General features: G+C 47.9%; 1 protein-coding gene and 1 long non-coding RNA gene across 2 annotated transcripts; one reads left to right on the plus strand and one right to left on the minus strand.

Annotated features, from left to right (window-relative positions):
• Window positions 1-2,367: 2,367 nt before the first annotated feature.
• RHBG (Rh family B glycoprotein) lies at window positions 2,368-20,247 on the plus strand. The gene is made up of 10 exons (XM_067569595.1): window positions 2,368-2,602; window positions 9,487-9,673; window positions 10,776-10,926; window positions 11,481-11,628; window positions 13,110-13,276; window positions 14,098-14,235; window positions 14,741-14,874; window positions 16,726-16,847; window positions 18,248-18,321; window positions 19,147-20,247. Exons 1-10 carry the CDS (start codon window positions 2,413-2,415, stop codon window positions 19,225-19,227), a joined length of 1,392 nt encoding a protein of 463 aa, XP_067425696.1. The 5' UTR covers window positions 2,368-2,412; the 3' UTR covers window positions 19,228-20,247.
• LOC137167438 (uncharacterized) lies at window positions 18,045-19,141 on the minus strand. The gene is made up of 2 exons (XR_010924112.1): window positions 19,003-19,141; window positions 18,045-18,175 (listed from the first exon to the last, which is right to left on the minus strand). It is a non-coding gene; the product is annotated as an uncharacterized lncRNA (long non-coding RNA).
• Window positions 20,248-71,402: the final 51,155 nt, after the last annotated feature.

Genomic DNA, 71,402 nt, shown 5'->3' on the forward strand with positions numbered 1-71,402 from the left:
TTTTTTGTTTTGAAATCACTTTTTGTTAAAAAATTTCCTTGAAATTCGCCACTCAAAAGCAAACTTTAAAAAAAAACAAAAACTGAAACCTTTTATTAAAAAAAAAAAAAAAAAAAAGTTTTAATTCTCGGAAAATTTTCAAAAAATTTGTTTTCAGTTTAATCCAAAACATTTTGGGGAAGATTTTTCAGAATTGCCAGCAAATCAAAACATCCATTTTTCTTCCAGTGCTGTTCTATAGTCCAATCCATCTGATCTCATATCTACCCAAATCCACTGACTCTAAACAAAAAATACTTGAACATTGAGTTAAGGTTGAGAGTATGTGTCAGTAATTTAAAGCTAAAAAGCATTTCAGACAGGTTATAAAGTATCCCAAAACCATACACTATAAATCCAGGAAATTCAGAGTTAAAGACACATTTAAAAGAAATGCAAAGATTTCATAGTAAGAAATGTACAATTCAGGTACCCAAACAACCTTAACTCTGCCCTGCAGTGACATCATGCACTAAACATGATTACAATTAAGACTTTTAAATAATTTTGGTCCCAGATTAGATACAACTAATTTTTAAAGACACATTTACTTTTTCCTATATTTTGTTCCCCTCGTAGCATCATTATGGACCACTGTTAAAGCTGCTTGAGTGCCTTCGCTGTGCATGTCAAGTAACCTACCAATGAGAACTCTTGACAACTGCCCTGTTCCATACCACTTAGTCATTACAACCAATAGAATTGTTGCATGCAAATTTGTTTTTGAGGAAAGGTGGTGATTGGTTGAATTCCCTCATGTCACAATGGCCCTACTTAAGAGTATAAAAAGAGAATAAAAATTAGATACAACAATTCAGATAAATTGCAAGCTAATTTCTCCAATTCACCCAGTTTGTTTACTCAAGTGCCTGTGTTAGTCTGTTAACAATATTTGGGACAAAGAAAAGACTGACACGGATACTAAATTTTTTCAAGGATCCAGATTTGGGTTACTCTAGGCTAATCAACTAACAAATAGATTTATTCATAAATTCTCAGAAAATTCATGCTGTGCTGAAAGAGGAAGCACTGTGAATTTGGGGAGGAGATTCTGTCTTTTTCACACAAAATAAAGAGGTTGACAATCTGCTTTAATGGCAATACAGAACTCAACTTTGATTTGAAGTCATGACCAACACTTCCATAGTAATCTAAACCAATTTATCGCCTGAGTCTAACCTAATCCATCTAACCTATAATTTAATCCATCTAATCCATAATGTTGTCCATCTAATCTCTTCAATCTTGAATCTGTAGAAAATAGCACACTATGGACACTAACACAAACAAATAAATACATCCAATATCAAATGTAACCAATCTAATCCATAATCTAAAACAATCCATCCATTATAGAACCAAATCCAATCTAATCCATCTGCTTTCTAATATAATTCAATTAATCTACTCTCTAATTTAGTGGCTAGTGCAAAGCAGCCCAATTTGGGAGACCTAGAGTCTAGTCTTGGGTCTGCCATGGCCTGCTGAGTAACCTTGGGCAAGTCACTTCAACTTTCGGTGCCTCAGTTTCCCCATCTATAAAATGGTGATAATGAAACAGATCCCCTTTGTAAAGTGCTTCGAGATCTACTGATGAAAATGTGAGATGATAACAACAAACAACAACAACACCCGTTTCTTGTATAACGCTTTTCATCAGCAGATCTCAAGTTGCTTCACAATCTTGAATGTATTTATCGTCACAACACTCCTGTGAGGTAGGGAAACAAGAGGTCGGTATTATTATCCATCTAATCCAATCCATCTGTTCTATGACCTAATCCATCCAGTCTAATCTATAATCTACAATCTAACGGAATCCAGTTCCCTCAAGCCCCATTCCAGTGCTAGGACTTGCATTTAAATTGTCATCGGCATGCAACAGTTGTGCTGAACTCATTTGATTTGTCTCTGAATCATAAAAGGTTGACTCAGCTGCTGTCAAGATGTGATGCAATGGGCCAGATCCTCAGCTGGTGTAACGTGTCAGCTCCATTGACTGCAGTGGCGTTACAACTGATTTACATCAACCAGGGATTTGGTCCCATGAATCCATACCTGGTGCTTCTGTCAGTGAGCCATTGTCATCTGTCCTAGCAGGCTCTCCACATTCCTCTGCTCCTGCCTAAACAGACAGCCCGCTTGCAAGCACGCAGCAATTGAGACATGAGCAAATATTTTCTCATCCTCTGGAGTTGTGCTGTGGTTCAGTGGGAGGGACCCAGCTGGCAACTCATTGACTTGCGGGCGGGGCTTTCCACAAGTCATTAACAAAAGCCTTGGCATAAGTGCAGAAGCTTGTTCACTTTTCCACCTGCCGCTGGTTGGAAGATCAGTTTCATTTTCATCTCGCCCCTGCTTTCTCCTTTCAGCATGTCTGGCCATGCAACCAACCTCAGGCTCAAGCTCCCGGCAATCTGCTTCCTCCTCCAGCTTCTCACCATCATCCTTTTTGCTGTTTTCGTCCGTTACGATCAAGAGACCAGCGCCCGGCTCTGGCACGAGGAGCGGCGGGATCACAACAAGAGCAACCGGGACAACGACTTTTACTTTCGCTACCCAAGTGAGTACAGCCCTCCCAACTCGTCTCAGTTTTCAGTGGCCTGTGTCCTACCCATCGCCAAGGCCAGATGCCATCCATGGGAGGGAAACCCAAGTGCTTACATGTTCCACGGCCCCTCTCTGTGATGGAGGGCGCTCATGTCAAGGGCATGATGCCCACAGTCACTTAAACTCCAGATAAGCCCCGGTTTATATGACAGCCAGCTTCTTGGCTGATCTCTGGGATTGAACCAGAGACTTCCAGAGCCTAAAACACAAATCTCTACAGCCGGGGGCTGTATCAGACTCACAGCCTATCTATCTTAGGGCTTGTATGCTGCTGCCCATCCCCGTAGCATCTGAGCACTTTCCATGTAATATCAACAGCAGTAGCAGAGTCCATTGTGACTCAAGCACGGAGGGAGACATATGCAGTACAGGGCCAGCTTCTCAAAGGCATTGAGGTGCCTAACTCCTGTTGAAGATCTGGATTACGCTGACCAACGGCTGATACTTCCAGGGGGAATTTAAGAACTTAGAAGTGCCCCCAAACAGGTGTCTGCTGTTGGTACCATCTTGGTTTTTCTCCTCGGTGCAGAAAGATCGCGCAGCGCATGGGAGATGCAGGCGAGGCAGGTGCCGGCTGTGTGGGGATTGAAACAGGCTCATGTTGAGTTTGAAACTCACAGGAGTCAGTGGGCAGCGCAACTGTACGGCGAAAGCTGACCCTTTCCTGGGGTCTTAGAGTTCAAAGCTGGCCTCCAGAAAGGGAGCATCCATGTGACAGGGCAGGCCTTGCAGAGCAGAGGAGTTGGGGGGCTCGTTTGGAAACTAAAGCTTGAAAGATGCTAGTGATTTCAGGGGGAACAGAGGGCGCTCAGCGCCCTGCACCAGGCATGCAACAACACCGGGTTGGAATTCCCAAGGAGCTGCTCTGGTGGGGAGCATCTTCTGAGTCAGGCAGGCGCCTGGATCTCGAGAGAACAGGGTTGGAATCCCTGCTCTGCCACGACATCCGTTGGACAAATCACTTCGGTGATTCTGCAGTTGCGGGGTGACGGCATACCCCAGCCAGCTCGGGCACCAACAGCAGTGAGCCGTGGCAGCGTGGGCTAGCCACCAGAGGAAGCTTCTGGGGACTGCTGCATGCTGCTGCAGCTTCACGGCTCTTGGTACCCCTGCTAGGTCGATCGACGCTCGCTTAAGCGCGTCCACATGTGCTGCAATCTCACCTTCGCCTGCAGTGTAGACACACCCCGCAGCACAGAGAGACTGAGGGTGCATCTACACTGCCATCAAAGACCCCTGGTGCTGCTGGCCTGGATCAGCTGAGTTGGGCTGGGGGAGCTATAAAATTGCAGTGCAGGTGTTCGGGCTCAGAAACCCCGCGCGGGGAGTTGGTCTCAGAGCCAGGGCCCCAGTCCAAACACCTCCACTGCACGTCTGAGCCCCACAGCCTGAGCCAGTTGACGTGGGTTCTCAGATTGGGTGCCCTGGGTTTTTTTTTAAATCACAGCGTAGACAAAGCCCGGGTGTCCCATCTTACGATGGAGATCATCTGCCTTTGTCTATTTCGAGAGAATTGGGCTTTGCACCTCCAAAACCATGTTAGAATATTCTAGAGCAACTGTTCAGACCCCCGTAGGATTACTGGCTGATTACCACTGACCATGCTGTAGAAAACCCAGCCTAGAAATGTTAGCCAGTAAGCCCCAGAAACACTGGACCACAACTAGAAATAGCGAAAACCATATTGCACTTTGGAACCCCGCAAGCTGACGGCAGGAAGCCTGGCCCATTACTTTAGAAGCCTTCAGGAGGGTTGTTAATATATGGGAGGACAATATATTGCTAGCCTGTTGTCTGACGGGATCTCTCTTTTTTATTGTAATAATCTCACACTGTGCACGCTGCTCCTTGATCAATATAACTAATGCCTAAGCCAAAAGGGAGATCGTTGCACTGAGCTATGCATGCACTGAATGCAGCATGACAGTAGATGGTACACTTTCCCAGCCCTGGCTCATCTCCTGACCTGCTATTTGATCTTGGATAAGTCGTGTGCCTCTCTGTTCCCATTCCTCGCGCCTGTCTATTTGAAATATGGGGCATTGCCAAAAAAAAAAAGGTTCTTAAGCAGCTAAGACTATAGGGGAGCCTGCAGTTTATTTTACCAGCAAATCTGTGTTAAAACTACAACTGACTTGTCTTCTCTAGCGTCTACTGCTGTTTGCAGTAGTGTTGTTGTTGCTGTGTCGGTCCCAGGATATTAGAGAGAAGATGCCTGAAGAAGAACTCTGTGTCACTTGAAAGCTTGTTTCTTTCACCAACGGAAGCTGGCCCAGTAAAAAAATATCACCTTACCCACCTTATCTTCAGCAGGATTTTAACGCTTGCCAAGAACACACTTCTCAAATGACATGCTCATAAGGAAATGTCTCTTGCTATCTGTGCATATAGGCAGTAGCACAGCTGGCCTCTGATTTCGGTTGGTGGTTCTAGCTGGTGATAACCGCTGCTTGGCAAAGCTATTCAAACAACTTTGCCACTCATAAATCAATCCCTCCTGTCCCCTAACCATTTTTATTGCTCTCTGCAGAACTTTGTTTCGTGTTCCCACATGCCGGCTGTCATCATGGGCCACTGTGGGATATTGATACTGGGGGAAAGTTCTTCCATTTCATGTCCACGGAGACTTTCAACTTCACCCAGTTGGAAATTCTGATGAAACATTGGTTGGAATTTTTCCAATCTGCTCTGATTTATGCCCAGTGTGGCTTGGTTATAAGCTAAACTAGATACACACCACTGCAGAATGGCTTTAGGGCTTGGCCCACCAAAGTCAAAGAGAGAGAGCTCTGTTAAATTCAGTAGGCTTAGATCAGGTTGCGGTTGAATAAGTCACATGTTTTTAAAATCTCCATTGTGCTTTACTAATTATAACTGCTATTTAGTGCTGTCCTACTATTATTACTGTTTCTTAGCTGTATTACAGCCCCACTCATGGATCAGGACCCCATGGGGGTGCCAGAAAATAGTGCTTCTAATCTGAGTACCAGCTAATCATTCGAATGCCTCATTTTGCACTGCTGATGCTTCCCTGCTCCAGTACGGAGAGCCCAGCACAAGCAGAGAGGTCACTGCACGGCTGGAGGCGCGCTCTTTGGAATGAGTGCTATTGCGAAACACAGGCGCTGACCACTCATGGGGATGGAAAGTCCCGTGACTGCTGTCACGAGTCAGGGTCATTAATCCTGATATCCTGGTCAAATGGCTCAGGGCAGCCAGCGAAACTGCAAGGCAACAGGTTTGAAATGGATACGGATCAGACGCTGATAGGAATAAATGAAAGCAGCCCCCGGTTGCTCTAGCTAGGGGGACAGAATGAAATAAACTGAAACTAAATGCTCACACTGCAAAAGCTAGCGACAGAGAAATTAGGTTTGTAGTGTTGTAGCCGTGTTGGTCCCAGGATATGAGAGAGACAAGGTGGGTGAGGTCACATCTTTTCTTGGATCAACGTCTATTGGGGAGAGAGACAAGCTTTCGAGCTACAGAGAGCTCTGCTTCCGGGCTGGGAAAGGTCCTCAGAGCCCGTCTACACTTAAAGCACTACAGTGGCATGGCTGTAAACAGTACCTTTGCTGTAGACGGTACCAATGTCGAAAGGAGGGGTTCTCCCCTCGGCATAGGTAATCCCTTGAGCTAGGTCGCCAGAAGAAGTCACACATAATTTATGCATATTTTAGTGTAGACCAGGCCACTGTCTTTATTAAGGCCTGGTTGATGCTTGAAAATTAGGTCAGCATAACTACGCTGCTCAGCGAGAAAAAATCCACTCTGCTGACTGGTGTAGTTAAGATGCCCTGACCCCCAGTGTAGATGGTGCTAGGTGGATGGAAGAATTCTTCCATCCACCTAGCTGTCACCTCTTGGGGAGGTAGATTATCTACGCCGATGGGAGAAGTCCTCCTATCCAGGTAGGTGGTATCTACACTGAAACGTGACAGCAGTGCAGCTGTGCTACGGTAGCATTTTACATGTAGACAAGCCATAAGTCTCTTATTTTTAGAGAAATGAGGGGCAGTTTTCTGTAGCTAGTGTAAATAGCTACATTGACTTCAACAGAGATTTGAGAATCAGTCGTTACTTTGGAAAATGTTGGCCTTATTATTCTGCAATACCGCCGAGGGAAGGAACGTTACCTAGCGTACAGATCATTGGCCTGGGACTCAGGATTCATGGGCTCCACCCTTACCTCTGCCACTGCTAGCCCTGAACTGCTCCCCTAGAGCCACTCCGGACTTTCCTTCCCAGTCTGAACTTGCCTTTTCCTGTTCAGCTGGATAAAGATTCCTGCGGTCAGATCGGTCATTTTTTTTGTGTGTGTGTGTGTCTCCCCGCCCCGCCCCCGGTCATGGGGAAATGGAACGGGAGCTGAAACCGCCAGTGTTCCTGGTACAAAACGAAAAGCTCCCAGCGAACCCTGCGTCTTACAAATCTTAGCAACTTCTTGGCTTTCCACGACTCGCCTGCGATCCAGGCCATTTTCCGCTTGCATGGAAGCCCTTTACAAGCGGAGGGGTGGGTGGGTGAAAGCCGAGAAGGCAGGGCAATCCCACGCCTAGAGTGACTCAGCCAAGCAGATGCTCTACAGGTTCTCGCAGTTCCCTCTGCCAACTTTAACGCCACCCAGGCCTGACAGAGATTCACTCATCCCCCCCTTCAACACAAAGAGACGTCTACGTCCTGGCAGGAAAGAACATGGCCTGAAGCTGAAGCCACTGTAGTGTAGATGCTTCCTGTATCCAGGGATGGGGCTTTTCCACCAATGTAAATCATCCACCTCTCTGAGAGGCCGTAGCTCAGGGGTCTACAACCTTTGGGAAGGGGAGGCCCAAGCCTTCCCCCGCCCCTCTCCCATGGGCCCAGTGCCCTGGCCAGTAGCTTATGGGGTGCCCGGTGCCCAGGGGCAACTATTTGTATTTGTGTCACTACCCCCCCCCATTCAGCAGTGGGGGGGTTCTGCGGGCCCATTTCCTGCTCTCCCTCCGCTGCGGGGGTGGTGGGTGTAGCGGGGGTGGCGTACTGAGGGGGGCCATGTCCCCGGGCACTGGCCTGGTGGGGCACCGGCCTGGGGGAGCACCGGCCGGGCCCTCCTCTGAGGAGCTGCACCCCGCTGACATCTTCGGCGGCCCTCCGATGGGGAACGGGAGTGAGAGGGGCAGATGGCCCCGGGCTGCCCAGTGGCGGGGGAAGGCTGCCCAGCCCCTGCGCACCCGGGGTCGCCGCAGCTCCTTAGATGCGCCCAGCGCTGGGGCAGAGCAGGGGCTGGGTTGGCGCACAACGGGCCCTGGCCAGGAGCCTCTCCCAGCCCCAAGCAGTGCCACGCGGTGGCCGTTCCCCCCCCCCGCCTGCTTTGTGCTGGGAGCGGCGCGGCTCCGGGCAGGGCACTGCTGGGCCCAGGTGCGAGGGGAGCAGGGCCGGAAGCAGGAGCGGCCACCGCACGGCGCTGCTCGGGGCCTGGAGATGCTGCTACGCTGCCAGATCAGTGCAAAGGGACCTTAATCGTGGAACTGAGAATCTGGCCCACAGTGCGTTGCACAGGCTTTGCATTGGTGTACACGGAGGCAGAGGGTGCCGGACAAGGGAGAATACGACCTTCCTACTCCGAGCTGCGTTTGGATCGCGGGTTTCAGAGTGACTCCACAGGAGGCATGGCACGTGGCAGGCCACATTTCTGCGCTCGTTTACACTGGTCTAAAATCCACTGACCGGTTTTGAATTATTCTCTCACCACCACTTGACTCCCGGAGCCAGGGCTTTATCACGGACAGCAAATATCAAGAGACTTGTGATAAAATTGTGAGAACTAGCAGTGATCTGTAACAACTCCCCACTTTTGTAACGGGAGGTCTATGCATGAAAGGTGCTGTGTAATGGTTAAGAATGATTGTCCATGTTCCCATAGGAACACAGCGTAAGGTTCTGGGTGGAAATGTAACTCCTACAAGTGCTAAGCTGTTCGTTAGGCTTCTAAACCAGGACTTCGGCATACGTAGCCCTGATCAGCCTGAAGAATTTCAAAGTGCTTTACAGAACAGGGATCACCTGTTGTCCCCCACCGAAATGCAGCCACCTCTGGGGTGGAGCACTGCACTTCTGATTCTTCACGTCTGCAGAGGAATCATTTCTTCTTTGGTAGGGAAAGCGGCGGGGGGAGTTGCTCCAGTTGGAAGTTGTCCAGAGCTCTTGCGAAAAGGGTCATGGGTTCTTTCCAGTCAGGACCTTGCTCTTTACATCTCGCTCGAACGACGGTAGAACAAAGTGGTGAAGCACACTGCACCAGTGGTTGTGCAGCAGCCACTCAGTGAGGTCATCATTCCCTGGGCCAGACCCAGAGAAAGGGTCCACATGGCATCTCTCAGTGCTCAGGGCATTCTCAAGGTCGCTTGGTTGCTGTCATGCTCCGGGTGCTGGCTTCCCATAGCCAGACAGGGGTTGCTCTGTGTCCTGATGAAAACAGAGGGGAAAGAAACGGTCGTGGGAAACTCTCAGTACATTTGTGCTGCGATGATCCTAGCACTGTAGCGTATGTATCCTCTGGATCTTATTCCTGACAGTGAGTTCAAAACCATTTTGAAGTTCAGAAGCAGTTTCAAATTCAGATTTTTATTTTTTAAAAAGGAAACACAATATCAACATTTTTGTGGATTTTCCCCATCCTGGGTTTTTTTGGACCAATCATAGAGCATGTCAAAATCTGTCAACTTTAGAGGTTTTATTTTTTGGTGGGGCGGGGGAAGAGGGAAATAAACATTTCTGAAAAAAATTTGTTCACAAATTATTTTCCCCACTCCTCCCAAATCAAATCCACTTGTGACACTTTCCCCTTCCTTCCCCCAGGTTTCCAGGATGTCCACACCATGATCTTCATTGGCTTCGGTTTCTTGATGACCTTCCTGAAACGTTATGGGTTTGGCAGCGTGGCCTTCAACTTCCTGACGGCGGCGTTCGCCATCCAGTGGTCTACGCTGATCCAAGGGTTTTTCCACTCCTTCCACAATGGCAAGATCCACATCGGAATAGAGAGGTGAGTGTGCAGAGGCCTAGGTGTCCAAGCGGGTAGAGGAAAAGCCTAAATCTTGCGACACATGAGGTCATTCCCAGCTCTGCCACAGAGGGGCAGGTCTCTGTGTTTCAGCTCCCCATTGGTAGACCTGGAATGACAGCCCTGCCCTGCCTCACAGGGGTTGTAGGAGAAAGGTTCGGAGGCGCTTGGATATATGCATCGTGCCACATGCAGTCCCACATACAGCTTTCCTTTCTGTTCCAGCTCTAACCCAGGTCACCACGCCGAGGAGCGCTTCAGAAATGCCTGTAATAAGAATGCCACCTCTGTTGCCTCAGCCTGGTTGCCTCATTTATTCCACAGTTAAAAGAGGAGTTTGCAGTAGGCACCGGAGGGGGATTCTGGAGACCTAGGCTGAAATCCCACCTCCCTGTGTGACCTTGCACACTGTGTCTGTCTGGGTCTCAGCTCCCCAACTGTAATGCAGGGACAAGAGCTCATTTCTCTCGTCTATGTAGGCTGTGAGTTCTTCGGGGCAGAGAGCGTCTTTCGCTGTGTGCGTGAACAGCACCTAGCGTGATGGCTCTCTGATCTCAGTTGAGGCTACTATAATACAAGTAATAACGGAAGGGCTTTTTTCACCCATTAGATTAAGGCTAGACGAGCCCATTAGATCATCCGGCCTCCTGCGAAGCACAACGCAGGCCAGAGAATTTCATAGACGTGAAATCCTCAAGCTAATTTCTTTACCCTTCCATCTGCTCATCAGCGGAGCCTAGCATTCATAGAAGATTAGGGTTGGAAGGGACCTCAGGAGGTCACCTAGTCCAACCCAAGCCTCTATGGATGGAGATTTCATCACTATTCCACCAATAGCATTTCTAGTCCGATGTCTCCAATCACACTCCCTTAACCGCCTCTTCCTTTCCTTCTCGGGAAGACCTTTCACCTGGACACCCTTGTGAATTTCGCAGCCAGCGCCGTCTCCTCTGTGCCCATTAAACTGCCTGCCGGCTGAAATTCACTCAGGTGCAGGGGTCCTTGCATTATTTAAATCTAGAGGCAGCGCCCAGAGGTAACCTTCTCTCACAATCTGTTCTGCTTTCTTCACTATTCCTGCTAGCATGATCAACGCGGATTTCTGTTCTGGAGCTGTCCTGATCTCCTTCGGAGCAGTTCTGGGCAAGACAAGCCCCGTCCAGCTGCTAATCATGGCCTTATTCGAAGTCACGCTCTTTGGTATTAATGAATACATCCTGCTCAGCGTCATTGGGGTAAGTCACCCTTTTCATGGCTCTTCCGGTCCCCAGAGGAGAGGACGGTCTAAGCTGGGTGACAGCATGGCCAGTGGGTCCAGTAGAGCCGAGCAAATACATGACTTGCTCGTTCAAAGGCTAAATACATTTTTAAAAAATTGTTTTGGGTCAAACTAAATGTTCAGTTTGTTCCGAAATGTAATTATTTTCATTCAGGTTTTGTGATTTTTACCCTCCACTATTTACTTTTTTTAAAAAAAATCCAGTTATGTTTGGTTTGGGTCCTTTTAAAATGTGTTTAATTAAATTAAATTAAAGGAAGCTTCCAAAAGAAAAATAGTTTTCCAATCAAATGTTTAGATTTTAAAATAATTTTTAGGGTTCCCCTCCTCCGCCCCCCGATACACGCGGCGAAACTGATGTGAATTCGCAACACATTTCAGGACTCTCGAATCTGCATTTTTCTTTTTGCCGAGAGCGTTTTGGCTGAAAACCCGTTGCCCAGTGAAATCCAGTCTGTGTGTCCTCCTGCCCCCCTTTCAGCAGCGTGCTTTCCTTCCTCTACCATCCAGGCAAAGGATGCTGGGGGCTCCATGACCATCCACACCTTTGGGGCTTATTTCGGATTGATGGTTTCGCGTGTCTTGTACCGGCCCCAGCTGGACAAGAGCAGACAGAAGGAAGGCTCCGTGTACCATTCAGATCTCTTTGCTATGATCGGTAAGGACTGAGCACACATAACTCAAGCCCAGAAGTGGGCAAAATCACGTCAGAAGAATCAGAAAGTCACGTCTGAGATGTTTTTAGGGGGTTTGATCTCGAGACCCCCCCCTTACTCAAACGACCCCAGATTTGGACCGTTAACCTTGTCCCTGACGTTTCAAAACAATCCAAGCAAGCGTGTGTATATTAGGGCACTTAGAAAAGCCCTCTGTTAAACAGCAAACAACACAACTACAGATGGGCAAATCGCTGATTTGTATGCTCAACGGTAGTTAGGTGGGGGGAGGAGGAAGGAGTTTGCGTCAAACAAAACCTAAAAATTCAGTGAACCAAAAAAGTCCATTTTGCGTCTATTCTAGAGTGAGGATTTGAACCCAGATTTCCCAGCTCCCAAATAAGTGCCCTAAAGATCAAAGGTATCGGGGCAGCAGCAGCGCCAGCTCCTCATCTTTTGCCGTGAATTGACACAAATCGTTTCGGCCGATTCACGAATAGTTTTGGGTCGACCGAAACGGAATTTTTCATTGACTAAAGTATTCATCGGGAAAATTTCGCCCAGCTCTGCTCTCAACCTTTGCGATAGCAGAGCTGCTGCTCTGCTATAATATAGCAGGGAGGTCCCAGGCCCACCCAATGAGTGTTCGAAGGCCTCAATGCTTAGCTTGAAGGTTCATTTGCGTTTAGACCCTGATCCCGTGAGCACTTACCCATGTGCTTACCTTTACACACATGGAGCTTAGCAGGACTGCTCTCATAGGTGTGAAGTGAAGTACGTGTGTAAGGGCTTGTGGACATGATGTGAATGGGAATCAGAATCACTAGCGCCCCTTTACACCGCTTTGGCAGTTTAAAGGGTCCTTAGAGGAAATAAGACTCAGGCCCAAGTGTATTTTATTTGTCTAAAAACCTCTTCCTCCTTCTAATTAAATTGCATCAGAGAGTCATAAGTGGCATGAGTTTTAGCCAGACTCAGCCTTGTATTTTAGTAGAGAAGGTGCAGAATGAACAGAGAGATAACTTCCAGAGCAGGACTGAGATGCACCAAAGGGTGTGCTATAAATGGGCACAGGCATAGATAGAAGAGGTAAGAAAAATGGAATTTTCATGGAAAATTACATTTTCCCCTGAGAATTTTCCATTAATTTTTTGGGGGCTTTTTGGTGAAAAATCAGAAACTGAAAATTTTTGGTCAAAGTGTTTCGTGTTTTGATTTAAATGAAATCCAACAACTTCGCCTTTCATCGCTTTCTGGTTTTTCCAGTGGAAAACAGGAAAATATCAACCAAGAAGAAAAATGCCTGTGACCATTTTCATTTTGGTCAAAGACCCATTTTTTTAATCGAAAAAGAAAAAAATTGTTTTGACGAGAAGCGGCTTTGGACCAAAACGAAAAACCTTCACAGAAAGTTTTCCACCAGCTCTGGGGGAAATGCCCTACATTCACAATCTGCTTTCAACTTCGCTTCCTTCCCACGCAGGAACAATTTATCTGTGGCTCTTCTGGCCTAGCTTCAACTCGGCCATCACAGCTCATGGCGACGACCAGCAGCGGACAGTCATGAACACCTACTTCTCTCTGGCAGCTAGCACACTGGCCACCTTCGCCATGTCAGCCCTCGTCAACGGGGGAGGCAAACTGGACATGGTGAGTCAATTTGATGGTGGGTAGGTCTTCTTGCTCCTGCCGGTCATATTTCTCCCTTTCAACGAAATCCTCGGCGTTTTGGCCGTAAGGACTCTGCTACGCACCGCAGGAGAGCAGCCCTGATCCTGGCAACTTTGCGGAGATGCACAAGGGTGGGGTTCCCTTTGTGTAGGCCTGTCTTGCCAGATCACCCTTCCCATGATGGTGGATGGGAACTGTGGTGAGCTCCCACTCGAGACTCTCAGCTGCCCCGCCCTCACACCACTTAGCGGGAGACCCCCGTCTCTCTCCCTCCTGCCCGAGATTTTTCCAAGCTGCACTGTGATATTCCCAGCAAGCCAGTCTGCCTAAACAGGCCAGCGTCTGCACTGAGTCTCTGGAGAGAAAGCAACGACCGGCGTACTTGCTCACCGTTGTAAGTTACCACCCAGCCCTTTTTAAGCAAGCCCAGTTATTCTCAAGGTAGCAGCATTACAAGGAAAAGGTATTAAAAAAACAATGCAAGAACCTACCCCCGTGCTAAAAGGCTGACCGGAGGCCACCCCAACTCCAGTCTCGGGCTCCAGCAGGTGGCAGGTGTAAATGCCATCAATAGATAATATGGTCACAATTCTCACCTCCTGGGCCTTCTAAGGTCTGTTTGGACAGGCTTCCCCTCTCGGGGGGCTGCCGTTTTGAACCGTGCAATCCTAACACAACTTTGAAATTCTTTCCAACTTGGCTTTCCCACCCGCTCTTCCTCCCGCCTTCACTTCACCTTACCAGCATCGGGCGTGGGAATCTCTGCTGAGCCCTGCCCCCCCTGTGCTCTCCCCCTCCAGGTCCATATTCAGAACGCGGCCTTAGCCGGCGGAGTGGTGGTTGGGACGTCGGGCGAGATGATGCTGACGCCCTTCGGTGCCATGATCGCTGGGTTTCTCGCTGGGTTCATTGCCACCTTGGGCTTTAAATTCCTCACCGTAAGTCCCGCCGGCTGCCTTGTGCGCCACAGCCCTCTCGTGGCAGGCACACGCCGCGCCCCAGAGAGAAGCAGGCTGTGTCCACGCTGCGGCGGGTCGCTCCGCATGCCAGCGAGAGGACGTGGCGGGAGGAGGCGGTGGGACATCACGCTGCTAAAAACAGCCGGGAAGATAGGGAAGGCCCTGGTCTTTACGCTCCTTTCCTGAGCCCTACCTTACCATCCACGCTGCTCTTTGTACCCGTGGGGGGGCGGAAGCCATGTACGTACTCTGCACACTGCTGTAAGAAGCGTGCCATGTAGACGTGCCTTCAGACAGGCCCCCAGGGATGTCTACATTACACCAATGGGTTTACCAGCCCCGGGCGCAGTCCAGGAAGGTGGCGTAAAGTCACCGTAGCCCTCCCGCCCCTTGGACTGCGCCTCTTAGACACTCACCCCAGAATCTCGCTCTGAACGTGCCGCTAGTTCTTTGCGTCCTCACAACCCCTCTGTCCTCTCTCCAGCCCATCCTGGATTCTAGATTAAAGATACAGGACACCTGTGGGGTCCACAACCTCCACGGGATGCCGGGCATCCTGGGTGCTCTGCTGGGAGCCCTGGTGGCAGCTCTGGCAACGCAAGATGTCTACGGCGACGGGTGAGAACCGCTCAGTATGCCAGTCTCGCTCACGTGTGTGTGTGGTGGGGGGGGGGGGGGGCAAATCCTTCCTTCCAACACTCCCCCTAATGGATTCCTTGCGGTCTATCGTAAATTGCACCCCTCCCCCTGCCGGTGATGGAGTGGGTGGGATGTGAAACGTAGGCAGCTCCATGCAAGCCAGGCATTGCTTGCGCACGGCTTCGCAGAAGGTTAATTAACACCCCACCTCGTCCTCTGCTCGCTAACTCTGTACGGCTCCCGAGAGGCAGAGAACCACTGCACTGCTCTTCCCTAGGAGACCGTATTTCTAGAGCAGCGGTTCTCCATTTTTTTCAGTACCAGGCCCTCTTCCTGAGTACCAGCATCAGATCAGGGGTGCCTTATGGAAAAGGCAGGACAGCTACAATATCCCCTTCCCCCCAGACACCTGTTTGCAACCTAGCTGGTAGGGCAAAGCCTACACATCCAGGACCCGTGCTTTACAGCTAGGCTTGTCAGCATTCGGCTTTTCTGTAATATTTTCAATGGATAACATAGATGTTTACTTTTAACACCCCCCCCCCCCCGGTTTTTATCTATTTAAATGGTTGGGGGAAATTATGGCGGGTGGTCAGACAATGGAGGCCGTCCGACAGGATTTGGTTAATGACAGTAGAGGCTGAGATCCATAGAGTTAAAGAGTCCACGTCACAAGGCGATATCCTTAAATCAAACTGTAGTAAGTTCTCAAGGGGCTTTGTTCTTACTTTGCCTGACTGTACATTTCAATGAGCATCGATGGAAATATTTTCCGGGGGGGGGGGGGGGTGGTGTGTGTGTGTGTGTGTGTGTGTGTGTGTGTGTGTGTGTGTGTGTGTGTGTGTGTGTGTGATCGACGTTTGCCAACTGTGATAGGCTTGGTAGGATTTGATTTTTATCTGTCTATAGCACCTTCCAGCCCCTGGTGCTTTACTTTACTAGCTAGCTAAGCCTCATAACGCACCGCCCTGCGAGAGAGGGTGTTATTATTGCATTCATAATGATGGGGAATCCGGAACATGGAGAGGTGAAGAGAATTGCTCAGGGGCAGGACTAGGTCTCACAGTCTCTAGAGATGAGTGATCTGCTTCGGGGTTGAACCTCTGTGCTGAGACTTGCTGAGACACGAACACACAAATTTGTTGGGAGGTTAGTTTTAAGAAAAGGCCTGGTTACCATCCCCTTCCCTGGGAGAATTGCCAGCATGCTCCTGCAGATCTAATGGTTGCAAAGATGAAGTCATCGGAACCTCTGCACCTTTTGATCTGTAACTATTTAAGAGCCGCAGGGGCCACTGCTGTGGTGCCCAAATGCTTTCCCTGCTCCAGTCTGAGGCTGTGGAGTTGCTTCTGCGCTTGCACCCCACTGCAGTGGACAAGAAAATACCCCTCCAGCAACAGATGCATCTGATCCAGCCCCAAAGAGCCCCTGCAGGGGGACAAGGAGAAGTCCCAGCAGAGGTGGGCTGCAGAAGTTGAGGACTGTCCCTCAGCTCCCCAAATCCTCCCCATCCTAGCACCGCATCCTTCCTGCTGCATCTAGACAATCCATCAGTCCTTAGAGCCCTCCTGGGCCGCCACAACTTGGCTTTGATGCTGGTGCAACAAACCATTTGCCGGGCCCATCCGCAGAGTTTGAACAGGTGACCTTCAGCTCGATGAGCAGAGGTGCTACGGCTCAAGCTAATGGAGTAGCTTCCTTGGCTGCCAGCGGTAGTAGAGTCTTATCCTCTTAAATGGATCAGGCGAGCGATGGAGGACAAAGACCTACCTCGGGCAGCAGGAGTTACAGGCACTTCCAACACATACTTGGCTCTTGCCTGTCTTGCAGGATGGCTGATGTGTTCCCTTTAATTGCTGATGGGAGCCGGACAGCAACGTACCAGGGAGTCTGCCAGTTATTTGCATTACTCATCACGCTGGTGCTGGCTGTGGTCGGAGGAAGCCTCGTGGGTGAGTTTTGTCCATCAACGGAGCATGATTTCACTGTGGTCAAAGTACTCCAGGAACATCACGCGGTCACATTACTGCAGCATTTCGGGGGCGGTTTCAATAGCAGTTACTGCTGTTGCGGTAGCACAGGTCTCAGCAGAGATCAGGGCCCACTGTGCGAGGCACTCCACAGGTGTAACAACAGAGGGTCTTTGCCCTGAAGACTTGACAGTCTAAATCAGCGGTTCCCAGCCTTTTTGGCTCGAGGGCCACAGATACCATTTTTACAATCCCCAAGGGCCGCCCGCCTAGCACCTCACAAAACGCGGCTTGACGGATACGCCATTAAGGGCTACAGATCACTGCAGAGTTACCGGAATGTTTTGATGCCACTGGGCTCAGTTTTACATTCACGATTTTACACCGACAATTGACTCGCAGCCCGTCACACGCTCACAGACAAAGCACCCGTGTAGACGAGGGACGGTCACTCCACACCGAAGCGCGTGGCCTGGCAGCTAGGTCACGGCGGGTGGCCTGCAAAGTGCGGGCCAAACTGGAAGGCACTGGTTTTAGAGTCCTGCCTCTCTCCGCAAGCATGGTGGGTCCTGGCTGCTCCGAACCCCACCCACCCCACTGCAGCCAGACGGAAGGAGTTCAGCGGGGAGGTTGCCTCCCTCCTCTCTGATCTCCCGTCCCCCTGGCTGCTGCAGGGAAATCGCACCCGTTCGGTACCCCCATGCGCTCCACCCGGGTCCTTAGGCAGCAGCTCCCTTCTGCAGCCAGCGGGAGGGGAGCGGTGGGCCACTTTGAAAGACCCTGCAGGCCACTTTTGGCCCCTGGGACACAGGTTGGGAACCAAAATAGGCAATACAGAATCGTTATCCACCCTAAAATGACTTGACTGAGGTCACACAGGGAGTCTGTGGCAGAGCCAAGAATTGAACCCAGGACTTCCACGTCTCAGTCCAGCGCTTTACTATTATTGTTGGTGTTGTGGTCATGCTTCAGCACTCCAGTCAGGGAAAGCGCCCCCTCCCCCCGGTGCTAGGTGCTGTACAGACACAGAACAAAAAGAACCTTGCAGTCCACATAACCCAGAGCCCACCTTTCTTTAGTTAGAAGACTCTCTGAAATACTATAATCACCGAGTGCCACTAGAGGTCAGCGTAAGCCAAGGCATCGGGAAATCAGCGTCTGTTCCAGCTCTTAGCATAGCCAGCAACTGGGACGCGTTTTTCCAGCTTGGGTGGCTGAAGTTAGACATCCAAAATGCAAGCTGCAAAATCAGTCAGCCTGGTTCTTAAAGGTGCTAGGCCCTCGCCGCTCTCACTAGACTAGAAGAGGAGCTGCGGGTGATCAGAAAAGAAAAGGTAGAACAGGTCAAACTTTTCCACCCACCCCTCCTTTGATGTTCCCAGGAGCTGTCTTGAAAATCCGCATGCTGGGGTCCCCTCCAGACACACAGTGTTTCGAAGACGAGATCTACTGGGAGGTGAGCCCTTGCTTGTGTTTTCTTTTGGTACAATAAAAAATGATTAGGGTCCCCCAGGCAGCAGATGCTGTTGGAGAGAACTAGCAGACGGGGCACCACATATTATTATGTATTTCGCTGTAGCACTTAGCAGCTTCTACAAGGATTGGAGCCCCATGACACCGTGTGCTGCCCGTACACACAGTGAGACACAAAGTTATCGTCCCCATTTCACAGATGTGGGCCAAGACTCAGAAAGGAAAAGGCCTGATATTTCCAAAGCGCCCAGCAGCTGGCACCACTTTGCGAAGTGGTCAACGGGAGCGCTTGAAAATGGAGCCCCCGTGTGATTTCCCCAAAGTCACCTGGCAAATCTGGCTCAGCACTGGGAACTGAACCCTGGCCTTCTGATGATTTAGTTGGGTTGGCTCTGCTTTGAGCGGGGGGGTGGATTAGATACCTCCCGAGGTCCCTTCCAACTCTAATCTTCCATGACTTTATGAGTCCAGGCCAATGACTTAACCAAAAGGTTAACTGTGACAGCAGTGATGGCTGGGAGCCGGGAGCCATGAAGTGAGTACGCTCAGGGGCTCATGGAGGGAATAGGTGCGTTTGCCCCGAAACTGTCACCAGCATCCTGGGGGTCGCTCGCCTTCAACAGAATAGGAAGAGAGTTTCCCAGTCACTGTGTTTAACACTCACAAATGCTCCTGGCAGGTGCAAGCTGGTCACCCTCCAGGCCTGGACTCGCCGCCAGCGTCCCTTCCATGCAAGGTTTCTGATTCTCCCAAATTGATCCGAGCAGGGAAATACCCAGTGTCTCACTGCCTCTCTGGTTTCGTCCAGGTCCCTGTGGATCATCCTGATGGATATGGACACATGACGGACGTGAATTCCGAGGACCCGGAAAGGAGCGCAAGCGTCTAGTGAGATTTCCCTCTTTGGCGAGGCTCTGCATCGGCAATCTTCAGCCTGCTCACCATGGGGGCCAACCTGATTCAAGCTATCCAGCATAGGGGGAGATCTTCCAAGCGTTTGCAGGCCGGAAGGGGCCTTGGTGTGGACTTAGTCTGAAAGAGCCTCATTTAGCCTGAGTGTTGGACAGAGATGTCGCTTGTGATGGGATGAGAGAAGCCAGGGCCATGTTCTCTACCTCATCTTACAAGGATCTACTCAGTGCATTACAAATATGTCCCCATTTGTGCCTGTTCTCGCCGTGACATCCACCCTCTGCCTGGAACATGAAGAGACTGGAAGCCAGGATCAAAGTTCTCATGGGGCTACTGCCCTGTCCACCCCAATTCTAGCGCGATCGCTGTCCGGGTTCCTTTAGAGATGAAAGGCAGGTGATGCAGATAGGAGGCTAGACTGAGAGAGCTGGGTTCACACCAGCCTAACTGGACTAATGCAAAACTGAAATAAGAGAATCCACCCCGTTAACAGTGGCTTATCTTCAACCCCTTCCTAACTGACTTAAGTTAAACCAAAATAAAGCACGCCGACTGAAATGATCACGTCCACGCTGCCTTTGGCACTGGTATAAAAACCACACCTTTAGTTTAACCAGCCCAGCTCTGCATGTAGACAAGCTCTTACTCTCTCTGGGCCTCAGTTTCCCCTCTCTGTATTAAAAAGCTAATCCTTCTCGAGCCCTTTAGATCTTTGGGCAGGGACTCGTCAGACTGGCTTGAAGTCATCATCGCAACCTGGCTTCTATGCAGTTATAGCAGTACGAAGGTGCCTCATACCTGCACAGTTTATATTCCCCTTCCCATACAGGAATAACTATTCCAGTATAAAGCACCTTCAGACTGGTTTAACTGCAGCCACACTAGGGCGATTGCACCGGTGTAACTATATCAGTCCTGCAGGCTTTTGGGCTCAAGGAATGTGTTGTAACCATGTATGATGTGGTTTGATTAATAAATTGTTTTATTTTTAAATCAACGGAAGGGACTGAGATATACTAAACCACAAGGAAACGTGTTAGTTATTTATCACAAATGATTCCATTCTTTGTTCAGGGTGAAACACAGCCCAGTGGAAGGGGCCTGGGAGTGGCCGGGAGGAGAACTTTCTTCTGTTCCTTGGCTGACCTTGGGCAAGTCACTTCCCTGCCCCGTGCCTCAGTTTCCCTATAGGTACTATGGGGACTATGATCCCGGGCCACCTTTACAAAGTGCTTGGAGATCAATGTATGAAAAGAGCTCAGCGTGATTGCAAAGCGTACTCGGGGCACCACGGGTGGTCACAAACCGTAAAATCACCTGCGCAAAAGTTTTTGAACGAAGCCAAACATCTTCGTTTTCTTGTGGAGTCTCAGAATTTTTTCAGGGAAACGACTTTGAGCCAACAACTCTTGGGTGTCTCTGCCCCCCCCCCCCCCCCCCGACTTTAACCCTCTTTCACCCTTTTCCAGTGGGGAGAAAAAAGGGGGAGAAAATCCACCCTTCTCCCCCACAAACTTCCCCAAAACTAGACACACGAGATTTTGATTCAATGGAACGACATGAAGTTTTCAACTTTGCTCTCCTTTGTGGAAGAATTCAGTTTAGAAGGGAAAGTGTCTTGGAATGTTTTATGTCTGAGCCATCACGCACCAGAGGGCGATGTAGCCTTGGACACGTGCGTCTATCCACCCTGCACACTCAGGTCAGTCTATGGCGCAACAAAAGACCTGGGGCAGAGAGTCCCAGAGCCCCGCTCAAACCCCAGCTTGCACTGCAAAGCTCAAAGCAGCAGCAGAGACATTCCTGCTCGGCCTGGAGCCTGGGCTCTGAAACTCGGCGGGGGTCACTCCAGTCAGGAGGTATTTTTTCTGCAATGCAGAGGCGCAGTAAGTCACACCAGGCGGTGCTTCCAAAGCCAGCACTGGAGCGTCCACACTGCCTTGTGAAGCTGGGCTTACAAGTGCTGGACTCCCATGGGAGTTAGGCACCTAAAGACCTTTGAGGATGCAGGCTTCAGGGACACAAGCTAGAGGTGGAAATTGGAGGGGGGAAGGGGTACAAAGCAGCATGTGAACCTAGAGAAAAGACCCTGGCAGGGCTGGATTAACGCAGGGGTTTAGGGGTTGCAGCCCAGGGCCTCAGGCTAAGGGGGCCCCGCAAAAATAGGGGTTGGCAACCTTTTGGATGCAGTTTGCCACGTTTTCCTCCTTCCCCCCCCCGCGCTGCTCTCCCACATGCCATGGCCAGGAGCCGCTCCCGGCGCTAAGCGGCGCCGCTCAACATCATCTCGAGTGCCACATCTGGCACGCGTTCCATAGGCTGCCGACCCCTGGTCGACATGTTTTAAGACTGAAATGTAGCCACGGAACGGCTTTAAGTTAAATAAAAGGCAAGTTTAGTGTAGCATTAACAGCCCCGATGCCATAATTGTGATCATTTTGTTTGAAATGAGGAAAAAAGACTTGTAGACGGGGGCCCCGAGCCCACAGGGGAGTTAATCCGGTGTAGGCACTGGGACAGATTTTCTACCGAGAGCAAGAAAGAGATTTCCTCAGATCCCCAGGAATTGTAAGATACGTCTCATGGAAAAGTGCCATGGAACGCCGCCGCCCTGCCCTGGCAATGAAGGAGACAGCACTGTGAGATATAGCAACCTGTCACCAGCACAGGAGTGACAAAGGATCAGTCCCCGGCCTGGGTGGGTCCAATTGCCCCTGCAGACACCTGACGCCCAGAGCTGGTCAAATTTCCTTCTGCCCCCGCAAAACGGAACACCCACAAGCTGGAACATTTTCAGCCCCAAACTAAAACATTTTCTGGGTTTTCAATTTTCCAACACCGCAGCCACCCAATTCCCACCGGAAGCAGACACGTCCCATGAACCTTTTCATTTTACCCCAAACCCAATTTCTCATTAAAAAAAAAAAAGCTCTCTCTCTTGGGGGCAGGTCTGCCTTCTGACACTGCGGGGACATCCCCACTGTGAAGGGAAAAAACGCCCGGCACCGAGTCTCAGAGCTCTGGTTAATTGGCACGGGCCCGCAGGGCTAAAATCAGCGGTGTGGATGCTCCCGCTCAGGCTGGAGCCCAGGCTCTGAAAGCCGGCGCTACACGTTTTTCTTTGCAGTGTAGATGTACACTTTGGCAACACTTGGTCTAGCTCCCCTGCATCTTCCAGGAGCGGGGGCACCTGGCCCCTCGATGTTGCAGGGAAGGGGTGCTGTGGATAGAGGTCGGCCTTGCATTAGCTTCGCTCAGCCGCCCTTTGTTTCTTAACAGCCTCATCTCCCCCCTCTCCGGCACGCAGAGCGGATGTCTGGCTAGGGACATTCCCGCAGCTGATCACCCAGCCAGAGGAAGCGGTTATCTCAGAAGGCCACCTCCAACTAGGGGGCTTCAAGCTCCTATCCAGGTTCTTTCACCACCTTCAGCCCTGCCACCCAGACCCCCGTTTGTGCCATAACCGCCCGTCTGGACTAATGAAGCTTCCCTTCTCTCTCTGGCCTCCTTGCAGCCCACCTTCCCCACGCCCCAGCCTGGCCAAACGGTGTTTTCCCTGCCCGCCTCTCCCAGCCGCATCCCTTCACGAGTCCTGCTCTGGCTCTGCGTCGCGGTCGGACCTGCCGCCCTGGCGGTCACGGCCCTTGTCCGCATCTCATCTCGGACGCCCACTCAATTCTGTCCCCCCAGTGCAAGCCTTGGCCCCCTTCTCTTGTAAGAATCTCCGTTCCTTGCCCCTCGCTGGCCAGCGTGCCAGAGAGTTCCTCTGATCCAGAGAGCCAGAGAGCCGGCTGGGACTGGAAAGCCAGCAGACAGGGTTTGATGAGGATGCCTGGCACTGACACACCTCAGACCTTGCAGGAGCCTGTTACAGGAGCCAGAAGACAGGTCCAGAGTTGATAGCTACAAAGTAATAAACAATAGTAGGGGAAGGAGGGGGGCCAGTTCCCTGCTGTCATGATGTTAAATCTGTCAGGTTAAGGGCTCAAATATGCGGCGTATCTGAGCCCTTCTTCTGACAGATTTAAATCTTTGCGTTAGGGCTTGAGGCTGGTGGGACATAAGTGAAACTGGAGGAAGGGGGCTAGGGTCCAGGAGGGCCCTAATCAGTTGCCAAAGCCTTGCAGCAGGTACCACTGGCCTCTATGTACACTGACAGCCAAGGAAGCAGTCAAGGCCTCATTGTGCTTGGTGCTGTACATATACCTAGTGGGAGACAGCTCTGCAGGGTAGGAGGCTGATGACTGAAATAGACAAGACAGGCAAAGAAAACCTCATGTTCCTCATTTTACAGATGGGGAATTGAGACCAGAAAGACTTGGGCCCAGATCCTCCAATGTATCGGGGCACCTAGTTCCCATGGATTTCAATGGGCGTTAGACACCTAAGAACACCCCAAAGACTGGAGGTTTCATCACAAGATTCCAGGACAATCCAGGAGGATTGGCAATCCTAGCTGCCACAGCTTCACTGCTATAGGTATGGAAGCTTGCGTTAAACACACAGCTTATTAAACAGAGCTGGGTGGAGTTGTTTATTTTGACTGATTGCTTTTTTATTGAAAATGCATTTTTTCAGGACCCCAAAACTGTTTGTCCAATTCAGTGAATGGTTTCAGAGGAGTGGGGAGAGGAATAATTTCAAGAGTTGATATGATTTATTTAGATTTTTCCTTTCCAAAGAAAGTTTTGATTTCAAATTTGGGCGATTTTCTGTCTTTCTTTTTCTTTTTGAAATGAAAAAACAGCTGAATAAAATGAAAAGCTCCGAAACAAAAAAAAGTTTCAAAGTGACTGACAATGGTTCGGTGGACTTGAAATGAATCGGAAAACTGCAGAAATGATGTTTCAAGGCAACTCAAAATGTTTCAGCCAATTCAAAAACAAAAAACTTTTTGGACTTTTTTTTTTTTTTTTTTAAATAGGATTAAAAATTTTGAAAGAATCTGTTTTCAGTTCAAACAACTGGATTTCCCCCTCCCCTCCCAATTATTTTTGGGTTTGGTCCTCAAGCTAAAAAAATCCATTATTCACTCAGCTCTGCTATTAAACGTTATCCCACATATGCGCACACTCGAACACTCACTTTCTACCTTTTGGAGTCATTTTTTATTGGCCTCCCTAACTCTTTCCTCCTCTTTGCACTTGGTTAAGAGCTGGGAGGGACTAATCTGCACCCTCTCATGGAGACAAAGACATTTCCCTTGCGTGACTGTTTTTTAAACCAGGCGTGTTGGTTTAGCTTTCAGAACGGAAAGAGATTCTCTCTCTCAGACTGCCCCCACCCTGGCAAATTAAAGGGGAAGTTACTCTTATGGGGAGTAACGAAGGGCTAGATTCACAAAGGGGACATGGGTATTGTGCCCTCTCTCCTTGGCCCAACAGACACTATATTATTAATACAAAGTGGAACAGCTCCGGCAGGAGAGGTTGGGAGCGACTCCTCACTGCCCTGGAACACCCACTAGCGTGGTGGTTAGGGTGCTCATCAGAGAGGTAAGAGACCTGGGCCAAATAATATCACCCGCTAACCCACCAGGAAGCACCCTGACCTGCTATCCCTTGGCTGCTTTTTGTGGAGGACCCGATCTGGCCATCGTACTCAGAACTCATCTCCCGGAGCGAGACCGGTGGGGGAAAACGCCTAGTTTGAGAATCAGACCCGGGGCTGAGGCATGGACCAGGGTGAGCAGGTGAGCAGGAGTCTGGAGGATCTCAGTGGGGCCCAAATATTGGACTTTGATACCTGATGTGGCAATTTAGACATCCTTGTGGGTCTCTCCCTCCAAGCCCCTGTGCTTCAGTTCCCTATCAGGGGCGATAAAACTTCCTCACACCTTGCCGGGTGTCTGGCTGGGGTGTCTTATCCACTTGCTCAGGGTCTAACTGATCACCATAGTTGGGGTCAGGAAGGAATTTTCCCACAGCTCAGATTGGCAGAGACCCTGGGGTTTTTTGGGGTTTTTTTTTTTTTTTCCTCTGTAGCATGGGACCCGGGCCACTTGCTGATTTGACTAAATGGTGGATTCTCTAACTTGAAGTCTTTAAATCGAGATTTGAGGACTTCAGTAACTCAGCCAGCGGTTCCAGGCCTGGGACCAGACTGTGTGGGCGAGGCTGTGACACCTGCCATGGGCAGGATGGATGATCGCGATGGTCTCTTCTGGCCTTAAAATCCAGGAGGCTGCGAGATTGTAAAGTCCATACAGCACCCAGTACAATGGGGCCCTGAGGACCAGAACTATCTTGTTCTCTCGCTCACGTTGCGCCCTACACTTGGGAGGAGCGCCTCATAACCATCCACACAGCTGCTTCCTTCAAATCCCTGCTTCAAACTCTTCTCGGCTAGGACACTTCCAAAAAAAACCAAACAACCAAACCTCAACACCTGCCAGACTGCTGAGACGACTGCTGATCATGCTGACCGTGGCTGTTTCCTTGGACTCCCACCAGTCTGCCTGTATCCACCTGTTGTGTCGTAGCTTGTAAACTCCTTGGGGCAGGGGACTGTCTTTTTGGTCCATCCGTACAGAGCGTAGCCCTAGGGGATCTTGGCCCATGAGGAGTGAAGCCCATGGGAGCTATGGTAACAAATGTGGATGGATACAAACGATAAGGGTGCCAGTCATGGCTTCGTAGTGAAGGCTACATTGAATTTTGCAGTTTAATAATAATGGTTTAGGAGGTGAGAGGAATTAGGGTTGGGGGCAGGAGAAAATAAATCATAGGAGCTTAGAGATAAAGCTCAGATCTCCCCTCCCGCCCCGATCGGAACATTCCCGACATGCTTGTCTCTGGCTCTGCATTCCCATGGGCCTGGCTCACCCCTGGCTCACAAGCCAGGCCCGACTCCCTGCTCCTTTACACCTGTCTTCCCTCAGCGCCCAAAACCATCTGTTCCCTTGGCTTCCACAGCCTCACACCCGACTCACCAAAGCGCAAGTGAGAAAAGACTCGGGCCCGCAGACTTTACACGGACGCGGCTCGGCGAAGGAGGGGGTGGCAGCCCCATTTGCAAAGGCGCTACCAGGCCCAGGCCTGGGAGGCAGCACAACACCTGCCTCTGCTGTTAGTTTCTGGCTTCCGGGAGCTTTAAATTTACTTGCACATTAAGGCAGAAACCCTGGGTTATAACCAAGGACTAATTGCTAATTAGTGCGGGATCGGCTCCTCAAGCTAAGGGGCCTGGGCTGTGAATTCCTCAGCTGCTGCTTGTAAATTACAGGAGGATCTAACTAACTAGCCGCCGCTAACACCTGCAGCCGAGGCTCATCAACAACTGCTTGATTAAATGGGGCCTCATCAGCACAGACTCTTCCACATGGCGTGGTATATTGCACCTAATGCAGGGGGAAGGCAGGCCAGCTGGGCTCCCCTCCACCCCACGCTCCTGCCCCCAGGGTTTAGCCGAGATACATTAGCTCAGTGCTGACATATAGATGGAGCTATCAAAGAGTTGGAACCCAAAATCACTCTGGTCCAATGCCTTTAGGGCAAGTCCAGGTATAAACGAGGCCCACCCCGAGGGCGCATCTCGCTGGGCTTCTCTGAAATCAGGAGAATACAGCCTTTCCCAGGGGCAGTGTATGTACGTGTGCATTCCTAGAGGTTAAAGCACCTGGGAGGATCAGGATCTGAGTCATCCACAAGGCCCAGATTCTCAAAGGTGCCAAACTCCCATTGATTTCCACTGGAGACCCAAGTTACTATTACAGGAGCATCCAGAGGCCCAGCTAAACTCAGGGCTCCATTACGCTAGGTGCTGCGCATCCAAGAGTCCCTCTCTGCCTGCAATATAAAGATGAAGGAAGGAATGTCACCGAATTGCTGATGGGGAAATTGAGGCACAGAGAGGGGAAACAAATTACGTACAGTTACCCAGCCTAGGAGTCTGTAGCAGAGCCAGGAACTGAGCCCAGACCTCCCAGGAATTAGCCTGGCCTACAAGCCCAGTCTTCTGCACTCAACGGGCTCTGAATATTGGGCATAGGTGGTCGCCGCTTGAATTTCATTCTGGGCTTATCCCTCATGCTCTTCCTCTGCAAGCGACCAGTGAAGGCAGAGGGTCACTGGCTTCTGTGAATCTACTGATGGCCCCACAGACCAGGGCGAGACGTTAAACAAAGACTTTCTAGGCCTGGATCGCGCGGGGCTGCTGACAGACGGAGCGTTGCGAGCTCGCCTTCTGGGAGCACGCGAAGCAGCGAACCCAGGGAGAAGGGCGCCATATGCTTCCCGCCTCTGGCGCCAGACTCTTGCACTTGGCCTGGGCATCTCCCGTTGGCACAGGTGCACCCCAGCTGACTGGATAGGTCCCGCTGGAGCTGGGGAGCGGAGGAGGTGTGTGAGTGTATGCACAGACTTTTCAAATTGGCCGTTAAGGAAAGACTAGAAGAAAGGCTCCAGTTCGCCAGTGGTGGGTTGAGTCCGTCTGGATGATAACGGAGAGGACTAGAGAGGCAATGTCATCTGAAGACTAGGGCGTTGGCTGGGGAGTTAGGAAACTGTGGTTCTAGTCCTATCCTTGTGTGCCTGTAGCCAGCTTTTCCCTTCTGCTCTTTGTCTCTTTAGGCCATTTACACACCGAGCAGCTCCAGTGAAGGTAATGAATCTTAGCAGGATGAGGATTTCATCTCAGATTGTCAGAGGAGCCGGGTGTTTCTAATGCGCCTAGCACTGGCCTTTCCAGACACCCCTTTGGGGATCTAATTTTTCCCAATGTCCAAAGGCACTGCCAATGTTGCCAGCGCTCACCATTTTATCGAGAATTGGGTGTTTTACTCAAATCTCCAGTTTCTGGAGTCATGTTAGGACATGAAACTCTCAGCTTTCGTTTAAAAAAAGAAAAAGAAAAAGTTTGTAGATCTTGTGGTCATGAAGAAAAACTTGAAAAGCCTGAAGGCTCAAAAGCCAGAAGGCAAATGAAAAGAACCTGGATGTAAAAGGTCATTATTTTTAAGTCAATCTCATGATTTTTCTTTTTGAAGCCCAACTCATGATGTTTGACTGTTCAGAGCTAACAGCACAGCAGTAGACCTGAGCGACCCCAGAGGACAGGGAATAAAGCCCTGTGGGTAAGAACAGAGCGGGGCCAGGTTTAGTGATGCTTTTCACAATGTCTACAAGAATGGGGATGGCTATTAACCTTTCCAGAAAGGGATAAGGAAACTGAATCCAGATGCTTTGCTTTTAAAGGTCTAAGGGGGTTAGGTGCTCAGTGCCCAAATCCCATGGCATTTCATGGATTTAATGCTAGTGATGAATGGCTCTGGTTTTCCCCTTGCCAACATTCTGCCAGCGTGCCTCCCCCCTGAGCTGCAAAACCAACGACACTACCCAGCTCTTACCTAGTGCTGGTCATCCATACAGCGCCAAGCGCTTTGCCAAGGAGGTCAGGATCATTACCCCCATTTTACAGAGGGGTAAATCGAGGCACAGAGGTAACGGGACTTGCCCAAGGTCATGCAGCAGGCCAGTGGCAGAGCTGCGGACAGAACCCAGGTCTCTCACGTCCCAGAATCAGCCTAATGCAGCTCCAATACGGTCAGCTTTCCATCCCCTTTTCTTTCCCATGCTATCCACTCTCCCCCCCCCCGCACCCCTGGTTTTTCCCTTTTTGATCTCCGCTCGGCAGGTTTCAAAAGCAACCCACCGGGACTGAAAGAAAGGCTTTTCCAGCGGGATCATTACTAAGCCCCAGACAGCCAGGGCTGGTGTGAAACTGACCTCCCTTCCCCCATCTCCATAGAAGCTGTTATGTTTTGTAATCGGATTAAGAGAGCTCCCCCCAACCTCTCCCCGTCCCTTTTTCTAACCCTACCAGTTTGAGCCCAGCTACTCTGCAGACAGATTGTTTAAGTGAGTCAGTAGCTAGGAGAGCCCTAGCCTTCCCCCAATGGTGGTGGTGGATTTGGACAGCCAGAGCCTGAAAGGTTTAGTCAGCGAACAAATTGCTTCTCTGTAGGGGCCATTTTTCTTCCCAGGTTGAACATAATGATGGCAGTTTGGTGAACAGATGGTGCTGCTAAGCAGTTAATCCAGGCAGCCCTTTTAGCTCAGGGATAGCCCACTTTGCTTGCTACCTCCAGGTCCAGAGGTCTGCCCTGGGACAGAGGAGTCACCCATACATTATAGGCATCAGGATCGTGATTATTAGAGACGGGCCAAAGCTGAAGAATTCACATCCAATCCTAAACTGTCCCGTCTTTGGGAGGTTCTGCTTCCGCCAAGTGGGGAGGCAAAGTTCGCAGCTGGCTCTGGCTCTGGATTGTGGCATGTCAGGAGCTGGGGTTCTGAGTCAGCCCCATCCCATTGGGTTCTGGGGGACAGGTCGCGTTGCCTCTCTGTGCCTCAGTTTCCCCACAGGGAGGGAATGTGACTGGACCCACCTCACAGGCTTCACAAATGCCTGTGCGGTCCTTCGCAAGCCACAGTTCATGGCTGAAGCATAACCTCACGTAACGCAGACGTTTGGATGGTTTAGTGGATTGCTGCTCAGGAGAGTAGAAAGATCTTTCTGGTTAAGGTGCTGACCCAAGACTGAACAGAGTCATTTGGTCTTTCCGCTGCAGACTCCCTGTCTGACTGAGCACATCACTTAATTTCTCCGTGCTTTGCTTCCAGCTGAATACAAAAACAACAGTGTCAGTCCTTCCAGGCAGGGATTGTCTGTACCAGAACTGGCTGGAAAACAAGAATGCGGGTTCATAAAAAAAAAGGGGGTTTTGTGTTTTCAGGCTTGGTTTTTGTTCTGCATCAGGATGAAACTGAAACATTGAGAGTTGGGGGGTTTTTTTCTGGGGGGGGGAGGGTTGATGGGGAGGAGAGGGTGAGAAAGCAAGAGAGAGATCAACCCCAGAGGCAAGTGCCCTAACCACTAGGTGTGTGTGGGGGGGGTGGAGGGCAGGGGGAAGGAGGATCAATCTCTCCAGTTCTGGGCAGAAATCCCAGCCTGTACCTTCCCAAGACCATTTTGGTTGAAACCAATACGTGGCTGAGAAAAGTTTGCTTCCGACAAATCTGCATTTTCCAAACAGAAAAACATTGTTGAAAGATTCCTGACCTGTTCTAATCTGTGCAGCGCCTTGCACAATGGGGTAACGACCTTGGTTAGGGCCTTTAGAAGCTACTACCAAACACACAAAATAATACTCCGAGGTTGGGAGACCTGTCTAAAAGGAACACAGCCCCTCCCTGAAACTTCACTCCACTTTCACGTAGATGAAAAAGGAGGCGTTCAGAAAAGATGGGTTAACGCTTTTTGACTTCCCAATCAACTCTCCACTTCCAGAACGTACCTGAAGCATGAAAAGGGAGACAGGAAGCACTACAAGGTTGGATATGGGTCAGAACTTTCCTAAATTTCAGGAGGCGTGTTAGGATCTGCGATTTTGGTTCATGCTTATCTCAAGATCTGGGGGTTTTCAGTACTGTCAAACCTAAGTGTTCAAAAATCCAGGTGCCCGCCAAAGAGTCATGATTGGCTTAAAAATCAGGAGATTTCAATATATGTAATACATACGGGGTTCTTTTTATTTGCCTTCTAATTTGCAAGCTTTTGGAGGTCATGTTTTCAAACTGTGCTCTGCGACCAAGAAAGCTAAATAGGTCTTTTTTTTTTTTTTTTTAAATCACAGCTGAGATTCTCATGTGATCACCTGAGTCCAGGTGCTGGGGCTTGAAGGAAAAATGTCAGATATTGGGTGGGAAAAAATGTCATGAGATGTGAAAACACCGGTTTTTAAGGCAAGCCGATGTCACGTTCGGCCTTGTGCTGAGATTGTGCAGCTCTCTCATGTCTAGCTTTGTGTTTCCATCAGCCCTGTGTGACTCACTCTGATGGGCAGCTGCGCAGCCCTGAAATCGGCCTGAGTGCGGGTCCTTCGGAGGCCACGTCAGCCTGGGAAGCACAGCGGCTGTGACATGTGTCACGTTAGGAACAAGACAAGTGCACCCATTTTTCTTATCTCTAAAATTATAACATCAAAGGATTCCACCACCCCTCTCTATGAAATGACAAGCCGATAATGCCCCGAGGACAGGCTTTATACTCTCAAATTTAATTTCAGTTCAGCTTTATAAGAGTTTTATTGAATTCATTTGTTTGCCCTTCTTCGTCTTTATTCCTCCCCCCGCCCCTTGTTGGGCTCCCTCTTTTCTCCTCTTTATCCTCCCTCCTCTTCGTGCCAGCAACAGCTCCCCTTGCGCCTCCACCATCATCAAAGCCGTGACCTGCTGGTTTAACTCAGTGCAGCGGTATTAAGGATGGAGGAGGATTATAAAACGCAGCTTCTACTCTGTAACTAGAGCCCTGCAAATCTGTGGAGATCAGCTGACCATTTTTGTGGATCATGGATTGGATGTGGGTACAAATTTTGTATCCGCGCAGTGCTCTATCTATAGCTATGGAGAAAAGGCACCCTCATAGCAAATAAAAATAACCTTTTGCTCTTATATGGCATTTTTCACTCAGTAGAACTCAAAGTGCTTTGCAACAGAACTCAGGATCATTAATCTCATTGTATAAATGGGGAAACTGAGGCAGAGGTTTGTCCAAGGTCACCCAACAAAGCGGTGGCGCAAAGAGGAATAGAACACAGGTCACCTGGGTCTTAGTTTGCTCTATCCATTAGACCGCACTGTCACCTAATGGGCTCCTTGTTTGTATCAGTTATACCTGCTGACTTTTTATTCCCATTAGCTTGGCAAATCCAGCCCAGCTCTGAGAGCTGGAGTCTATTCCATTTTGTGCATTATCGGCCGAACTGTTTGTTAACCCTTGATCATTTGCACATGTTTGGAAGGCAACAGGTGTCTCTAAAGGGCTAAAATGACCTGAAGTCTGAAAATTTTCACAAACCAAAAGGCTGAAAAAAATATTTCAGTTCAGGTCAAGCAAAATGTTTCCTTCTGATAACTTTAAAATGTGTTTCGATTTTTGACCCTGTCAACTTTCTCCCCTTCCCCTAAATTTACTAAAATTTCAAAACCAAAACATTTTGCCTTAAATGCCCTCCCCCAAATTTCTGATTCAAAAAAATGTCAAAAAAGGTGGCGTTTTCTGACAAATTAGAGACTTTTCCCCAAAAATTTGAGACGGGAGATTCGAGTCAGGGGAGGTTTGTGAACTGGTTCATTTTCAGTGAATTGACATTTTTTCGACAAAAAATGGTTAACTGAAAAATTCCCAACCAGATCCAATGGCCTGTTTGTAGAGCATTAGCCCATCCGGTTGGCTATTTGTACCACAGAAACAGCCCGAGGCCCCTGCAAGAGCAGGGAATTGATGAAGTGAGATACCCCCAAATAATCCTGGCACCCCCAAGCTGCAGAGAAAGGTGAGAACCCCCAACATCCCTGCCAATCAGACCTGGGGGAAAATGCCTGCCTTACTCCACACATGGCCATCAGCTAGACCCTGAGTGCGGGAGCAAGAACGAGCCAGCCAAAACACCTGAAGAGAGGATGCTCAGTGCCACCTCAGACACTGGGCGGGGAGGGCCAGGGCTCCCATTTCATCCATGGCCACCCCGATGCTTCAGAGGAAGGAAATTAAAAAAAACAAACAAACCCCAACCCAATCTAGACTACATTGCGCGGGCAAGAGGGGACTCCCTTCCTGACCCCTGCAGGTGGCCAGCGGAAACCCTGAAGCATGAGCTTCTAGGTACATAGAGGAGTTGTGCTGATGATCCGGCCTGTCTGTTCTTAAAGTGCATTTATTTTTTAAAAAACAGCTCACTGAGAATGACGGTCCAACACCCAAGCAAACTGTTTCAGACGATGAGATGGTGGAAGCTTCAGCCTATATGGGAGGAGATTTGTCCTTGAGAACGTTCAGCTCTTTATTTCCATCATGCTAACCCTTGTAGGCTACAGAACAGAAGCTATGCACCCGCCTCCCCCCGCCTTTGGTAACACAGCTGATGTCATGGGCTTCCTTTGATAGAAATCTAGCTAATCATCTTTCCCACCTTCATTAGAGTGTGACTCGTTATTCTAATGACACCTGTAATGACACCTGTAATGCTTCTCGTTAGCCAAGGTTTGTGCGATATTATAATAATGGGAACCATATGGGAAAGCAGAGACAGATAATCAACAACAGGGAGCAGGGAGAGACAGCCCCTCCCCGGTTTGAACAAAGAGGAGAATGGCTAATCGTTCCTCCCATGTTCGGTGTCATGCCAGCTGACATTGAATGCATTTCCGACGTTAAATAATGAGAGGAGGGGGCATTTATGATATTATTTAACATCAATGTGTCAAAATCATAGTAATTCATGTGAGATATGCCATGTCAGGTAATGTTAGAAAGGCTATAATGTGCTAAGATGATGATGTTTATGTTCATGTGTCAAAATCATGTGTGTGTATGCCATGTCAGGACTGTTAGAAAGGCTATAATGTGCTAAGATGATGATGTTTATGTTCATGTGTTGTGTGTGTACTGGAAGTTATGGATGTGGTTGCTATATCTGTATTTCAAATTGTGCTGTGTCTGGGCGACACCTCAGACAGGATGGCTGCAGCACTAGCCTGCTTATTGGCCCATTAAGAAATTCACAGGTACAGGGGGCCCAGGGTGAGAAGCCAGGGATATACCTGATGAGTCACTAGTCACTCATGTGACCCTGGACTCCATCTTATTCCTGTAAATTTCCACAAGCAGCATGGCAAAGGCCAAAGGACATAAAAGGCAGCTGCACCCCACCCATTTGTCTTCAGTCAGTCTTCACCTACCTCTGGATCACCTCATCTACAGTTGAACTGAACTGAAGCTGTGAAACAAAGGACTGAGACCCATCCAGGCACTGGATGTACACCAAAGGGACTATACAAGCCTGCAAATGCCACAATTTTACAAGAAACTTGATATCTATGGACTTTCCAGTTATGTGAATGTATGTGATTGCTTTAATCCTTTAACATTTCTCTTATTGTTTCTTTCTTTCTTTTTATAATAAACCTTTAGTTTTAGTTACTAAAGGATTGGCTGGCAGCGTGGTGTTTTGGGTAAGATCCAAACTTATATTGATCTGGTGCTGTGGCCAACCCTTTGGGGTCAGGAGAAACCTTTTTGGTAAAGAGCAGAGAGTTCTAAATAACTGGTCACTTTACTGGACCTAGTGGCTGATTGGGAGCCAGAGACTGAAATGCAGTAAGGGGGGCTGTGTGTATTTTTATTTTGGGTTCTTGATAACCAGTGTGGGGAATCAGAAGCACTGTTTGTGGCTGGTTGGGAAGTCTGACTTCAGTGTCACCCGCCAGTGCTGGGAGAATCTGCTCTCCTTTTACAGCCTGCCCTGACCTTGGCATTTTCAGGTGGCTGCCCTGGGCATGGACGGGTCTCATCTGGCTCCAGGAAATGCTCTGTATTGCAGCAGCATCACCTCAGAACCCCAGAGTGCAAGTTCATGACCATGGTGCTTGGCACTGTAGAAACCCAGAAGAAAAAGGCAGTCCCTACCGCAAAGAGCTCCCCATCTAAGTAAGCTCCTTCCCATCACACATGATTTTAAGGGTATTTAGCCTGCCTGCTCACAAATACACGGAGTTCAGATTATTCAGGAACATGACCAAGGTTTTCTTTAGAATACACAAGCTACAACACGTTATAAACGAATTGGTGGAGGCCAACCCCTCTTAACTTCTCCCTCCCCCCCAACCCAGTGAGATTTAGTAGATTGGAGATTGAGGGGAGAAGGAACCATTTTTTGGCTCTGTTTGTACAGCCTCTTGCACAAAGTGTCTCCAGTTCTCCACAAGAGCTCCTAGATTCTACCAATGAGGGCTGATTCACAAGCCCCACCCACCTCCTGTTGCAGTTAAAGAAGGGCAGAAGTCATAAAGCCATTGGTACTCACTGCAATGTGTTGTTATCATCAGCCAGCTCAGACCTCCTCTAAAAACTCTCAGCAGTAACTAAGCTCCATTCCAGTGCCATTTTAGGTCAACCTCCACCGGGTTGACACATATTCTAAAAAGAATTTTAACACACCTTGCACCCTCTCGGCTGGGCTATCCAGCCTGAGCCCAGTACTTTCCAGATGAGGGTGACCAATTTCCCCCCTTGATAGCACCCATATGTTGTCACAACAATGCCCCCCCCCCTTTTCATGTAGGTGCAGTTCCACAGAATATTTATCACAGTTGTAAGTGTGGCACAGGGGGAAATTCCAGATTGAACAGCTTTAGGGGCTGTCTGGAACTGCTGGTGTCTATGCAAATTTATACCTACCAGCAGGTAAGGAACCCTGCATTTTGCCATATGCAAATTAACCAGGCAGCAGGTAGGAATACACCCTCACTTCTCTCACTTCACCTTTACAGGGAGCCAAGGGGCTTCTGTTTTTACACCTGCTGGGCCTGCAGGTTATGCCATTATTACCATTATGCATATTATAGTCAGGACAGCGTAAGTCAGGGCCTTGTTGTGGTGAAATGCCTTAAGGACTTGGGCCAATCACCACAGAGGGACTTTGACATTGCAACGCTCAGCGTTGCAGCACCACACTTTTACATGTCTCGCCCCCCCAGTGGAATCCGCAGCTCTGAGCTGGGCCTGCCAATGCATGGGCCTATGAATGGGATCCACCAAAACCAGCATGCTAGGGGGGGAGCTGCCTTAGCTAGCTAGCTAGCAGTTCAAGTCCAGTCTGCACATGAGGGAATTGAACGTGGGTCTTCCACATCCTAGAAGAGTGCTGCAACCCCACCAGGCTAAAGAGAGGTGTCCTCCTCCCTTGTTTGAAGTGGAGTTGGGCATGGTCTGAGACCAGCGACTGGCCTGGACAAGAGAGGGAGGGGCACACCGGACTTAGAGGTGAGATAGGCGTTGGTCGTCAGGACTGTGGCAGTCCTGTGCATGCCCAGTGGCAGAAACTGAGCTCCTTTGGCAGAAACAGAGGAGCTTCCAGAAGATGGGAGCTGCTGACCAAGGGTTTGGAGACACTCAGTGGTGCCTCAGGGTTGGATTTAGACATCTATGACCCTATATGGATCTGGGCCTTGCTGACTAGTCCATGTCTTCACCTCCTTCCACCAAACAATTCAGGGTAAAAATTAGATTTCCTTTGGGAAATTATTTCCAACCTTCTCCCACCCTACCTCACAGAGGAAGCCTTTTTTCCAGCCTCAAAGGCACAAAGTGCTGATGTTCTCGCCCGTTCGCTTAGGTGAGACATGCCCGTCATGCATGCGGTGCAATGGATTGCACAAGGATTTACCAGGACATGGGCCCTGCATTGATAACAGGGATGTGCTGTTTGAAATCAAGATTTCTGGTGCATTTCAGGAGATTGAGGACAGAGCCTCAGCTGACATTATTAAATAATAAAGGACACCTGCCTACCCCAGGCTCAACTGATTCCGTGACTTCAGGAGCTGCGGCTTTAAAGAAAACCACCCAGTCTCTCCAGGTGTGCCAATACCGCAAAGGGCAGAAGGTGATACAATCTAGGAGGCCCTGCCTCTAACTGACGTGGCCACTCTGAACTGAGCACAGAACTCCGATGTCCTGATGCCACACTAAATCCATGCTTCTTCAGCTGCTCTGCACAAAACCAACCTTCACCCCAGCCTCAGGGGCCTACAAAAGAGACACACATAGCACTTGGGCATTGATTTTGGCCCGCTGCAATTACCACATTCCATTGTCAGCTCCCGATTGACCTTCCGCACCGTAATTAAAATATTTGGCAGCGTGGCAGTGCGGTAGGTTTTGTTGTTGTTAGGGCCTGCTTGCGGAGAATAGGCACTGTAAGGCCGGGGCTCTCGAAGGAAAGCGTCTCCCTTTGACACGAACAATCGGCTCGTCCTTTGCTGGGTTAAGAAAGAAAAGGTCCCAGTACAACAGAGAGTCAAGTTCATGTACAAACGGAGTATGAAGTGAAGGACTCAGAACAAAGGGTTATGTAAGGGGACAACCAACAAGGGCTTCTGTGTGAACGCTACACAGATGCCATTTCTCCCGTGGCTGACATGGCCTCCTTGGCTTTCATGCTGGAGAATTACGTGTGTGCAAAGCTGCCTGGCATAATTAGCTTGCAATATAGCTCTATGTATGTATTCTTCCTACCTACTTGCTGAGAAATAAATCAACCGGTTACTCTCCGTTCTCCCTGAGAATCATAGAAGATTAAGGTTGGAAGGGACCTCAGAAGGTCATCTAGTCATCTCAGCCAGGGCTTGTCAAGCAGGGTCTTGAAAACCTCTAAGGATGGAGATTCCACCACCAGAGATGTTCTCTTGCAGAGCCAACGGCTGGGTGTGCGGCGGGGGAAGAACGTGTAACACGTTGTGCTTTTCCATCCGTAGATCTTCAGGAGCTCCCCTAAGGTGACTATCATTTTCGCTCGTTTGCAGAGAGGGAAATTAGGCACCGATGGGATTGGGAGGAAAACTATGGCCAAGGTCAGAGAGTGGCAGGATACGCACGTCTCATAGGCGTCTTTGCTTCCAGACCCCTGCTCTAACGAACAGAGGGATTTATGCCAGCTGACGCTCTGGTTTAAGCATCCAGATCCCACGAGGCAAATTCTAGCGGTTCTTCCGATTATTATCCCAAGGTGTCTTTGTCTCCCTCTACTGGGTGGATCGCACGCGGGGGTTTATAAGCTGAAAGCGTCAGCTTCTGCTGTAAAGGACCTGGTCACCTGGCCCTAGGGGAGGAGCAGACTCATGAGCCTCTCACTAGTTCAGCCACAATAAATCAATGTTTTTTTAGCTGCTTCGTGCAAAACCAGCCCTCGTCCCAGCCTCAGGGGCCTAGGAAAGAGACACACACAGCACTTGGGCTTTGACCTTGGTCCCCGGCAATTACCACATTCTATTTTCAGCTCCCTATTGACCTTCCGCACCATAACGAGCGTTCGGGAGTTTGAGCGATGTAATTAAAATATCTGGCATTGTGGCAGCGTGGAAGGTTTTGTTGTTTGTTATTGTTAGTGCCTGCTTGGGGAGAATAGGAACCTCAAGGCCGGGGTTCCTGAAGGAAAGCGTCTCCTTTTGCTACGAACAAAATGCTCGTTCTTTGCTGGGTGAAGAAAGAAAAGGCCCCAGTACAGCAGGGAGTCAAGTTTATTTACAAACTGAATATGAAGTGAAGGACTCAGAACAAAGGGGGTTGTGTAAGGGGACAGCCACAATGGCCTCTATGCTAACGTTAATTGCCCCTAGCTACACGGATGCCATTTATCTCACGGCTGAAATGGCCTCCTCGGTTTTGACATTGGAGCATTATTTGTTTGCAACGCCGCCTGGCACAGTTAACTGACAAAATACGTATGTATATATTGATATGTATTCCCCCTGCCTACTTGGTGAGAAATAAATCAGCTGGTTACTTTCGTTTCTTCCTGAGAAGAGACATTCTCTTGCAAAGCCGACGGCTGGGGGTGCGTCAGGGGAAGATAGTTCCACACTTTGTGCTTTTCCATCCGTAGATCTTCAAGAGCTCCCCTAAGGTAAGTATCACTCTCGTTCTTTTGCAGAGGGGGAAAATGAAGCACCGATGGGATTGGGGGGGAAAACTATGGCCAAGGTAAGCGTGGGGCAGGATACCCAATTCCCGTGGGCATCTCTGCTTCCAGTCCCCTACTCTAGCCAACGGAGGGATTTAAGCCAGCTGACACTCTGGCTTAAGCGTCTGGTTCCCACGAGGCAAATTCTAGCGGTTCTTCCGGCAATTATCCCCATGTGGCTTTATTGCCTTCTACTGGTTGGATCACGTGAGGGGATCAGAAGCTGAAGGCGTGAGCCCCTGCTGTAAAGGACCAGGTCAGCAGACCCAGAAACCTTTCACTAGTTCAGCCACTAGAAAGGGGGAAAGACACACCTCCGCTGGCCAGGGCTGCTCAGTTTGGGTGATGAGGGCCCCACAGCCGTTCTAATCGCTCCGTAAATCACCACTTGGAACAACACCCGGTCTTCTGCAGGGACTGAACACAGGACAGCTAGATCAACAAACACGAGCGGCTACTGTATGACCTAAAGATGGGAGACTGCAGCTCCTTCCATCCCCTCCCTCCCTCGCTGAACACGTGTAACATTCCCTTCATGCAGGTGTCGGGCAGAGATCGCACCATGGCACAATGTTCTGACCCAGGCTCAACACCTCCCGTGTCTGGGGCTGTTTAGACTCGGGGTTTTGGTTTGTGCCATTGTATAGATAAGGGCCGTTTCTTACCTCAGATCTGGGCTTCTCACAAACTTTGTGGGGGGCTGGATCTTAGCTATCAGTCCCTCTCCGGAGACTTTTAGAGGCCAGCCGCCATAATCCTGGTGCATGCCCACTCAGAGGGCTAGATCCCGAGAGGTGCTGACTAAGCACTTGGAAACTGGGCTCGATGCAGGAATCACTGGGGGAGATTCTTTGGGTCTGTGTTATAGATTCATAGCTGTTAAGGCCAGAAAAGACCCATAGACCTGCTCATCTGACCTCCTGTGTATCACAGTTACCCCTTCATTGAGCCCAATTACCTGGGTTTGACTAAATCATCTCTCCCAGAAGGGCAACCCGTCTTGATCTGAAGACCTCACGTGATGGAGAATCCACCACCTTCACTTGGGAGATTGTTAAAAGTTTATACCTTATTTCTCATTTGACTCAGTCTGGCTTTAAACGGTAGCTGGTGTTTTTTGTTAGGCTTTTCTCCAGTGGGTTAAAGGGCCTCTTGGTACCTAGCATCTTCTTACTGAGAGCTTTCCCTTCCTTTCCAAAGGTTATTCGGGATTGGACACAGTTCCGCCAACATCACAAGAAATTACCCGCTACCCAGCTAGCTTTGCTAAACGCATTCATAAAGGAGGTCAGATTAAATGAGCACCATTCAGCTTCGAATCTATGAACTCGGTGCTTCTCAAGATCTGGCCTTAAAACCAGGCCGTGTATCCAAACAAAGGGTTGGCGTTCAGGAAACCTAGATCACTTCTGCAGGAAGCATGCCCCAGAGTCACTGAATAAATCATATGCGGGTGGCTTTAATTAGCAGCCAGCAAACACGGTGTTGATTTGACTTGCGCTGAGAAAATGATAGATAAGGGTTGTCAAATGAGAACAATATTTGGATAACATTTAATGAATTCAGTGCTTAAGATAATGTTCTTAAGTTCTTGGTGTATAAATTCCAGACAAAAATAAAGGGTAAGAAAGACACAAACCAATCACGGTTCTGTATGCTGCATATGCGCTGACGAGGTTTTCCATTGTCTGTTCAAATCCCGCAAAGAAATGTCTAAATGAGTGTTCAGTCCTCCTCTGCCCAGCACAAGCTATTTGGCTCAATTGTGTCACTTACAGAGAAGGGAAAAAGAACTCCCTCCAATGCAGGAATCATGGGGTGAGATTCTTTACCTAGCATATCAAACTAGATGACTATGGAGGTCCTGTTTGCTTTAAAATCTCTGGGTCTGAGTTTCCTCTTATTGAAATTGATGTAAAGACAGCATAGGTGGCGTGGCTGGATTTGTTTTGTAACTTTGACAGACGTCTATGTTTGTTTTTAAGCATTTTTTCCAATGCAGGAAATAATGGGGGGGGGGGGTTAAACAATGAGGTGGGGGGTGTCAGACAATTATTTAATGATGCTGACATTGAGATTCAAAAAGTGAAATAACTGTTTATAACAAACTGTTTAGAACAAAAGTTGATAACTGTTAACACACAAATGTTCACCATCCCACCAAGATACAAAGTAGATATACTTAAGACAAGCTCTAATCCGTCCCCAAGCAGCATTTGTCTGACTTTGCCTCGCTGTAAATGTTGATTATTGTCTATAGAAATATTTTTTCATCAGCTTGAGTGTAGCTGGTAAACTCGATATTTACCGATAAAAGTCCAATTCTTCCAAGCCCAAGCACAGGCAGTGGAACTACTTTGTTTTACATCAGCTGAGTATACTAAAGTCCACTTAATCCTGCCTCAGCACAGGGGGTGTCCTTTTGAGGTCTCTCTCAGTCCTACATTTTATGAGTCCGTGCATTGGGAATTTTAGCAGGCCTTGGATCTTCTCAAGGGTCTGATTACAGACACTCCTCTCTATCTATGATGCTTAGCTGGCCTCCATTACCATGGGATCTGAGCACTTTACAATCTTTAATGCACTCACTTTCACAACACCCCTCTGTGGTACGGCAGGGCTCTTAGCCCCATTGTACAGATGGGGAAACTGAGGCAGAGAGCAGCTAAGTGGCCTGCCCGAGGTCACACAGGGAGTCTATGGTGGAGCTGGGAATTGAAGCCAGGTCTCCCAAGATCATTCCCTAACCACTGGGCTATCTCACCTCACCTAACGCATAGTGGTGTAAACCCCACCCCTTGGAGGGTTCCATTTGCCAAATCTGAACTGGGCTCTGGGATTTGGGTTTCAGAGAGCCTCCCTACTCATGGTTTTTGGTTCGTACCCGTCTCTGAGCAGAAAGTGAGTTTTGTGGTTAAAGCATTGGCCTGGAGTTCGATTTCTGGGTCTGCCACAGACTTCCTGCCCAACCTTGGATGAGTCAATTAATTCCTCGCTTTCCCAGGGACCACCTCCTCCTGCCTTCGCTGCTCTGCACAACAGAATCCCAATCTCAGCGGGGACCTTGAGGTGTTACTATCACATTAATAAAAACCTCCAACTAGGCAGCTGGCAAGCTGAGACCACTGTCTCCCATGCTGACCTGCAATGTCTCCCTTTTTCCTTGAGCTCCCCTCTCTGTCGGCTTGGAGCCGTCTGTTGTTGGGCGTCTGAGATTGCAAGCTTTTTGAGGCAGGGACTGTCCATCTTGCTGTATGCCAGTACAGCACCTAGCACCATGGGGTTCATGACCTAGGTGCCACTGCAATGTAATGAATAATAATGGAGCGAGTGATGTTCCAAACATTTGGACATTCGAGACAAATAAACCCCAAACCTCTTAACATTCATCCCCTGTCTCCCAGGCAGGGCGTCCCTAGGGGGTGCAGGACCTGGGTCAAATCACACTGTGTGCCTCCCCCCCACCCTGCTCCAGTGGCATACCCTGGGTCTCTGGCGCCTGGGGGCCAACCCTGCATTTGGGCCCCCTGCCCAGGCCTCGCATGTCTCCCCCTCCCCCCCATGCAGGGCAGGAGGGGTCGCTGGCTCCCACAAGACGGTACCACCCCCCCAGCTGTCCCTGGGACGGGGAGTCTATATCTGCGGGGGGGGGGGGCGACTTACTTTCTCCTGTGCAGGGTGGTGGAGCCCGGCTCTGGCTGGGCTCTGCCCCCTTCCCACAGTTACCTGCCATGCCCGGCTCTCCTGCTCCAGCCCCACAGCCTGGCGCCAGCATGGCTGGTGGGGGGTGGCGCTGGGCCGGCCCTTCACGACACACAGCGGGGACGGGAAGGCGCAGGAGGCTCTGAGGGGCAGCTGGCTGCATCCCCTGCCCCCGCTGCGCATCATGAAGGGCTGGGCCGGTGCCCCCCCCCGCTGGCCAGCGCCCAGGCCCCCGCCGTACACGACTGCCCAGCTCCCACCCAGTCTGGAGCAGGGCCCCCGAAAGAGGTCGCCCCAATCCACCCTACTCTAGGGACGGCCCTGCTCCCAGGCCCCCTTCTTCAGTGGAAATATCCACCCCCCACACTTCATCAGCACCATTCCCTCTTTCCTTTTCTCCCTAGTTCCCCCCCATCCCCCCCGTTACTTTTCAGGATGCTCATCCTCCTAGGCACAGCCTTGGGAATTCTTGACTCCTAACAATGACGTGGGACTGAACAAACAGCCCTTAGGAGCCTGGAGGTCAGTGCTATTGACACACTGCCTCTTAAATGGAGCGCGCTGCGGGGGGCCATACAATAGGTTAGCGAGGGGAACGGCTTTAGCGAAACCCTTCAGGCTAGTGGACATTGTCATGGTGTTTATCTAACCCTGACCTCTCCCATTGTGGCTAAGTTGAAGTCCTAGCTGGGTGACAAATTGACATGATCCAGGGGGGCCGAGAGGTGGGGCTGGGAATGCCAGCCCCCTTTGGTGTGAAGGCCACTCAGTGCTCGGGTTAGAGGCCTTGTCAATCCTACACGGCGGCTGAGGCTTTGTCCACAAGGATTATGGATGAAGGACAAAAGATCGGGCTAAAAACTCATGTAAGGTGGAGGCTCTGGAAACAGCATTAAGGTTAAATGAACCCGGCTTAGAGATGTTGCCAGATGTGTGGATTAGCGGGGAAAGCTGTATTCAGATTGCTTTCCCAGCCTGCGTGGGAGACGAACTAGACCAAGCAGTGAAAGTCGGCTCTGGATTTCTGATGCTTCCCAGCAGGACTCAGGCCCCGGGTTTCTATTTTGGCCCTATTTCCGATAGGAATGCACCTTCGCCGCATGCAAAAGGTGTGAAGAAGCATCCATGTCTTTGGATAACATTCCCTGTCAGTGGAAGTTTTTAAGAACAGGATAGACAAAGATTGGTCAGGGATGGCCTAGGTGTACTTAAGCGTGACTCAGCACAGGGGGTGGATTAGATCAGAGGTTCCCAGCCCATGGCCCACAGGACAAAAGTGGCCCACGGGGTCTTTCAAAGTGGCCTGCTGCCCCTCTCTGCAAATCAGAAATTTGCAAGGCAAGGATTTTGCTGAAAACCTGATTTTCTGTCCAAAAAAAAATTTTTTTTTGAGCAGCCCAACTCACTATACCTGTTCTTTGAACAGGCAGAAGGTGTGAAAATGAGAAGAAAACTTAGACTGAGTATCAGATTTTTTTCTGGCAGTGTGATCTAGTAGATTGTGGAGAAAACTTAACCACTGAGTTATTTAAAACTATATTAAACAAAAAAGTAAAGAATAAAGCTAGTTGATATTTTCTGCAGGGGATTTTTGGATGACAAAATTTTCATTTGTTCAAAATTTTAAAAAATTCACCACTATAGGGTTAAAATCTCTTGACATTTTTCTTTATTTTGAAATTTTCCAATGGAATAGGAAGAGGAAAAAAACAACAAAAATTCAGCACATTTATTGATTTCAGATTTTGGGGGGTTTCAGATTTTCAAGTGTTTGAATTTTCATTATTTGCCATTTTCCTTTCCTTTATTCTAGTTTTTATTTTCTTTTTCCTTTCCCCCCATTCTTCTGTGTCAAAATGAAATTCTGATTTTTGACATTGAAAATTTTCACTTCTGGAAAAATGACAGATTTTCAGAAATGAAACCCTTTTCAGTTTTAAAAAAGCCAAAAAAAAAAAAAAAAAAAAGGCAGAAATGTGAAAAACCAGTACATTTAAAAAATAAATTAAGTGAAGGTGAATTCAAAAATTTTGTGGTTTTTTTTCTCTTTTTTTCTCTTTCAACCAGCTGTTGGCTCTGATTTAGGAATGGAACCATCAGCTGTTGAGCTTAAAGACAGGTGCGTTTCCCATGCATATTTTTATTTTAAATAGATTGCCTTTAAAATAAATACCAGCTGCCACTTCATTTAAAGACAAATCCCCTCCCTGGCCAAATCCTGCAGGGCGTCAAATGGTTGCCATTTCCTTCGAGACAGTGCGGTTTCCCTCGTCTAACAGCCCGGTAACCTGGTCTCACATCATTAACACAAGGGTTGGGGCTCTGGGCATCAGGCGGATTGTCTGGTTCTCAGGAGCATGGCTCTTTTGACTGTTTATTGGCTCTGCGGCTGCATGATGTTCAAAGCAAGATGGCCCCAGCTTCATGGAATTTGGCATTGGCCTAATGGGTGGGGCACTGGAGTGGAAAGATAGTGGTTCAATTCCTGACCTAACCAGAGTTTCCCTGTGTGACCTTAGGCTAGTCACTTCACCTCTCGGTGTTCTGCCGCTATAGGCATCTAAACCAATTTAAGTTAAACCAGTGCAACTTTCCTGTGGCAACAGGGCCCAGCCAGTGAAGTTGTTCCTTCAGTGAAAGGAGTGGAAGCTCATATTTATAGATCCATAAGTCCCAGCTTCACTTCCTGTTGACGAGCCAACTGGGACAACAGGAGCCCTAAATTCTGACTCTTTGGAGACTCATTGGACATAGGACAGCCAAGGAGCACCTGGGCCATTGAGTCCAGCTTCAGCGACCACAGGCCCCCTCATCAGACCATCCCGTTCGTGAACGGAACAGGCTCCACTGTTGAACGAGTTAGGTGGAGTTTTTTTGTTCCCATTCCTCCTATTGAGCAACTATTCCAGAACCTCACTCCTCTGATGCTTAGAAACCTTCTTCTACGTTCCAGCCTAAAGGCATCCATCCCCCCCTCTTTGGTGACGGGGCAATCTCTGACGCCATCGTGGAAGCACCATGTCAAAAGCAACAGGCAGGGGCGATTTAACCATTTCCGTCAGAAGCATGTCACGCCGCCGCTGATGAACATACATCCCTGGCATGGATTTGAGCTAAATTACCTTAAAAATAGAGCAGCTCCAATTTGCTGCAACGTCCAAAAATATCTCCGATGGCAACCACTCGGCATTCCATACAAAATTGCCAAATCATTGACAAGGCTGTCTGCATCCTTTTAAACTGCAGGTTCCATCTTAGTTATCTGACACTGATTAATACAGGTTACTTCTAGTATCGTTATTATTATTATTATTATTATTATTGTAAAAGACACGCTAGTCCAATCCACAAACCAGGTAAATCAATGGCAGGAATCAGAGTTAATTTTTCAGGAGGTCGGGCCGTAATCAGAGAAATGTAGGACCGAAAGGGGTCATCTAGTGAGTCCCTCCCCCTGTGCTGAGGCAGGAAGAAGTAGTTTGTTTGTCTAATCTGTTCTTAAAAACCTCCAATGACGGGGAATTCCAAAACTGCCCTTCGTCACCTGTTCCAGGGTTTAATTTAACTACTCTTAGGGTTAGAAAGTTTTTCCTACTATCCAACCTAAATCTCCCTTGTTGCAAACTAAGGAATTCCTTCTGACTGTGCTTCTTTATAATAACAAATAAAGTTAAATTAAAGAAACACAAGATGGCCACTCCGGTAGACAGGGAGGGTGAAGCCTTCTTTGTGCTCTAAGCGACCTCTGACAGCACAAGAAAGATCAAGATTCAGTGCCTTGAGGCCTCAACCCAGACTGGGATCCCATCGTGCCCGGCGCTGTACATACGTTCAGTAAAAGACTCTCCCATAGCAATTTGGATCAGACGCGTGGTCCATCAAGGTTAGCATCCTGCCTCTGACCGGGGCCAGCGCCAGATGCTACAGAGGAAGGTGCGGGAAACCTCATAATACCAGATGTGGAATAAACAACCCTCATCCCAATCCCTAGGTGTTAGAGATTGGTTTAAACCTTGAAGCATGAGATTTTATCTCCCTTCCAATGGCCTGGTCTACGCACAGATTTTGCCCTGGTATAACTATGTCATCGATAATATCTACCGGGATAATTATACCAGTACAACCCCTCGTGTGGACACTGTTATACCAGTGTAAAGGTGCCTTCTCCTGGAATAGCACATTCCCGCACAGGAATAGCTATACCTGCATAAGCACTGATATAAATGCACCCACACTAGAAAGCTTGTACTGTTTCAGCAGCATCGGCATGGTTAAAGCAGGGCTACTTTCTAGTGGAGAGCTGGTTCAAGGCCCCCCAAGCCCCCAGTTAGCTCCGCCACTGGCTTTCCAATGTCAGAGCAATATAAAGCGACCTGGGTGTATAAGAGGATCGGGCCCTTATTGTTTGTTATCGGCTCCATAAAGTGAGCTCCCCGCCCCCCCCACACACACACATGCGCATCGTGGCTTGTTAGTTTTCGTACCAATAATCCTGAGGGTGAATTGACCTGGCTCTGTGGGCGATAGGGATTGTCAGAGACAGGAGTGCAAATAAAATCGCTTCATGCGTCCTGCAGGCGCTTTGAAACAAGGTCTATGTCCGTGGGGAGGAACGATTGTTTTTTTAAACCAACTCCAACTCTCGGCCCGATTCCGAGCCATGGCAAGCCCCCTTTATACCACTCAAGTGGTGAAAAGAGGCTTAAAGCTGGTGTGAAGGGGCTTTAGTGTCTCTATGAATCAGGCCCCATTCTCCAATCTAATATCTAGTCCACTGTCCGTCGCCCCTGGCTTTCTCTGTATGTCCTTCTTTTGCTAGCGATGCCCGCCACCCCAGCTCTCCCTCAGTCCCGATCACGCTCTGTCCCCAACCTTCCTGCTTTTCTCTCTCGCTCACTATAGACAAAGCACCCCAGTGTCTGCAGGAAGAAAAGTTGCATTATGCAAATGGGAAACTGCATGAGAGATTTCTCACTCCGGCTTCTCAGAACCCCCCATTCCCGGCCCACACTTCGGTTTCCATGGCGTGGCCAAGGCTGTCAGAGTCTGTTTTGCATACGGATGAGAGCGAGGAGATGCAATCAACAAGAAAGCCCTCGCTGACAGAGCGCCATTGTTTAGCCCGTCTGATTTGGAAGCTAATGAAATGCCATCAAAAAACGCTCTCATCTATCTTTGCTCAGGGCTGCGGGTTTGTTTTTTTCAAAAAAAATATGATGATGGGATATCGTCTGCGTGATTGGGCTTCAGGACAAGGTATCCTGGCGCCGTGGAAAGGAGTGCCTGCGATTCCCAGGATGCACAGTCCTAGCGCACAAGACAAATTCAGACAGGAGATGGTGCTGTGGGCAGGGGCTAGGCTAAGACAGAGCCTGTGAAATCAGTGAAGATCCCCCGGAAAGCTGCAATGGCATTTACTGTAAAAATAAACCAATCCACCAATGTCAACACAAACGTTCTGTTCTCCGATATGCAGAGGAAAAAAGAAGTCTGATTGAAAACACAGGGCAGGTCAGAATGTGGACAGGAATTCTAGCACGCCGCGGAGGCCAAGATTCAGTTGTTTTGGTCAGGGGCTTGCCATCCAGGGGCCTATTGCGATGAAACTGAGAACAGGGATGGCTCTGAACTGAAGACAAAAAACCCCAAAACCCTGTACAAAATACATAGTAAGAGGCAGTGCCTGAATATCTATCTCTCCACCGGTAAATTAGTGGGGCAAGGACTTTGTCTCACTATTTGCCTGCAATTGATTGTGATTTGTCTTTCACGAGCATCTAGGGACCCCAGCTGAGATTGGCGCCCCATTGTGCTAGGCCCTGTACAGACACATAGTGAGAGAGCGTTCCGGCCCCCAAAATAAGACAAACAAAAGGTGAGTGAGAGGACATGAGAGAGAGAGAGAGGAGTCTCTAACTACCTGGCTGTACAGGGGCCAGCAGAACAGGTCCCCCTCATCTTGGTTGTGGCCGCTAGGCATTATCCAGAGCTGACAATCTCAATAAACAAGACAATAGGGGGAGGAGCAATAGCAGCCTGGCTACACGGCAGGTGAGTGGCAGAAGTGGATTTCAGGCCCCGCAATCCTGCCCCCTGCCCACGGGGCAATGTGTTTACAGCTGTATATAAAGGGTTCAGGAGTGGGGGGTCCTCATCCGATTTGCTGAGTGTGCCGGTCCCAAACTTCCTATGGGAGTTAGGCACCTAAATACCTTTCGGGGATCTGGGCTGCACTGTGTCTTTCAGAAGAAAGCCCCCTATCCCACAATGCCACGGTTCGCCGGACACCTGTGGTTCCTTCTGACGCAGGTGGAGGAGGTTCATTTGTCACTGGGCAGCCTCACAGCTCGCCTGCATTTTTAAGCAATCCCTAAAGTCTATGGGCTCAAGTGGGTGCATTTGGGAACAGCACATTTTGCCCTGACTGGATTGGTTTTATTTTTCTGGCCCACTGAAACATTCAAGGCCAAAGCTTATTCCTCCAGCCGCTCCGCCTCCTGGCACCTTTTCTACTATCCCTCCCAGCTCCACTCCCTCAAGACAGACTCACGCTGAGATTTTGCTATCCACAGAGTTTTGTTCCCATTGCAGGGGCTGATAGAGGGGTTCTCAAGGAATCTCAAAGGGTTGGCCTCTTTTCTTTGACACCCCTATTCTCCCTCAATCCCCCCACATCCTGATGGACTAAACAGAACACAAAAATAGAGTTGGTTTTATTTGCATCTTCGTCCTAATTAATTTAACTAATTAACCTCATCCACACTTGGCCTGATTCTCATTGACACTCAGGCTGCCCGCTGCCCAAGCCCCACAAGCCGGAGTCAACTGACGCAGGCCGGCCACAGGTGTCTTATTGCCGTGTAACCTATCCTAAATGGCCAAGAAGGTGGCTGTCTAAGTCTGAATTTTGTTGCAGCAGAGTCTTTCACTGTTTGCTATTTCATCTGTTACAGATTCACTCCCTGTTTGTAGACTAGGGATGTACAATCAAAGTCAAATGTCATCTGAGTTATTGCACACTTTTTTTTTTAAATAAGGCAAAAGCACAACCCCAACCTTCATCATAATTAGCAGAGCCAGCTGGCTGTTATCCCTGGCAATGAGTTTTCCTTACCCAAATAAAGTTTCCTGCATGAAGTTTATTTTTCCCGCAGCACCAAGCTCTCAGAAGAGCTGCATTTTCAACAGCCATCGCTCTATGACTACACTGAATTTGAATCACTATAAGTATGTCTCATATGCCGGGGGCAACACTGGAAATCTAAGGGCTGGAGAAAGAACATAAGGGAATCTCCAAAACATCAGCTCGTGCTTCGCTATGAAGGAGGAGGAGGAAGTATCCCTTAAATGTCCATACCATTCCCCCTGTTTATTTTATTCTGGGAGAGTGAGATCTGAGTGCTCATTATGCAAGATCTCAGAAAACACTGTGTAACGCAATGCTGCTGGATGGGCCTTCAGCCTCCCGCATCCGATCTACCTCTAGCTCAGCAGTTCCCAACCTGTGGTCCATGGACCCCGGTGGTCCGCGAGGCTACTACAGAGGGTCCGCGGAAAAGAAAAATAAGAACATTCTCACCAAGGAAATGTACAATTGCAAAGAGAACTAGTAGCACGTGGCGGTCCGTGAAATGTTTGGAGGTTGAAAAGGTTGGGAACCGCTGCTCTAGATTTACAACCTGGAGCTGCTATTGCGTGATCTAAGGGAGCCCGCTTCGTTAGCGTCACAGCGGTCGCCGACTCATCAGTCGCTGCGTGCTCCAGTCAGGAGGGAGAGACAGAAAGCCGCAGGCTGTACCTGTGGGTTACAAGTGGAGCTCTTCGGAAAATGGGTTCTCCTGAGGAAAATTCTTTGTTTGACAAAGAATTGAAAGACTGAAATATTTTGATTCGGAAATGCCATTGCGGTGCTCCATGGGAGCTGTAGTTTGGGCACCTCATGCTCCCATTCTCCTCCATAGGTCAGGATTCCTGCCTGGACTGCAACTCCCATGATGCACCAGTCTCCCCTCTCATTCTGTTTCACTCTACTTTTACCACTGGGTGGAGCCATGACTCAAAATTCACCTCATGCCTTGACCACTCTGCAGACCCGTTTCAGAAGGATGAGTTGGGATGACGCATAGGGGGTAAGAAATGTGGCCTACATGTTTATCAGTCGCAATGGCTTCTATGGACGGGCATGCTTCCCGACATCTGACAGGATCATTCTCCATGGAGAAGCAGTGGGCAAGTGTCCAGCCAGCTCCTGCAATAGAGGAGCACATGGAGAAACAGAGTTGTGCATTCTTGCAACGAATGAATGGCTAGGTTAAGACATAATGGTCATGAAGCATTAAGGATTGCCTAGACCTTCCCACTGACCATGGGGATAAAAGCCACACCGTTCAGCTCTCAAAGCACAGGTATCCTGCCACATGAGCAAACGGCTGATCTTCTCTAAGCAGCAGCAGTAGAGTGCTTATGACACACAGTTGAGCAGTTCCAATTCGAACCAGCAGAGGGCAAATGTGCACATGCAGATGGCACCTGCGGAATCGCTCCGGTGAGCTTTAGCATGAGTCTCTACAGTTGATCTAAAGAAGGGGGGGGGGGGGGCGCTGTGCTCAAGAATTGTAGATCCAAGATCTGTGGCTCAGACTCAGCAGGGAGCCGGGTAACACGCGCAGACCAGCGGCAGTGTGCACACAAGGGAGCTCACACGTTATCGTCGAGGAGATGATTTACTCTTTCGATAATTCCCGATGACCTGGTTCTGAGTTTGTTTTTTTCTAGTTTGTCATCAATCAGCTTAGACCCAGATTGCCAGGTGGGGAGGGTGGGGGGGAAGAAAAAGAAAAAGAACTGCGAAAGCTCAAGTCACGTCACCTCCCTAAAATGAGTTTTAATTGTAATCCTTTAATCCCTCTCAGATGGCCCTCTGAACACTGATGCTTTTCATAATTACTCCGTGCCATTTTCCCATCGGCCTCAGGAGCATCTTCAAGAGGGAGTGGGCAGGGAAAAGGCCCTTTATCAAACAATAATAACCGGCCAAATTAAGACAATCGGGAGAGAAACGATGACGGGGCGAGGGCTGTGAAAACAGAATGGGGATTATTACCCACCCCCTCCCCGAGCCCCAGAAATTTCAGAGATGAGTCCCTCATTCAGTGGAAAATTGAGGCTTGTTTGCTTTAGCCCTGGTACAATGGTCACATTTAGCCAAGTGGGTGCATTCACAAAGAAGTGCCAGGTGCTTATGATTGTAAGTGGCTGAGAGAGCGCGCGGAGTACCAGCCGATGATAAATATTAGTCAGCCATTGACAGGCGTTAGGCATGTCAAGTATTTGTGTTTTCCTCCCAAAATTGCACTTCCCTGGTTTGAAGCAAAGCAGCCCATTTGGAGCAATTCTTATTAATGGCTGGCGTGACAGAAGAGGCCCTATTTATTGCTGGGATGACTCACGGGTAGAACTGGCTGATTAGAGGAGTTTTCTTAAGAACGTAAGAATGGCCACTCTGGGTCAGACCAATGGTGAATCCAGCCCGGTGTCCTGTCTTCCAACGGTGGCCAATGCCAGGTGCTTCAGAGGGAATGAACAGAGCAGGCGATCGTCAAGTGATCCATCCCGTCGCCCCTTCCCAGCTTCTGGCAAACAGGGGCTAGGGATGCTCAGAGCATGGTTTTGCATCTCTACCCATCCTGGCTAATAGCCATTGATGGACCTATCTTGTTATTTTTTGAACCCTGTTATAGTTTTGGCCTTCACAACATCCTCTGGCAAAGAGTTCCACAGGTTGACTGGGCGTTGTGTGAAGAAATACTTCCTTTGGTTTGTTTTTAAACCTGCTGCCTATTCATTTCATTTGGTGACCCTAGTTTTTGTGTTAGGAGGAGTAAATAACACTTCCTTATTTACTTTCTCCACACCAGCCATGATCTTTATAGACCTCTATCATATCACCCCTCAGTCGTCCCTTTTCCAAGCTGAAAAGTCCCCGTTTTATTAATCTGTCCTCATATGGAAGCTGTTCCACACCCCTCATAATTTTTGTTGCCCTTTTCTGTACCTTTTCCAGTTCCAATATATCCTTTTTGAGATGGGGTGATCAGATCTGCACGCAGCATTCAAGATGTGGATTTATATAGAGGCAATAGGATATTTTCTGTCTTATTATCTATCCCTTTCCTAATGATTCCCAACATTCTGTCCGCTTTTCTGACTGCTGCTGCACACTGAGTGGATGTTTTCAGAGAATTATCCACAATGATGCCACAATCTCTTTCTTGAGTGGGAACAGCTAATTTACACCCCATGATTTTATATATATAGTTGGGATTATGTTTTCCAATATGCATCACTTAGCATTTATCAACGCTGAATTTTATCTGGCATTTTGTTGTCCAGTCACCCAGTTTTGTGAGATCCCTTTGTAACTCTTCTCAGTCTGCTTTGGAGTTAACTCTTTTGAGTAGTTTCGTATCATTGGCAAATTTTGCCACCTCACAGTTTACACTTTTTTGCAGCTCATTTATGAATATGTTGAGCAGTACTGGTCCCAGTACAGGCCCCTGGGGGACACCACTATTTACCTTTCTCCATTCTGAAACCTGACCATTTATTCTTACCTTTGTTTCCTATCTTTTAACCAGTTACTGGTCCAGGAGAGAACCTTCCCTCTTATCCCATGACAGCTTGCTTTGCTTAAGAGCTTTTGGTGAGGGACCTTGTCAAAAGATTTCTGAAAACCTAAATACACTATATCCCCTGGATCATCCTTGGCCACATGCTTGTTGACCCCCCACCCAAAGAATTATAGGAGATTAGTGAGGCATGATTTTCCTTTACAAAAACCATGTTGACTCTTCCCCAATAAATCATGTTCATCTATGTGTCTGATGATTCTGTTCTTTACTGTAGTTTCAACCAATTTGCCTAGTACTGAAGTTAGGCTTACCGGCCTGTAATTGCCAGGACCTCCTCTGGAGCATTTTTAAAAAATTGGCATCACATTAGCTATCCTCCAGTCATCTGGTGCAGAAGCTGATTTAAATGATAGGTTATATACTACAGTTAGTAGCTCTGCAATTTCACATTTGAGTTCCTTTGGCACTCTTGGGTGGATACCATCTGGTTCTGGTGACTTATTCCTGTTTAATTTATAAATCTGTTCCAAAACCTCCTCTAATGACACCTCAGGCTGGGACAGTTCCTCAGATTTGTCATCTAAAAAGAATGGGTCACATTTGGGAAGCTCCCTCACAAATTCAGCCATGAAAACTGATTCAAAGAATTCATTTAGTTTCTCTACAATGGCCTTAATTTTCCTTGAGCGCTCCTTTAGCATCTCCATCAGCCAGTGGCCTCATTGGCTGTTTAGCAGGCTTCCTGCTTCTGATGTACTTAACTTTTTTTTTTTTTTGTACTGGTTTTGAGTTTTAGGCTAGCTGTTCTTCAAATTCTTTTTTGCCCTTCCTAATTATATTTTTACACTTCACTTGCCAGAGTTTGTGCTCCTTTCTATTTTTCTCAATAGGGATTTAACTTCTACTTTTTAAAGGATGCCTTTTTGCCTCTAACTGCTTCTTTTACTTTGCTGTTTAGCCAAAGCGGCAATTTTTTGGTCCTCTTCCTGTTTTTTTAATTTCGGGTGTACATTTAAATTGAGCCTCTGTTATGGTGTCTTTAAAACGTTTCCATGCAGCTTGCAGGGATTTCACTTTTGGCACTGTACATTTAATTTCTGTTTAACTAACTTCCCCATTTTTATTGTAGTTCACTTTTTTTAAATTAAATGTTACCATGGTGGGCTGCTTTGGTGTTTCCCTCCTCACAGGAATGGTACATTTTATTATGTTATTGTCACAATTAAAATGTACTGTTTCGCTACATTCACACCTCTTGGACCAGATCCTGTGCTCCACGTAGGACTAAATCAAGAATTGCCTCTCTTATACACTCCAGGACTAGTTGCTTCAAGAAGCAGTCATTTAAGGTGTCAAGAAACTTTCTCTCTGCATCCCTCCTGAGGTGACATGTATCCAGTCAATATGAGGATAGTTGAAATCCCCCATTATTATTGAATTTTTTATTTTTATAACTAATCTCCCTGAGCATTTCACAGTTACTATCACCATCCTGGTCAGGCGGTCGGGAATATATCCCTATTGCTATATTCTTACTATTCAAGCATGGAATTACTCATTTCCTTTTGCTGGTGATTCGGAAAAAAAACCTGAAGGGAAAATTCATTTTTGAGTCGAACCAAAACTGAATTCTTTTGAAACGTTCACCAAATTGGAAAGCTCAAAAATAAAACGGCTCTGGGCGGAACACAATGTTTCGTTTCTATTTTGAGCAGTTTTCAACATTTCTGACTTGTTTACAAATAGAACAGAAGGACAGATCTGAGTGAAAAGCTATTTTGAACCGAAAAATCAAAACGTTCCATTTCGAAAATGTCACCGTGAAATGTTGTGATGGTTTAAAAGGGTTTTTGAGCTGAAACAATTTGGTGAAACTGACAGGAGTTCGCAGAACATTAAGCAGGGTGGCTGAGCTCGCGTTTTTCGTTGGGAAAAAAAGGCGGCACAGAAAATTTCGCCCAGCTCTGCTGGTGGTAGAAAAGTTAAACACGTGCGTAGGCGTTTGCAGGGTGGGAGCCTCAGACAGTCAGGCCCACGAGCAGTTACTGAGGATTTCAGGCAAGCTTCTGAAGTTCTCCCTGCCACAGCTTCACTGCTCGGAAACCTGAGCTGGCTAGATTAAAGCTAGGCGCATATACAGCACCTCGCTGATTTTGGCTGGGCCCTGAGCCGCTACAACAAAGAAATCCTACTTTGTATAATTGCACCAATAAGTCACTCAGAATGGCATAGCCTTAAAATATGTGTATACACACACACACACACACACACACACATACACACACATTATGTGGCTATGTAATATACCCATTATATTACCCAGAAAAACATGACGTTAAAAAAAAAACATTATTAAAGGTTGCAAAAATCAAGCAGGCAGAGTCAATCCAGGGCAACCTTAATTCGGACCCCTGCTACTCACAATGCTCTTTAATTACATGAGCACATACTATAATGTCGGGCAACCTTATTAAAAGGAGGAGACCCCTGCTCCACTGATAATGCTTCTGATAGAACTAGCTAATTCGTTGGCCTGAGTAGTTAGACAGGAGGTCAGACTGTGTGATCTTGAATGTGTTTGTCCTCATACCCCTCTCTCCCCCTCCCCCGCCCCGGTCAAGCAGAGTTGCCGGTTTGCAGCTGGAGAACTGAGGCATAGAGGGGCTAAATGACTTACCCAAAGTCACCTGGGGAGTCTGTGTCGGAGCAGGGAATTATACCCCGTCTCCCAAATCATGGGCTTGCACCCTAGCCACTCACCCTGTCTCCCAGCCCTAGAGATCAGGTCAAGGTGAGGAGCAAAAGCTCCTTGGAAAAGAATTAATGAAGACAAATGCCCATTTCACACTCTGCTTGGCTTTTCCCACTGTCCTTTCTCCAGCTGAACACAAAGGACCCACACACACACACGCACAGCCCAGCCCCAGGACTTTCAGCCATTCCCACTGGTTCATTGTCTCCCAGGATTAAACATCTCTGCAAACCCGTCTGCCGGCAAAGACCATAATTAGATCACTGCCTCCATCAGCTTCCCACCTGCTGCTGCTTACCCGCATCTTCGCCCCTAAAACGAGTTTTAATTGTAATTCCTTCATCTCGCTCACATGGGGCTCGGAGGCAGCTAGAAAGGAACAGGGCTTCCCTCCTAATCACGATTCACAAAGGCCGGTCGCACAGCGTGCCGCCCATTGGAAAACCTGGGGTCGCCGGGGACCAGGGCGGGTCCGACTGGCCATGGAAACAGCTCAGGAACCGTGGCTTTGTGATTTAGCACGGAACCAGGAATGACGGGGGATCTGAGTCCCAGTCGGCACCAGCCCAATGCCAGTAGGAGATCAGATCCATTGTGCTGGGGGCTGTACATAGAGGTGCCTAACTCCCATTGGAAACTATGGGAGTTAGGGGCCTAAATACCTTTGAGGCTGTAAGCAAACACGAGCAGCTTTTCTGAAAATATGAACGGCCCGATGAGCACTCTTGGGTGTCGAATTCTTTGGGAGTTAGGCACCTAAATCCCTCTGAGGATCTGGGCGCTGGCGCCTAAAGGGGGAGCCGAGCTCCTGAGAGAATCTGGCCCCTCAGCGCTGGCTGAAGGCGGAGAGGAACCCAGGAGTTCCCGTAGCCAAGGCTCCCTGGCGAAAGGCGTGCCTCTCCTGACCCGTGAACTCTGACTTAATCCAGGCAACATCTTGTACGGTTCTGATTGGGGTTAATCCACCCTAACGTCTCTTTCATTCCCTAGCCCCCGTGCCCGCCCCCTGGCCCCCCTCCAGGGCCACGATAATGGCTGCTAATCGTTGAATTACTCCAATGATTCTCCCCTCCTCCCCCCCATAAAGGCTTTCTCTCCATGACAACTGGCACCGTCCCCTCCTCCGCCGTGATGCCCAAATTAAATGGACATGCATGTAGAAGGCATGACCCCCTAGTGGCAGGGGGTCATAGCCCGGGGGACCCCGAGGGTCAAGTGATTCTTGGGCAAACAAAAGGCCCTGTGTGCTGATGGACAGAAGCGCGTGCAATTAACTCTGGTCAAACCAAACAGACTGGGCTCCCGAGCTCTGGGCTGAAGAGTGTTGTCTTTACTTTATAGACTCCCTTGCCCCCAGTGCTGCTAGGGGCGGAGGGCTAGCGGGAGGGGCAAGGGCCCAGCCGCAGGAGCGGAAAAATCCAAGGGGGGGGGGCGGGAAACGAGGCATGAAATCCAAAGACCGATGCAAGGTGCAACCGGGTTGGCTGAACGGGATGAGGGGCTGAGGTTTGGCTGACAAATTACCCACGTCAGCCCCCACCGGGAAGGCGAAAGGGAAGCAGAGCCACAAAGGAAGGATCGTTTTAATTGCAAAGGGCTGACAGCAGGAGGAAGCATTGTCTGGTGGTTAGAGCACATTCAAAGGCAGCCAGGACACCTGGGCTGTATTCTCAGCTTTGAGCGAGCGTGGCCTGATGGCTGGAGCTGGGGAAGGGGGGGGTCAGGATCCCTAACTGCGGGAAGGAGTGTCATCTAGGCATTAGAGCAGAGAGGCAGGAGCTCTGGGCTCTAGCCCAGTTCTGTGTTGGAATGTGATCTAGGGATTAGATCAGCAGAAAGCCCGCTGGGATGCCTGGGTTCCATTGCCAGCTGCGATGGCGAAGAAGGCATTTAGACGCCCCAGCTGAAATGCTGGACCCCCAGAATCCAGAGGAAGTTTGCCATTGACTACAGCGGGGCCAGGGTTTTCTCACTCCCTGCGCCTCAGTTTCCCCATCTGTAAAACAGAGGGGAGTGGGGTGGTGGGAAATCATGATACTGCCCTACTATATAGGCCTGGTGTCAGGGGTCTGCATTCTACAGGTCAGACTACATGATCATAATTGTCCCTTCTGAATCTAAAATTCTATGGGTAAAACCCTGGTCCCATTGAAATCAATGGTAAAATTCCTAGGATTTTAACTGGGGCAGGAATGTCACCCTTATTCATCCATGACTGCTGTGCACTTCAATATTTGTAAGTACACATGGAGCCATCAAAGTGCTAGAGAAGACAAAAATGTCACTGCAGTGGTGCTGCTTTAGATGGGCGGCTGATGATTGGAACTGGTTCTAAGCACAGACTTCACTCTATTAATAACTCAGTGACCTAGGAACTTTGCAGTTGTCACTATGCTGTACACCCAGGGGTCACACAGAAGATCATAGTCATAGCAGAGGTCGGACTCAGAGCTTCCTGCTTGAAAAGTACTTGTGCTAAAGGAGAGTCTCCATGTGCTGGATACAGTATAGGGTTTATGACACATAGCCCAGCTGTTTTGGTTCCATCCAGAAGAGGGAAAGCAGTACACACACCAGGGAGATCATTATGCTACTAACTAGAGTATCATGAGGTATAATTCATTAACATTTGGAAAGTACTTTAAATAGTCAGAAGAAAGATACTATGCACAAGCGAAGTATTAACATTACTGCATTAAACTTTATCTAATCACTACCACAGGGTTGGGACCTACTGGTTAATGATCCCACTGAATGCCTTCCTTGTCAAATACATTATTCCTAGCGGGATGTTAGTATTAAATATATAACAATTTACATCACTTACTTCTGGAAGGATGAGCTTGTGGATAAGGCACCGGGCTGTGACTCAGGAGATCTAGGCTCAGTTTTCACAGACTCCTTGTGCACCCTTGGGTGATCTCTGAATCACTCAGTGCCTCATTTCCCCACTTGTAAAATGGGAATTATACTAATAATGTCTTTGTTTTGCCTATTTAGATTGCAAGCTCTTTGGGGCAGAGCCTGTCTTATTAAATGAGTATGTACAGCACCCAGCACAACAGGGAATTGCTGTCTTGGAGCCTCTGGGGGGCTACCATAATACATCATAATCATGTCTAAAAGTGAGGCCAGCCTTAGCATATAAGCTCTTTGGGGCAGGGACAGTCTTCTGTATTTGTTCAGCCTCTAGCACCCAGGGTCCTATTCATGACCAGAATATAGCTAATAGCAATAAAAATGTACAGCCCCTAGCACCATAGGACTCTGGGCCATGACTGGGGCTCATAGGTACTACCGTAATACACCAAAGAGCAATAAAAATGTACAGCACCTACCACAATGGGGCCCTGGACCATGACTGCGGCTGCTAGGTGCCACCGCTATAGAAATTATAACAATAAAAATGGGACTGGTGGGCTTTGTCACAGGCCCTCGCCCTCAGCGGCTACAGAACCTCGCCAGCAACTGAGTCCAGGGCACAAAAAGGAAAAGACACGGGTGTGTAGGCTGTAAGGGCGGAACAAAGGAACAGCAAGAAGAGAACAGCCGCTGTTCCGAGAAGGAGTCTGATCAGTCAGAGGAAAACCCAAGTCTTTTATCCCCAGGAAGGTGCCTTCCCACCACCCCCTGTCCCAGAGTATGGGCTGCAGGGGAGCTTGGTTCTCCAGCACCCTGAGCAGATCCGGACTGTCGCTTTAAACGTGCAGCAGCAAGCCAGGCAGAGGGGATTGTTATTAGGGCTGTTTGAAATGTGGAAAACTGTCTGGCAAAATTTTCCTTCCCCACCCCCCCAAAAAAAAAAAAAAAAAAAAAAAGAGGAGAAAAATTATTTCATTTGAAATTTTCCATGGAATTAATTAAAAAAAAAAAAAAAGTCCATCAAAGTGAAAAATTTGGTTTCAGTTTGAATCAAAATGGAATAGGTTCAGTGGCGTTGTGGGTTTACTTCCCTTTTCACTCTCTTCCTCTTCCCCCCCCCCACCATTTTTCCCCACGGGAAAAGAGAGGGGGAAAAAGGGGGGGAAACCCCCCCCAAACTGAAATTGAATATTTTTATTCTACCCCAGTCAAAGTTCTGATGACCGATTGGAGAAATTTAAGGCTGAGAAAACGTTCGTATTGTCTCAAAAGCCTTTTTCCCCCAATCCTCCCTAATCCTTATCATGCGTTACCATTTGTTTCAGGATAGCCCCTGCCGAAAGCAGAGCCCTGCTGCGCTAGGTGCTGTACATGCCCCTACAGGCCAGATCTTCCAAAAGCTCCGATCACTGCACCCTGCTGATGGGGTGGCTGCAGCTAAATGGCAACAGGAAGGAAACGGTATATGCCCAACGAGGTTGTTTAAATCTGTCTTCTCTCTAGCCAGGGTTCAGGAAAGGCTTCACTCCAGAGCACTCAGACAAGAGTCACTAGTAAGTGAGAGGGACAGAAGAATTTTAAGTACCCACCTTGGCTTGGAGTAGGGTGGCCAGAGAGCAAGTGTGAAAATCGGGACACTACTTTTTTTTTTTCCCCAGAGGGTGGGGGAGAGTCATTGCCTATATAAGCCTGTGATATCAGGACGGTCCTGCTAATCTCACCCTAGCTCAGAGTCCCTGTTGGGGTACCTTTTCCCAGCAAGCAGCAGCCCATGGCACCGAGTCTCAGAGCACGAGTTGACAGACTAGGGCTTCATGCTCCCAAGCCAAAAATAGTTGCATAGACCAGTGGTTCTCCCCCAGGGAGACGTGTACCCCTGAGGGTATGCAGAGGCCTTCTAGGGGGGTGCATCCATTCATCCAGATATTTGCCGAGTTTTACAGCAGGCTACATAAGAAGCACTAGCAAAGTCAGTACAAACTAACATTTCCTACAGACAACGACTAGCTTATACTTCTCTGTATCTGATGCACTGCAGTGTAAATACAAGACTGATATTCCGATCAATTTCTTTTATAACGATATGGTCCAAATGAGAAAGTCGGCCATTTCCAGGAACAGCGTGCAGGGACACGTTTGTATTTTTAGCTCTGATTTTGGAAGCAAGTCATTTTTAAGGGAGGTGAAATCAGACTCTGGAAAGGGGTACAGTCACTTGGAAAGTTGAGAGCCACTGGCGTAGACATTGCAGTTTGGGCTGGAGCCTGGCTCTGTAGATTAGGGAGGCCAGCGGGCATGGGCTACCCCCGGAGCTCTGCCCGGAGGCTGGGCAGACTTGGACACGGGGGGCTTGCCTGGGCCACGACATCTGAACTGCTATTGTTAACATGCTGGCTTCACTCAAGCCAGCCCAAGACCGTCACCTGGGGCGGAGCGATTCACGCCCAGCTGCCGTGGAGATATGTCCTAGCTGTCTAGAAACCAGGGAGCACAGCCAAGAACCCCAATATTTTTTTAAAAATCTGGTCATTTTTAAGCCAATCTCAAGATTTTTTCAGGGGGTGGGGGAACCCAACTCATGATTTTTTAAACGCAGAGGCCTGGGAATACAGCGTAGCCACAACACGAATTATCTTTGCCTGGAGTCAGACCAATCCCAGCGCCTGGGCAGGAGCATGGAGTCCGAATGGACACCCTACTAGGTAACACCGCCCGGCTCCCACCACCCGTTTAACTCACCCCTCATTTATTTTCTTTACACACACAAGCTGGCACTGAGTCGTGGGAAGCAAACAAGCAGCTGTGGGTCCTAATGCTATCAGTCTGTTGCTTCTGCCAGCCCCCCTCCCAAAGGCAGCTGGAAAGGCTTAGAATAAAAAAAATTTAAAAAAACCAAGAAAGAAAACAGCCCCCTTTAAAATAAAGAGGAGGAGGAGAAAGAAAGGGGGTGGGGGGGTGTAAAAATCGTTAGCACTAATTATCAGGCGCAGGGACAAACGATTAATTTGCAAGTCAATTAGGCTCAGATAGGTTCACGCTTCCTGTTCTCAGCCACTGAGGGGGAAAGAAAAAAAAAAAAAAGAGAGAGAGAGAGAGGCACACACTGAGGCCTTAATCCTTCTTAGAGAAGCCGCCATGGTGGGGCTGGTTTTCCGTGCCAACGCTCGGAAGGCCAGCGGGATGAGGTTCCAGCTGGCACAGCGGAGGCTGGGCGGGGAGTGGGGGGGGGGGATTGCTACGTGCCAGTCATTGTGCCCTTCGGAACAGCAGTGGCTTGTCTGGTCTTCCCTGCCCCCACCCACCCACTGCGTTTCTCTTTGGCTCAATGCCCCCCCCCCCCCCCCCCGCTTCTCCATCCACCTCCAGTTGGTGGCCCTGCTCACAAGAGGGGTCTTGTTGATTTATTAGCGTCTGGAACTCCAGAGGGACTGGCGGCTGCTAAGCCCAGCCATCGTTGCGCAGGTGAATCCCAAAGGCTACCCTATGGCCCGCTTGAAGGCCCGTTGGCGGTGCCGGTTCCGCGTAAAGAGGTGGCAGCATCAATGAGCATTATAAACCCAGGTCCGTGGGAGCAGGGCTTGCGGACTCGGTGTTTCCAAGCCCATGCTTGAGCGTCCACACTGCATGCTAAACCTGGGCTTTCCATCATTGGAACGGGGGGTCTCAGAGCCCTGCTAATGCATTCAGACTGCACTGCGGTGACCTTCTGACTTAAGTCTGCGGGTTGAGCTGCGTCCACACTGCAAAGGGACTGAGTCCCAGCAGGAGTCGGGCTCCAACTCACCTGCCCCTAGCAGGGTCCTAGGAACTTGGTCTTCAGTGCTTGGGGTCCCCCCCCATTGCCACCCTCTGGCACTGAATTTCCCTGGGGGCTGGAAGTGGACAAGGGTGGGCAAGGGATGGCAAAGAAAGTTAGGGCGGATGTTGTTAGGAGCCTGGCCATGCCTCTTCAGACCTTCACTGTCCTGGCAGGAGAAGACTCAGGGGGAAGGCTCCAAGCCCCCCAAGGACCTGATCCTGCGTACTGCCTGGGATCCTGTGTACTACCCAAAAACCCTCACTGCCCAGCAAAAGCAAGCAGATTCGAGGGTGGACAACAAAAACGGTGTGAGTAACGGTTTTCCCACCCCGGAAGCCTTTTCACAAAAAATTTCCCATCCCCCAAGCGGGACAAGGGTTCAAAATCATGAACGTGGTCACGAACCAAAAATTTGAAACCATTTCACCTCGGCTCCATCGCAACATTTTGTTTCCATTTTGACATTTGCAGAAAGACTGTTTAGCGTACCAAAAAAAAAAAAGTGCGGCCTCCACTTCAGAAGGAAGAGGCGTTCTGAGCAACCGGGGCATTTTTTTGTTTTTGTTTTGAAAACTCACTCGGCCTGAAATTTTTTCACACAAGAAATTTGTCCCACCTGCCCCTTTCCCACACTCACACTTTGGGGATTTGAGGAAGCAGCACTTTCTGATGAAAAATGGTTTGTAAAATTCCTGACCAGGCTACTCAAAGCCCCCTGGGCTTAATCATAGAATCACAGAAGATTAGGGCTGGAAGGGACGTCAGGAAGGCATCTGGTCCAACCCCCTGCTCAAAGCAGGACCAGCCCCACTTATGGAGCCTTTCTCCACCAAGCAGCGATGCTCAGGTGAAAAGCAAACCTGATGCGCTTGCCCAGCATGTCAGAGTGGTAAATCCTGCAGCTCACTGGTCCCCACACCCCACTTTCCTTTCACTAAGGCCAGGAGGCCAGGTTGGCTCTACTGAAGCATAAAAATTCCCAGATATCTGTGAAACAAACATAATGGGCCAGACTCCCCACAGTATAAAACCCAATGGAGGCCCAGGTAGTGATGGATTTAGCCCATTTCAGACCCTCAGCCAGTAGAGGGGGCTTCATAGAAATCATGAGGCATGGAGTTCCATAGGCTGAGTTTCTGGAATTTCCCCAGCCTAGCTGAAAGGGAAGCACAGGATGGCCAGCAAGGGGAATCTGGTCCACATCAAGGTGCAGGGCAGCGAAGAAGCAGGCCAATTCTTAGTACTGCAGCTCAGGAGTGCTGTGCTAAGTGCCATAGGTGGACATGGTCCCTTCTCTGAAAAGTTTAGGGGCCCAATTCTGTTCTTTGTTACACAGGTCTAAATCCAGACTAATTCCACTGAAGTCAGTGGAGTTACAGAGTGTGTAACTGAGGAGAGAATCAGGTCCTGGTATTATATTATCGGAATAGATTAGGATTGCATAGCTCAGTAATTGAATATCTAGAACTATTGTAATAAAATATTGAAATACTATAATTACAGAATTAATCATGGCTCACATAGCCCCCCAAACCATGCAGTTTAACTTTGCTTTTATGAAGAAGCGGGATGTAATGGTTAAAGCAGATGGGTGGGATGGAGGCAGGACTCCTGGGTTCTTTTCCTAGCATGGTCAAATGGCCACAACATGGGATTGGAAGTCAGGGCTCCTAGATCCTGCTCCAGACTCTGCCACTGGCCTTGGGTCAGTCATATTCCCCTCCTGGGCCTCAGTTTCCCCATTTGTAAAATGAGGATAATAGGACTGACTCTCTTGTTAAAGCCCTTTGAGATCTACGGATGAAAAATGCTGTTTAAGTGCTTGCAATAAACTGGAAGTGACATGAGATTTTTTAATAGCCATAACCATTCAGGGACCTGGCTGTTGCATCTCCTCTGACACAGGTATTCATAAAAACTGCTTGAAAAAAGGGATGGAGGAGAGAGAACATGTCTCATAAAATGTAACGTTCATTCTCCAGAGCCCACTGAAGACAAGGCTGTCTTTTCATTAGGTTTAAGCAGCAGGCCCCAAATGCTTGCAAGTTATTTCCAAAAATGCACCTATTTTAAAATGTTGAGGGCCCAATCCTGCATGGGTTTAGGTGGCAGCGGAGGGCTCTCTGGACTTTGCAGAGTCAGTTCCAAGACCTGGTATACACACAAATTTGCACTGGTCTAAATCAGTGCAAACTCCTGCCTAGATGCTGTTATTTCAGTTTCAAAGCAGCTTACTGCGGTTTAGCTTAACTTTCTTCCTAGTAGAACTAGGCAGGAAAGTTCTCCCATCCTGTGAAAATATTGGAGACATCAACATTTTCCCCCATCCTGAATCAGGAGAAAAAAAAGTTTTAAAAAAAATCTCAAAACTTTTGAAGAACTGAAAAAGGTGAAAAAATAAATAAATACATCAATTTGGATCAGTTCAATTGTTTTGTTTTGAGTCTCACCATTTAAAAAAGAAAACAGTTATAAATAGCTTAAATTTAAAAACAAAAGGAGATTCAAGCCATAAAACTGGAATTTTTCATTTTGAAAATGTTAAAACAAAGAGTGTTTTGACAATTCTGAAACCCTTTTTTCCCCCCTCAAAAATCTTCCAAGTAGAAAAATGAATCAAAGCTGATGACCCTTTGCTATCCAAAGTTTTAGTTCTGAAGCAGCGGCATTTTCCACTGAAAAAATGTTTGTCAAAAATTCCAACCAGCTTTGTTCCTCATCGACAATCAAAATAGGGCTGTTTTATACTAAAATACGGGCATCCACACAGCCTTTTTTTCCTGCTTTAATTAAACTGAAATCACATCTCCATATAGATACATCCAGTTTAACGTGATTTTTAAGCTGAGTTAGTAAAACCAGTGCACTGTTATGGACTTGCTTAACTCTATTTAAACCTGATAGGTGCATTCACAAAGAGGGTTGCACCAATCTAATTTAAAGCAGTTTAGGCTTAACTTGGAGTCATTTTTAATTTATTTATTTATTTAACCCAGTGCAAAGTACTGTGTGGAAGCATTTATTTTGCTTTGAAGAGTAGCTTATTTCACTTTGCCCCTGTCTGCCTCAGTTTCCCGAGCTGTTAAATAGGGATAATGTACTGACCCCCGTGTAAAGAGCTTTGAGATCTAAAGATGAGAAATGCTATCTAAGAACTAGGAAGGTGTTTATTATAATTAATTATTACTGTTAAACCAGTTTCGTAATTAAGTTAACGTGAAACAAGACTGGTTTAAACATACGTGAGAGCATCCACACAGCCTTTAAGTAAACCAGTTTAAAAATCACTCCTTTACTTCTACCGGTGTAACCCTGAATATAGACAAGCCCTGCACGTAAATGACTGCCAAAGAGAAATGGCAGGTTTAAGATTTACTGTAACCAGCACACCTGATGCCTTGAAACTGGGAAGTGTTAGGAAAACGCTGCATCTGTTCCTGATGTGACCCACTTGAAAGAAATGATCAGACACCTGTTTCCTTCTTAACACCCTTCCAGTTGACAGTTACAGTCCTTACACTGCAACAATGGACAAAGTACACCTGGGACAGGCATGTCATAATAATACTTTGTACCTCAACTGCGCCTTTCATCTGAGGATCTTCAAGTGCTTAACGTATGTTAATTAATTAAGATCCTCATAGACTCTAAGGTCAGAAGGGACCAATATGACCTTCTAGTCTGACCTCCTGCGCAACGCAGGCCACAGAACCTCACCCACCCACTCCTGAAATAAACCTCTAACCGATGGCTGAGTTATTAAAGTCCGCAAATCATGGTTTAAAGACTTTAAGGTACAGAGAATCCACCAGCAAGTGAACTGGGCCCCATGCTACAGAGGAAGGCAAAAAAAAAAAACCCCAGAGCCTTTGCCAATCTGCCCTGGGGAGAAATTCTTTCCCAACCCCAAATATGGTGATCAGTTAAACCCTGAGCATGTGGGCAAGACTCACCAGCCAGACACCCAAGAAAGAATTCTCTGTAGTAACTCAGAACACCCCCCTAACGTTCTTTCATAGGTCATCATGAGTTAGATGAGCACTATCAGTCCCATTCTACAGCTGGGGAAACTGAGGCATGGAGAAGGGGGTGTGACTTGTTTTGAGTTCACACAGCGAGTCAGCAACAACATTAGGGATGCTAACGCCCTCTCCCCTATTCTAACTAGTAGGGCAACAACATTGGGGAAGAGTACTCAGAAATCCTGGCTCTCACCGATGGCTCTAACTGCTAGACCACACTTCTCCAAGAGCTGGGAGCAGAACCCAGGAATCCTGTCTCTTGGCGCTCTGCTTTAGCCACTGACTAGACCACGCTGCAGTGTTAAGAATCACATCCTCCTCCTCCTCCTCTTCCTCCTACACCCCCACTCTACACTTTGATCAGGGCTTTCATTGTATGTAACTATCCAGCATGCATATAGAGTGTAAGTTATTTTGCTGTACATGATCTGAATTAATGGCATTTGCCCACACGCTGTGCCAGGTGTGTGTGTGTGTGTGTGTGTGTGTGTGTGTGTGTGTGCATAGGAACACACACAACATGTCTGAAATGGGACGAAAGCGATCTAATTGGTACTGCAAAGGAAGCTGAATTTGGGCCAAAAGGCGAAGAGGGCTGCACCATGCAATGCTGTTGGACTGCATCAAATGAAATGAGAGATTTGTGACAGAACTATTTTCTTTTTAAGAGCACGCCTCCATTCCAAAGAAAGGTACAAATGAGTCTCTGATGCGGCGTTTGTAGAAATCAAATGCAGCCGCCTCTATCCAGTGAGACTTTCAAAAGCAACATCATCATCATCAGTAGTAGGAGTACAATTACTGTAGTGCCTAAAGACTCCAGCAGAGATCAGAGACCCATCAGACACATTCTAACAGAGAGACCCATGCCCAAAGTTCTTACAATCCTGTATGCCCTGCAGGATGGTGAAACAGAATCCTTTTCATAAGACTGGACGATGGTTCAGAGCTGGCTGCTTCCCTGTTGGTGCTGCTCCGCAATGGCCTGATTCCCATTTATGCGAAGGGCCCCTTTACACCGCTTTTGTGGCATAAAGGAGCCTGCAAGTGGGCCAAAGTGGTGTAAAGGGGGCTTGGTGTAAAAAAGGATCTGACTCATCATATTTGATCCCTCTCAAAGACTGAAATTCTGCCTTGCAGTTTCATTGAAGACACCTCCTGACAAGTGTCACCCCAAGCGATGCTAAGGTTTTTCTAAGGGGCTCAATCAACCTGGGATTTCTCCCTCCCTGTCTTTGCTAGTTACTGCTTGCAATTCAAGCAGATTCACCCTTATTCAGTAGTTCTGAAGAAGGAAATCACCTAACCCAGTAAACCAGATTGTTTTGAATGCTGCTGTCTACGTCATGGGAGAAAGGCTGGTAAAAGAAAAAAATCCCAGATGAAAATTTTCATTAAAAATGCTGAGGTGGGGGGGGGGGTGGAGGAAGCAAAGTTTGTATTAATTTTTGGGGAGGTTCAAAAATTAGAAATTCTCCACCAGCTGCATAACTGGTCAGTGAAAACGGTGGGGGTTATTTTTCTCCAAATCTCAAGTGTTTGAAAATGAATTTTTAACCATTTTTTAAGGTTGGAAAACGTTGGCCAGCTTTCAGTGTGGGATTTTTCAAAAACGTGTAACACCAAAAAACCAAACCAAACCAAACCAAAAAAGCAACAACAACAACAACAACAACAAAGTGAATGCTAAATGTCAAACCCAAGATTTTAAAAACAATGGACCAGATCCTCAGTCGGTGTGAATCAGACAATGGAGCTCTGTCTGTCTCAAATCTTGCTAAGATTCCTATGCTCTAAAACAGAATTTAAAGTCAGCAATGTTCTAGAAACAGATCTCCAATACATAGACTGCAATTGTTTAAGGCCTGGCATTTTAATAAATAATTATAATGGTTTTATACGTGGTTCAGATCCTTATTATTTCTACTGCTCTTAAAACCTCATCAGAATGATTATGCTTCAAGCAGAAACGTATCTCTGCCCCCCACCCCCCACACCTTTGTTAAAGTGAGAGACAAGGGGGTAGAATTATAATGTATTAGGTGGTTTAAAGGGAATCCCTGACTGACCGAACAAATTATTGCTATCAAAAAAGACACCCTGGCCAGACAAGAGTTGCAATTCCTTAAACGTACGTCGGATATGAAAACAAAGGGATCTGCAATAGTCACCCAAATTTCTCCTCTTGGTTTAAAGGAGCTAATTTTATTGCAAGGATTTTCCGTAAAGCACCGGAAAAACTGTAGATTAAAAAAAAAAACCCAACAAACAAACCAAAAGATTTGCAGGGTTACTTTGAGAGATTAAATGATCCTGGGGAGCTTTGAAAACGAAACCAAATAGTTTGGGGAAAAAAAAAAGTCCAATTTCAAACAAACAAACAAACAAAAAAGATCCAAATGGAATCTTTCCCACACGTCCAGATTCTACCCCATATCATTTGATATTTTCTTTTCACTGTTTTGGAGCGAGGTGGAATGAGAAAGGAAACACAGATCAGAAGATGGAGAAGTGTGCGGGAGGGAGAGAGAGTCTGAGTTCACCAAGAGATTTCAAAGAACCAGCAAAAACATACAGTCCGATTTTTAGTTGTGACTGCAGAGACTGAAATGCAATTGCATGCCAATTGAGTTTCTGATCTGATCCAAGGATTTTCGTTAGAATCATTCCAGAAAGGGGAGGGGGCAAATTTTGGGCAGGTTTTGATAAATATATATATATATATTTTAAAAAAACGTTCTGTCTTTGAAATTCTTTTCCGCTTGAATTATTGATCAGAAATACAAGCACTGCTACGTGTTTCTTCATCATTGGCTGTTGATTTAAAATCAAGAGGGAGGAGGGACGGTAGAGTTTAAAGCAAGTCAGTGTCTGAAAAGTTAAATAAAAACCGTTTTCTCGTGGAACACAGAATTGTGTTTGTAAACGAATGTTTGGTCCAGCAGCAGTGCCCGTTGCAAAACTACTTTCCATTTTATTTTTAGAGCTGGATTGTACTTGTAGACTTATCCTGCAACATTCATCCTGCAAACACTGGTCTCTCCTCCACTTTTTCTAGTTTGTTAAAAAAATAATCTATTGAAATTCCAAAGCTCCCACTTTAAAAAAAGATATGCCATTTTTTTTATCATTTGCAAATTTCATTTTTGCTTCCTTGTTTTTGCTTTCTTTCTTTCTAATCGGAGGTTACTTTGATTCAACTGTGCATCGATTGATTTAATTTTTTTAAAGAGCTTATTTTATAATCTGATTTGGGAAGGGAAAACCGTTTATGATTTTTTTTTCTGGCGGCAGTATGTGATCATCATTCTTGCATTTCCTAATGAAACATAAGATTACAAATTAATTGAATTGCTCTCCCCCAATCTGGCATCTCCTCCAAATGTATGCCTAATCGGTAATAAATCGCAGTAGGACAAATATCCAGAACGTTGTTCTCTTTGAGCATCACATTCTGCAGATAGGGAAGAAATTCCAGCTAGTCAATTTCCCCATCGGAGCAGCTTCTCTCAAAATCCAGCTAGTCAATTTCCCTTTTCTAAATTCGACCTAGTCAGTTTCGCAATCCTATTTACCTTCCCAAAATTATTCTACTTATAAATAAATGTAGTAAAACAACAAGACAGCAAAGCACTTAACAAGAAAGAGATCGGACTGGGTAGACGACTACAAATTATTATTTTTTTCCATTTGAAAACATTTATATTCTAGTTGATTAATTGGCTTCACAAAAGCGATTGCAAGAGGAAAAGATGGTTTATGCGAGCCGCAGAAGTTTGGAAAGGTGCTGACAGAAGACATATTAAACATGATAGATGGATTTTTTATCCTGTAAAGAAATATTACCATATACTGAAAACTAATAACCACAGGTCTTTGCATAAAAAGAAACGTATCCTAAACTTTTGAAACACACAATCTCTTTCAGCTTTTACTCCACGGGAGAATTTTTTTATGCAGTCTTCTCAGTCAATCAATCCATTGATGTTTGCATCCAAAATTCAACCCCAAGGTATTTTGACACATGCAAACTTCAGACAATCTGGAGCTTTCCCCAAAATTTATACATTTTTAATACACAAACAGCACCTCAATTTGGTAAACTACAGAAGAGCTGTAAATCCTGAAAAATATTAAATGGCTGAATTATAGGGTATAAGCTTTCCATTTGATCCTCTGATATTAATTTTATCTTCTATCCTGAAATATTGTTTTTGTTTTCCTGTTAAAGAAACTTCATACATTTGTAGCCACAGAAATTAAATATGCTATTGGCTTCTTTAAAGCATTTATTTATTTGTATAAAAAAAGGTCTGTTAAAAAGTATTGCAATTCGATATTTAAAAATATAGCAGACTTCTTCATTTTTCTTTTTCCTGTTGGCACTGTCCATTGTCATATGATCATTTTTAGTACTGTCAAGAGGGCTTGAACTGACAAATGAAGCATTTTGTTTCATGCTGCATGATGATTTAAATAACCATGTATATTAAAGGTTATATATATAAAGATAAGGAGCTATTACTGGAGTTATGAGGATTGTCTGTTTATATTATATTATATACACACACACACGGATTTCATATATGTAAATATTGCTGCAAGTGTATTATATTTCCCTGTAACTTTCATACATATGCCAGATCCTCAGCTGATGTAAATTGACACAGTTCAGAATGACAATCAGTCCTATAAACTTTCATTCCAGAAAGACTTGCTATTAAGCACAAGCCTCCATCCTTCAAACAGTCAAGCACCTACGTAGCTCCTCATATGAGTACATTGCCACATGCATTTGGAGGACCCAGGCGGCCTAATAGACAGAGCACTGGACTGAGACTCAGGAGACCTGGTTTCAGTTA

The sequence above is a fragment of the Emydura macquarii genome, unplaced genomic scaffold, assembly GCF_026122565.2.
Source record: "Emydura macquarii macquarii isolate MOO-44397 ecotype Brisbane River unplaced genomic scaffold, CSIRO-AGI_Emac_v2 contig_2924, whole genome shotgun sequence".
Taxonomy (NCBI): Eukaryota; Metazoa; Chordata; order Testudines; family Chelidae; genus Emydura; species Emydura macquarii.

Coding starts and splice junctions, on each gene's coding strand:
- RHBG (XM_067569595.1), top strand. CDS start 2,413: ATGTCTGGCCATGCAACCAACCTCAGGCTCAAGCTCCCGGCAATCTGC. Junction 11,629..13,109: donor AGATCTCTTTGCTATGATCG/GTAAGGACTGAG, acceptor CTTCCCACGCAG/GAACAATTTATCTGTGGCTC. Junction 16,848..18,247: donor GGTCGGAGGAAGCCTCGTGG/GTGAGTTTTGTC, acceptor TGATGTTCCCAG/GAGCTGTCTTGAAAATCCGC.